The 72,089-nt window shown below is 41.7% G+C and overlaps 1 protein-coding gene and 1 pseudogene across 1 annotated transcript; both read left to right on the forward strand.

Annotated features, from left to right (window-relative positions):
- Positions 1–3,321: 3,321 nt before the first annotated feature.
- On the forward strand, positions 3,322–44,083 carry LOC132871697 (uncharacterized). Its single transcript, XM_060906115.1, has 8 exons — positions 3,322–3,442; positions 27,785–28,078; positions 28,327–28,602; positions 28,742–28,855; positions 34,691–34,722; positions 34,828–34,959; positions 39,301–39,366; positions 43,587–44,083. Exons 1-8 carry the CDS (start codon positions 3,388–3,390, stop codon positions 43,635–43,637), a joined length of 1,020 nt encoding a protein of 339 aa, XP_060762098.1. The 5' UTR covers positions 3,322–3,387; the 3' UTR covers positions 43,638–44,083.
- A 6,048-nt stretch (positions 44,084–50,131) lies between these two features.
- LOC132871289 (SLAM family member 9-like) lies at positions 50,132–51,043 on the forward strand (annotated as a pseudogene).
- Positions 51,044–72,089: the final 21,046 nt, after the last annotated feature.

Here is a 72,089-nt window from a genome sequence, read left to right on the forward strand (position 1 = left end):
GTTTGCATGTTCTCCTCGTGTCCGCGTGGGTTTCCTCCGGGTGCTCCGGTTTCCCCCACAGTCCAAAGACATGCAGGTTTGGTTAACTGGTGACTCTAATGCCGCTTTTCCACTACAAACGCGGCTGAGCCGTGCCGTGCCGAGTCGAGCTGAGTCGAGCTGAGCGGGGCTGTTGGAGTTGCATTTCGACTACAACCGCGCTGAACCGTGCTGGCTGGAAGTGGGTGGACACATTGGGTGGAGTTAGCGAAAGTGGGTGGACGTCACGTGATGTCGTTAAGCAGCGCAAACAGTGACATCAGTGACAGTGGCGGAACAAGTCAGAGCCGGGCCGGGGGCGGGGCAAATGACCGGGCCCTTTATTAAAGCTTATCATAACATCATTTTAGGCTACAAAATGTCCGCAACTGCGGTGTTTACCAATTTCAACACTACCGGGTGCAACTATGTTATTTAGTACATCAAGTCCTTCAAACGAACATGTAACTCAGAAACAAAAAACATTAGGATACTGTACATGGCTCATAATAAAACATCAATAGCCTATACTGCGCACATTATTTGAAGGGCATACGAATGAGCGCTCAGAGGTTGCAACGGTGACAGGAAGAGTCAGAAATAAAAGGAGGGCGGTGCAAACCTCACTGAATGCACTGTGTTTACCAATTTCAACACTACGGGGTGCAACTATGTTATTTTGTACATTAAGTCCTTCAAACGAACATGTAACTCAGAAACAAAAAAACATTAGGCGACATACTGTACATGGCTCATAATAAAACATCAATAGCCTACTGCGCGCATTATTTGAAGGGCATACGACAAGCCTTGCGCTCCGCGAACTCGTCCACGATGCTCTGTATGTCACTGATTCAGTGAGCTTTTAAGCAGTAGTCTCACGACCCGAATAGTAAACAATAAACATGGAGGACATGGAGTCGTTAGTGTTGCTGGTCTTGGTGCTGTGGCTTGTTGTCACCGACAACGCCAACAGATACTGGCAAGAGCGTATAGATGAGGCGAGGCGCATAAGGCTTCAGAAATTCTCGTAATTCGTAATTATTCTTCTTCCGGGTTTACGGTGTTTACAGATCCCAGCGCGCTCGCGGGGAGTGTGTGGGCATGTGAGGACACTCCTCCTCACCAATCAGTGCACAGGGGAGTGTCTGCTCACGCCCCCAGCCTCACTCGGCACGGTTTGGCTCGCTTCAGCCCCACTCCAAAACGGTGCGAGTTTTAGGGGCTAAGCAGGGCTGAAACGAGCTGAGTCGTGCTGGTTTTTGGTAGTCGAAACGCGAGCCGTGTCGGGCTGAAGTGAGCTGAAGCGAGCTGAAAAAGGGTAGTGGAAAAGGGCCATAAATTGACCGTGAGTGTGAATGGTTGTCTGTGTCTATGTGTCAGCCCTGTGATGACCTGGCGACTTGTCCAGGGTGTACCTCGCCTTTCGCCTGTAGTCAGCTGGGATAGGCTCCAGCTTGCCTGCGACCCTGTAGAACAGGGGTGGGCAATTATTTTTCACAAGGGGCCACATGAGAAACCAAAATTATGTCAGAGGGCCACGATAAATTTAGGTTGTAATTTTATTGACCAGATGTAAGGCGCACCTTTTTAATATAGGGTGAATTCAGGTAAATTGGGCCACTTTTTTTTGCAAACTTGGAAAGACCCCCCCTGCCTTTTAGGGGTACACCAGCCCATCCCCTTACCCTCAGGGAGGCGTTTTAGAGTACCAAATGCCATTAAAAACCTATACAAGAAATCGTTTGTTCCCAATGCAGTTAATATGATAAACAAAGTGGGAATTGTATCCAACACACAGGCGACTTTTGCAAACCAAGATGAGTCTTGTTTTATTTATTTAATCATTTATTTATTGGAGTAGTATTCCTTACTATTTTTACATTTTAAAATTTTTACACTTAATTTAATCATCTATTTATTAGAGTAGTATTCCTTACTATTTTTACATGAAATGGAGTCATATGTGTTTTTTATGTGGTGAAACTGAAGACAAGTTTCCACACTTGTGGACAATAAAGATTCATTCCTTCATTCATCACAGAAATATTATGGCATCCAAATGACTTAAAGCAAATAAAGTAATGTTGCAACAATTTAAATACATTTGTGGTGATTGGTCAGTAAAATTGGAAGAGATGAAAAGCTCAGTGCGTAAGTGGCCCAGTTTACCTGATGGCCCAATTTACCTGAATCCACCCTACTTAATATATATTCATGTCAATACATAATTAATATTAATATTATATTTATTCATAGGCTATGTGGAATTGTGGTGTAGGCTACATATAAAGAAGAAAACAAAACCAGTCATTGAATCAGTGCAATTTATTATTTACATTTATTTATTATATATACAATTTAGCTGACATGCCTGACTGACGACGTGCTGGCTATCCTCACTTGTTGCAGTTGACGTTTACGCACAGCTCACAGCTCGCACGTTCGAACGTAAACATGAACGTAGCGCTTTCAAAATAAAAGTCGCACCATTATATTGCACTCGGAATATGGGGGTTTCCCCATTTATTTTGTAATTTATAATTGGCATCGCGGGCCGGACAGGGACACACAGTGGGCCGGATGTGGCCCGCGGGCCGTAGAATGCCCAGGTCTACTGTAGAAGGATAAAGCGGCTAGAGATAATGAGATGAGATGAGAAATCAAATTAAAAATAAGCGCTGGATAAAAACCCATCTATCTTATGTAAACAATCATACAAATTTCATTGTCCGGTAGTCAAGTGTTTATGAGATACAGTGCCATGCGTTTACAATCGGGTTCCCTGTGGTGGTACACGTTCATCGTTCATATGGATGTTGTATGGTCAAAAGCCATCAAAAATCAAGTTGATGCATTACCATTTTCTTTTGTGTGGGCTCCACTCCACACACTTTGTGCACGGGGAGCTCTGCTATAAGCTGTTTGATGTTTATTAGCTGAGTGTGTGAGAGAATGAGAGAAAAACAACTGGACAGAATGGTCGAATAATAACTTAAAAAAACTTGCTATATAGCTCAAATAAGATAACAACCAGGTTAAATTGATCCAGCTGCTTGGTAGATTGTGTCACATCTGGTGGAGGAGAGACAGGGCCACTGTCCTCTACCACTAATCCAGCAGCGGGGTTATAGAAAACAACTCAGAATGAGCTATGGTAGAATTACGTAACAGTATGACTCAACAGTCTGAATCCAAAAAACACAAACCAGCAATTTTTAGATGGTAGAATTTCAGTATAAGCAAAATTCTCACTTCCTTAGTCCAAAACGAAAGTGTTTGATTCCCCCTTGGACCAAAAAAATGACTGGACGAAACACTTTCTGACTTAAAACATAAAGTGCTTGATTTACTCTTTGAAGTTACGCGATGGTGGCAACGATGCAGTTAGTCTTCTTTTTCTACATATTCATCCCAATCACAGGTACAGTAAACTAATCTTCTAAAGTCTTTCTAACTGAAGAGTAATGTAAAGTGTTTGATTTACTATAACCTACAGTGAGCTTTAGACAGCAGACAGTGCTCAAAATTAATAATAAGATCCATTATGTTATAAAGTGTTAAAAGTCAGCTAGTGCTTAAAATTGTTGAAAGTCATCTGGGTAACAATGGGATTAAAACAGAAAGTGCTTGATGTTTACATCAAGCACTTTATGTTTTAATCCCATAAAACAATGGGATTATTTCAGGCCAGTGATGATAGTCACTGTCAACAAATTACTAAAAAAGGTTTTGTTGCTGTGATCCAATATTCTACATCAAATTACACAGTTACCACACAAATTTGTACCATTACACACCATTACAAATTTGTACCATACAAGACACAAAAACCTGCTCCTTTCAGACAGATTGGTAACGTTAAAAGAGTTCAAAAAGAAAGATCTTTTGAGACGTTGTTGAGAATCAGTTGATGGGTGATGACAGTATATAAATGGCTTTCTGTGTCTAAATCTGATTTCTGAGAGTCAGCTTGTCATTTCAAATTTGCATTAAGGGTTCTACTGACTTACAATTTGAAAGAGACGTTCGTTTAAGGAGGCCAGATATTCACTAAATATATATTTATACATTCAAGATTTTCTAAGCTTTTATATTTTGAAGGAGTGAAAAATATCATTGTGAAGGGGTGTTATTTACTTTCAAAAGAAACTCTTCAATTTACTCTGGTTCTTTCAGTAGAGGTTTTACACACACACACACACACACACACACACACACACACACACACAAAGCAAAAAAAAAACCTTCTGCCAGCAATTAATTCCACAATTCGTGTTGGTTTGTGGGTGTGGGTTTTGGGGTTTTTTTGTTTGTTTTTTGTTTTTTGTTCAGTGCGGTAGGGCCACCATTCCCAAGATAGATAATACTATGATTATATTTTAGGATAGATCTAGTACTAAAGAGGAATGAGCATATGAAAGAGGTATGACATAAGTGAAAATTACACTATATTAACTCTATATAATATAATTACTCACAATGAAAATATAACATCTTGAAAAGAGTCAAAATATTACATAATAAGATAGGTTTAATTAATACAATAATATATTATAATAGTGAGATAATATAATGATAAAATGACAGACTAGTTTACAATGGTGAGCTATTAAATGAAAGTAAACAGCCATATCTTTAAAAAAAAACATATATCAATTAATTTATTGATTTGTTCAATTTTAGTAACCACATGATTACTCGTAAGTATTACTAGTAAGTAAGTAATCAGTAAGTGTGCCGAAAACACGAGTTCGGAGCAGCCTCCCAACATGGCCGCTCCGGACTACAAGTCCCAAGAGTCACAGGGTCCTCTGTCACCTGACTATGAGTACACCTGTCTCTCATCCGGCAATCACCCTGAACACCTATACATACTCAGCTCTCACTTCCACACTTTGCGAAGTACTGTCTAGTTCCTCCGTGTCTAATTTTACCAAGCCATTTGTTTTCCACCTGACTTCCAGTTTACGACCTGTGTTCACGTTTATCCTTGACTTCGTCTTCTGCCTACTCTCCATTGTGTTGTTTGCCGATCGACTGACCCTCGCTCGTTTCCTGACTATGATTCCCACTCTACGATTTGGCTCAGCGGGCTGTTTGTGAAGTCCCTGGTCTCCCCTGCGCCTGCATTTGTAACTGCCTGCACTCTGACAATGAGCCTGGATCTGGAGCCTCGCCCAGGAACAATGCTTGCAAGAAAAAGAAAAAAAAAAACAGTGAATCTGCTGTACCACAGTGTCATTCTACAAATTGTTTATTGTAGAGTTAAAAGCATACTGTATACACCTTTTACTCGTAATTGGTAAATACTCAAAAGTGCACAATAATAACTAACCATAGCTAATTATAACTAATTTTGAATTTGGAATCTTCAAATGAAACTGCATAATTTAAGACAGTCAATAAATATGAACTAAATATAATTAAACAATTATTAATAATAATTCTTATAGACGTTATCAAAAGGATATTTGCCCACCTTCCACTTTGTCAGGAACATCTGTACACCCAGACATTCATGCAGTTATCTAATCATGTGGCAGCAGCTCAATCGATAAAATCATGCAAATACAGGTCAAGAGTTTTAGTTATAGTTCACCTCAAACATCAGGGTGAGGAAAAGTCTGATCTTTGTGAATGTAACTGTGGGATGGTTGGTGGTTCCAGAAGGGCTGGTTTGAGTATTTCATAAACTGCTGATCTCCTGAGAATTTCAGATACTGAATATAACAGTTATTACACAGAATGGTTTGAAAATCAAATCCATTCAGAAACACATTTAAATTAATAGAAATATATATAAATCGGGCTTCCAGTTTGACGAGCTGGACGATGGCAGTATAGGAAAGTTGCTCCCGACATTTCAAAGTAAAAATTGCCCACAAGAACCCAAATAATAATAATAAAAAAAAAAAACGTGAGTACAGGGACTGTGGGTTTCGGGAATGAACTTTTTCGACTGATATTTAGGCAAGCAGTCGGAGTTAATTGAGAGAGACGAAGTTAGCCAGAAGCTCCAGGCTAGCAACGAAATGGAGGATACAGACTCGGACCGCGGCCAGGAGCAGATGGAAGAAGCAGGTTTGGGCCTTATACTGAAAGAACTAAGGGAGTTTAGGAAGGACAACAGTCAGCAGCTGAAAGAGAGCCGCGAAGAAATAAACAAAACTAAGACTAGAATAGAGGAAGTGGAAAAGAGGATCGACACAGCCGAAACTCAGATACAAGGGATGGAAGAAGCGGTTACAGAGCTGCTGAAACTGCAGATACACCTGGATGCAAAGCTGACGGATTTAGAGGGTTGCTCCAGAAGAGAGAACGTCAGAATCCACGGAGTTAAAGAGGGTGCAGAGGAGGACTCTCCATCGATGGTGGGTTATGTCGAGCGTTTGCTGCGGGAGGGCCTGGGGCTCCAGGGCTCCTTTGAGTTGCGAGTGGAGAGAGCTCACCACGCCCTGACACCGAAGCCGCCACCGGGAGCTCCACCGCGGTCCATTGTGGCTAAATTGTCAAGCTACAGGATGAAAGAGGAGTTACTGAAGCTGGCCTGGCAAAAGCGGGGATTTCAACTTCACGGAAAAAGTGTTAATCTGGATCATGACTACGCACCTGATGTGTTGAAAAAGCGAAAGGAATATGCCGAAGCAAAATCAGTATTGAAGGAGAAGAAAATCTGATTTCAAACTCTGTTTCCGGCCCGGTTAAGAGTGTTCTACCCGGAGGGGACAGGGCTATATGGATCAGTGGAGGAGGCGACCGGGGACATGGCGAAGAGGGGGTTCTCGGTATCGGTTATTAAACACCCGGAATCTCTGCTGGAGCAGATTCAGAAGTTCACATGGCGAACGAGCAGGAGATCGGGGAACCGGGAGAGAGCAGGCAAAGAGAGGAGTTATGTGGAGAAACTACAGGTTTTTAGGCGCCAGGATCCAGCATGACTATAAAACATCTGTGATTCAAGGGTCGTTGAAAGTCCCAGAGAAGAAGGGGTGAGTTTTTATTCTGAAGAGGAGAGTCCGGGGGAACCAGCTATCAGCAAGAACAGACAGTGAACAAGTACTGTCCATTACAGGAGCATTTTACAGGTTATAACTAAGATCATACTGTAACGTCAGGAGTTTTGTTTTCCTCTGTCAGACAGCCGGATGGACACTAGAATAAAACTGCAAATGGCTGAGGGCCCTCTCACACCAGCCAGTGAGGGAGGATTTCCCTCATGGCCCTCTTATCATCAGGGCCTAATAAGGGTCAAGATGAAGACCTCACTATTAGAAGCTTTTTTTTTCATGTGTTACTGTATTTGTGTTGTTCCTCATTAAGAGGCAGGTTTTGCTGCCGTTCCATGCAGCTTTTGGGGTGCTACCTGTGATACATTCAGTTAATGGTGAATATTTGTGTTGGTGCGAGAGGGTTTTCTTTTTTTTATTTCGTTTCAAAACTGGACACTAAATGCAAGCAATTAAAATAGTAACTTATAATGTGAACGGTCTAGTCAACCCTATCAAAAGAAGTAAGATTTTGACAAAACTAAAAAGAGACAAAGTTGAGGTGGCATTTTTGCAAGAAACCCATCTTTCAAACACAGAGCACGCTAAATTAAAAAGAATGGGCTTTAAGTATCAGTTCTCATCATCATATGCAAATGGGCATAGGAGAGGGGTGGCAATATTAATTTCCAGGAAAATTTGTTTTGAGTCCCTATTTGAAAAGAAGGACACAGAAGGAAGATATGTGTTTTTGAGAGGGAACTTAAATGGCTCATTGATAACTTTGTTGAATATATATGCTCCCCCTAATTCTGATTGGAGTTTTTTTAGTCAAATATTTGAATTGATTATAGCAGAATCTCAAGGTGTATTAATTTGTGGGGGGGATCTCAATATTAGATTATGCCCTAAACTTGATTCATCAAAAATACAGGTAGCTCAGCCCAGTCACCTGAACAAAAGGATCAATTCAGCAATAAAGGATATTGGTTTAGTAGATGTGTGGAGAGAATTAAATCCCTTAAAGAGATACTCTACATATTTTTCTAATCCACACTTGTTGTATTCAAGGATTGACTACTTTTTAATCTTTGGTAAAGATTTACACAGGGTTGGTGATTGCGGCATGGGGATTATGGACCTTTCGCACCATAGCCCTCTGTATTTAAAACTAAATCTTGAACAATACCAGAGAAACACCTTATGGAGATTAAACATACATATATTGAATCATCTGAAGGACCAAATTAAGAAGGATATTACCGACTTTTTGGAACAGAACGATAATGGTGAGGTTACACCTCCGATATTGTGGGATGCATGTAAAGCAGTGCTGAGGGGTAAGATAATTGGATACAGTTCCCACTTAAAAAGAGCTAGACTAAAAGAGCTAGACCAGCTCCAAACAGAATTGAAACAGTTAGAACAAAAACATAAAGACACAAATGACAGGAAAATGTTCAGAAGCACTTAGGAAGAAAAAGAATGAAATAGATGAGATCTACAGTGGTGCTTGAAAGTTTGTGAACCCTTTAGAATTTTCTATATTTCTGTATAAATATGACCCAAAACATCATCAGATTTTCACACAAGTCCTAAAAGTAGATAAAGAGAACCCATTTAAACAAATGAGACAAAAATATTATACTTGGTCATTTATTTATTGAGGAAAATGATCCAATATTACATATCTGTGAGTGGCAAAAGTATGTGAACCTCTAGGATTAGCAGTTAATTTGAAGGTGAAATTAGAGTCTGGTGTTTTCAATCAATGGGATGACAATCAGGTGTGAGTGGGCACCCTGTTTTATTTAAAGAACAGGGATCTATCAAAGTCTGATCTTCACAACACATGTTTGTGGAAGTGTATCATGGCATGAACAAAGGAGATTTCTGAGGACCTCAGAAAAAGCGTTGTTGATGCTCATCAGGCTGGAAAAGGTTACAAAACCATCTCTAAAGAGTTTGGACTCCACCAATCCACAGTCAGACAGATTGTGTACAAATGGAGGAGATTAAAGACCACTGTTACCCTCCCCAGGAGTGGTCAACCAACAAAGATCACTCCAAGAGCAAGGTGTGTAATAGTAGGCGAGGTCACAAAGGACCCCAGGGTAACTTCTAAGCAACTGAAGGCCTCTCTCACATTGGCTAATGTTAATGTTCATGAGTCCATCATCAGGAGAACACTGAACAACAATGGTGTGCATGGCAGGGTTGCAAGGAGAAAGCCACTGCTCTCCAAAAGAACATTGCTGCTCATCTGCAGTTTGCTAAAGATCATGTGGACAAGCCAGAAGGCTATTAGAAAAATGTTTTGTGGATGGATGAGATCAAAATAAAAATTTTTGGTTTAAATGAGAAGCATTATATTTGGAGAAAGGAAAACACTGCATTCCAGCATAAGAACCTTATCCCATCTGTGAAACATAGTGGTGGTAGTATCATGGTTTGGGCCTGTTTTGCTGCATCTGGTCCAGGACAGCTTGCCATCATTGATGGAACAATGAATTCTGAATTATACCAGCGAATTCTAAAGGAAAATGTCAGGACATCTGTCCATGAACTGAATCTCAAGAGAAGGTGAGTCATGCAGCAAGACAACGACCCTAAGCACACAAGTCGTTCTACCAAAGAATGGTTAAAGAAGAATAAAGTTAATGTTTTGGAATGGCCAAGTCAAAGTCCTGACCTTAATCCAATTGAAATGTTGTGGAAGGACCTGAAGCGAGCAGTTCATGTGAGGAAACCCACCAACATCCCAGAGTTGAAGCTGTTCTGTACGGAGGAATGGGCTAAAATTCCTCCAAGCCGGTGTGCAGGACTGATCGACAGTTACCGGGAACGCCGAGTTGCAGTTATTGCTGCACAAGAGGGTCACACCAGACACTGAAAGCAAAGGTTCACATACTTTTGCCACTCACAGATATGTAATATTGGATCATTTTCCTCAATAAATAAATGACCAAGTATAATATTTTTGTCTCATTTGTTTAACTGGGTTCTCTTTATCTACTTTTAGGACTTGTGTGAACATCTGATGATGTTTTAGATCATATTTATGCAGAAATATAGACAATTCTAAAGGGTTCACAAACTTTCAAGCACCACTGTATATAAGAGATATACAAAAAAAGTTAATATTTACAAAACAGAAGTATTATGAAGGAGGTGGGAAAGCCAGTAAATTGCTGGTTTATAGGCTGAAAAAGCAGCAGGCAGAGAATTCAATCCATAAAATTAAAAACCCAATGACTACTTTAATACACTATACATTGGAAGAGATACAGAATAGCTTTGAAACATTTTCAAAGACTATACTCTCAACCCCATGTTGATAGAGGGAAAATGGAAGAATTTTTTGAGAAAATTACTCTTCCTAAATTGACGGGTGAGCAGAGTAACCAACTTGCAGTAGAAATTACAGAGAAAGAAATAAGAGCAGCCATAGCCCATCTCAAATCAGGGAAAGCCCCTGGCCCTGATGGGTTTCCTTCAGAGTGGTATAGGGTGATGGAGGATTCATTGATCCCTATGTTGCAGTCCACCTTTAATTGGGTCCTTAAAAGGAATATAATACCCCCCTCCTGGAGGGAAGCAGTAATTTCACTTATTCCAAAAGAGGGGAAGGATAGATCTGAATGCGGTAACTATAGACCGGTTAGCGTGTTAAATCAAGACTATAAGATCTTTACACATATACTGGCCAAACGAATAGAAGGACTGTTACCACAAATCATTAGCCTTAACCAGACGGGTTTTATTCATCAGAGACAGACCCAAGATAATATCAGACGGACTCTACATGTAATAAGTCATATAATAGAACAGGATTTAGAAGCAGTATTAGTAGGACTAGATGCAGAAAAGGCGTTTGATTGTGTAAATTGGTCTTTTTTGTTTAGAGTCCTAGATGAGTTTGGTTTTCACAATTCCTTTATCAAGACAATACAAGCTCTTTATGATAACCCGAGGGCCAGACTTAAAATTAATGTTATAGTTTCTCTTTTCACTCCTTTTCACTGGAACGTGGAACAAGGCAGGGTTGTCCAATTAGCCCCCTTTTATTTGCGATTTTTATTGAACCCCTGAGTCAATGGATTATACAAAATAAGAACATTAAAGGAATACATATGAAGGGAGGAGAACAAAAGATTTCCTTGTTTGCGGATGACATACTGATACAGTTATCCAGTCCAGAACAATCTCTAGTACATTTGTTTTCACTTTTGGATCAATATGGATCTTTCTCTGGATATAAGTTAAATGTTTCAGAAACACAAATTCTCAGTTTCAATTACAGTCCCTCAGAAAATGTGAAGAAAAGATATGATTTGAGTTGGGAAGCTAAATCCATGAGGTATCTGGGGGTGAATATACCAGCAGATTTGTCAAAACTGCTCTCACTGAATGTTCTCCCCCTGAACAACAAAATTAGAGAGGACATTAGGAGATGGGATTTAATACCATTTCTTAATTTTGGTTCTCGTATTGAATCTGTTAAAATGGTTATTCTGCCGAGGTTATTGTATCTCTTACAATCCCTTCCACTAGATATACCTGATCAACAGTTCCAGGAGTGGGATAAACTCATCTCCAGGTACATTTGGCAGGGGCGTTGACCAAGAATCAAATATCAGAATTTACAGTTAGCAAAAAATAAGGGGGGGGGGGGGGGGGGTGTTGCGCTCCCATGTTTAAAAGATTATTACATTGCAGCTCAGTTGAGACCATTAGTGTGTTGGTGCAATCGAGAATATAGTGCTAGATGGAAGGAGTTGGAGGGGGCCATAACAGCAGAGTTCCCAATTCAAGCGGCATTAGGGGATAAGGGTTTGATGAATAAGTTAACTGATCTGGGAAACCCCTGGATTGGTTTAACACTTAAGCTGTGGAATAGGGTAATAACTAAAAATAATTTGAAAGAGTCGATAAAAGTACTGAGATGGTGTGCATTTGATCCAGATTTCATGCCTAAAAATTTGGATGCAAGATTCAAGGCCTGGAAAACTTATGGACTAACAGCATATTGTACTTTTTTGTGTAAGGGGTCAGTGAACAGTTTTCAAAACCTAAAGAGACAATTTGGTCTAAATAATGATGACTTCTTTAGATTCTTACAGGTTCGTCACCATGTTGAACAAATAGGGAAAGAGATTAAACAAGAGCAATGGGGTAACATTCTACTGAAAGTATTTATGGATGCATATGTTTCAGGCCGGGCGGCACGGTGGTGTAGTGGTTAGCGCTGTCGCCTCACAGCAAGAAGGTCCTGGGTTCGAGCCCCGTGGCCGGCAAGGGCCTTTCTGTGCGGAGTTTGCATGTTCTCCCTGTGTCCGCGTGGGTTTCCTCCGGGTGCTCCGGTTTCCTCCACAGTCCAAAGACATGCAGGTTAGGTTAACTGGTGACTCTAAATTGACCATAGGTGTGAATGTGAGTGTGAATGGTTGTCTGTGTCTATGTGTTGGCCCTGTGATGACCTGGCGACTTGTCCAGGGTGTACCCCGCCTTTCGCCCGTAGTCAGCTGGGATAGGCTCCAGCTTGCCTGCGACCCTGTAGAACAGGATAAAGCGGTTAGAGATAATGAGATGAATGAATGTTTCAGGCCCAGGCCAAAAAACCATCTCAAGACTCTATAGGGGTTTACAACAAATGAAGGGTAGCTCATTGCATGTAAAACAGAAATGGGAGAGGGAAGGAAATCTAGTTTTAAGCGAAGAAGATTGGGAATGTTTATGTGAGATACAATGGAAAACTTCAAATTCAACACTATGGAGAGAGTTTTGTTGGAAAACCCTTATTAGATTCTTTATCACTCCAGCTCAAAAAAGACACTATTCCAATTCATCTATATGTTGGAGACAGTGTGGATGCCTCGAGGCAAATCATTTTCACATATTTTGGTCTTGTTCAATATTGTTGCCTTTCTGCCAGGAGGTCTACAACATTTTGCAAAAAGTATTTCAGACAGACATTACTTTTGAGTTTGTATCATTATATTTAGGAGTTTTATCATCAGAAAATGTCTCCTCTAATGACAAATACTTATTTCAGATTCTAAGTGCCACTTCTAGAAAAGCTATAACAAGGAAGTGGCTAAAACTAGAAAAACCTACAGTAGAGGAGTGGTTTGACATAATTTATAACACTTTTAAGATGGAAAGAATTACTTTTGCTATAAGACTAAAACAGGGTCTGTTTTTGAAAAGATGGAAAAGATGGATTCGATATGTCACTCCGGTTCGTCCATCGTTTGTCTAGTACCAGTAGGCTAGTGACAATGGCCCCACAATTTTGAGACACCCCTACCGAAGGTAGAACTAAACCCAACAATGTTTTTCCTCATCTTTAAGGTCTCCCATATATGAAATGGATTCTTGGATAAAAATATTTTGCTGCAAAGACTGTTAAATTGATAGATGTTGTTATACACCCCAAAACTAAAAAAGACCTAAAATATGGCCTGCCTGTATGGGACTTAACACACATAAACTGCTGTAGAGAAATAACACAAGCTCAGAGAGCTTTAAAATTTGGCATGATTATAGTCAGGATGTTGCTTGACTTACTAGAAAAACTTGGATGTGAATATCTTAAAGTATGTGGCATTTAGAGACCTAGGAACACATACCTAAAATAGGCGGGCATGAAAAAAATTAATATCAATGCAGAATGCTCTCATTTACTTTGTAGTTGCTTTGTCAGTGATGGTCATAGAAACATGTATGATGGCTTGTTGGAAAGATGGGGTTGTGCTGAATCCAGCAATACCAAACATGCCAATATAGCATGCATAATCTGGGCGCTGTATCCCTAAATGTATGAGGTGTCCCTAAATGTATGAGGCGAAACACAAACACTGACATAATCAAGTGTCCAGTCCAAAGCCCATTATCAGTGGTAAGAATAATGTTGACCAATTCAATGATACTGCAAAGTAAGTTACAAAAGGTAAGTACTGCTCTATATTGTATTGTATATGTATGTAGTACATTTGATATGGTGACATTTTACATTACAGTTTACTATACAGCTTTTTATGATATTTTACTATACAGTTAATGTGAAAACAAGATGACAAGACATGTGACCACAGCATATGTGGATGCCATGAAAGAACTTTGTAACACTGATTCAAAGAGCCCGAAAGCACACCAGGAGCATGGAGCATCCAGAATGGACAGAGATGAGAGAGACATACAGAAGATAATGGAGGCTGTGGAGCAGAGGCAGAATCCCTTTGACCTTGATAGCATTCCAGAGGAACTGATTAACATTGCTAGTGGTCAGGTTGCATCTGAGAAAGTTGCAAAAGAGCTCTCAAGCTTCCTCCAAGATGGTGCAAAGCAGAATACCATCTTTACTGAACAATGTCTGGCAAAATCAAAAAGAACAAAGAGCTTCTGGGAGCCTGAGAAAAGAAACCAGTGTGCAACCTTCAAAGACATGAAAACATCTGTTGGAGTCAGTGCATCTAGACAGGTTCACATGGACTCAGATGTCCTCTTTCAAAGGTTACTTGCTGTGTCCAACCAAAGAGAGGTGTCCATGGAAAGTGTGATGTCTCATGAACTTGCTGTTGTCCCACCTTCTTTGTTTCATGATGATGGCACAATGAGAGAAACAGCAAAGGCTGACCTTGCCAAGCAGCTGGAGTCTGTCAGTGATACAGCAGAGATACAGCAGCTGCCCAATAAAGAACCATCACCATATATCATTGATGGCATGGCTCTTTTACAGAGTCTCCATGAATCAGCCTTTCAGACCTTCAATGACCTAGGCGAGTGTGTCTGGCAAAGGATTGCAACGTTAATGGGAAAGGAAGGCATCAGCTGTGTAGTTATAGTGTTTGACAGATATGACCATCAACACTCAATCAAAGATTTTGAAAGGCAAAGAAGAGGGACCATTCAAACCAGCAGACTAACACATATCATAACCGGACAAGCAAGGGTACCAAACTACAAGAAATACCTGAGGATAAGTGGGAACAAGGCTGCTCTATGTAGCTTTGTCAGCAACTATATCGTCAGTACTGGGCCAAAGAGAATCTCTTCAGAGAATACAGTCATCTTAGCAGGTGGCTTTGAAAATGGTGAGGAGGTCAAGAGGGTCAGCAAGTCAGGCATTGACTGCTTGACAGATCTTTACAGTGACCAAGAGGAGGCAGACACTAGACTGGTGTTACATGCAATACACCTTGCACAGTCATACTCTCAGCTCATTGTGAAATTTAATGATACAGATGTACTGGTTTTGCTTGTGTACTATTCAACCAAAGGGATGTTTGGATCCTCTGCAGTATTCATGCACTCTGGACATGGCCTAAAAGAAAGATTCATCCCAGTCTGTTTGATTGCTCATAATCTTGGAGTAGACATTTGTGAGTGTTTACCTGCATGTCATGCTCTCACAGGTTGCGACACGACAAACAGCCTGTACAGAATTGGAAAGACCACTGCCTTCACAAGACTGAAGACTCATCTAAGTGAGTTAAAGGAAATGGCTAAGTTTGGACTATCTGAAAGCCTGGAAGAATCATTGCCTGTGGCAAGAAAGTATGAACTCCTCCTGTATGGCAAAAAGAAAAAGGAGGACGGACATCCTTGTTCTAACCTAGATGAACTGAGGTGCACACTAGCATCTACCACAGATTTATCAGCAACAAGTCCCCCGACAGAAGATGCTTTCCAGCAACACATGTTGAGAGCCTTGTATCAAACAGCAGTGTGGCGTCATAGCCACCTGGCTAAGCCTCAGCTCTGGAACCCAGTTGGTAGAGGATGGAGGCTTAGAGAAAATGGGTCCATTGAACCTATGATGTTCCTAAAGGCACCAGCACCTAAAGAAGTTCGAGACATCACCCACCTGTACTGTAAAGACAGTAACTGCATTGATGCCAGCAAATGCCAGTGTCTCTCAGCTGGCTTGACCTGCACTGAATTTTGTTCTTGCCCATTCCCAGAGTGCCCAAATATGACCCACTTTGTTGTTGATGACAATGACAATGAGTGACATTAATGTTTTGCAGTGGCCACTGGACATAATAGTTTTATTAAAAGGCTCAAGGCCAAACAACAATCCTGTCTCCTCGTCTATTGTGTGTGTTATTGCCAATGTGTTATCTTTCAATTTCAATCTGTGTTTCTATGTGAATTTTAATAAAATGCATCATATGAAATGTACTATTATTAAATATAGCATGAATATAGAGGAGTACTTACCTTTTGTAACTTACTTTGCAGTATCATTGAATTGGTCAACATTATTCTTACCACTGATAATGGGCTTTGGACTGGAGACTTGATTATGTCAGTGTTTGTGTTTCTTTCATTAGGGACACCTCATACATTTAGGGATACAGCACCCAGATTATGCATGCTATATTGGCATGTTTGGTATGGCTGGATTCAGCACAACCCCACCTTTCCAACAAGCTATCATACATGTTTCTATGACCATCACTGACAAAGCAACTACAAAGTAAATGAGAGCATTCTGCATTGATATTACTTTTTTTCATGTACGCCTATTTTAGGTATGTGTTCCTAGGTCTCTAAATGCCGCATACTTCAAGATATTCACATCCAAGTTTTTCTAGTAAGTAAAGCAACATCCTGACTATAATCATGCCAATTTTTAAAGCTCTCCGAGCTTGTGATACTTCTCTACAGCAGTTTATGTGTCTTAAATCCCATACGGGCAGTCCATATTTTAGGTCTTTTTTTAGTTTTGGGGTGTATAACAACATCTATCAATTTAACAGTCTTTGCAGCAAAATAGTTTTATCCAAGAATCCATTTCATATATGGGAGACCTTAAAGATGAGGAAAAACATTGTTGGGTTTAGTTCTACCTCCGGTAGGGGTATCTTGAAAACTAAAGCACTTTTTGGCAGTTTGTCACTAGTGTTACGTTTTCCCTCTGTGGAACCGCGATTGCTGGATGGCTCGTTATCTCCACGAAGATCTCTAAACCTGTCAGCAACTCGCGGGGTAACTGTGGTATTAACTCCTACTTGGTGGTGACGAGACAGGGAAGGCTTCGTTTAACAGTATGCTGATTTAATATTGTTCTCCGTCTTTTACAAGCAAAAAAAAGGAAACATAACGTGGCATTTCACTTTCACTTCTGCTAAAAAAAAACATATCACACGCACTTCCGTTTACATCAGTGCAACCCCAAAACCGTTCCCCCTAGCCCACTACCTAGATTGCATACCTGTCCCCCTTACTCTAATAACACTACCCCCACTCTGGATGGCAATTTGGCTACAGACAATTTCCACTCCAGCACAGTAAACAATACACATTATACAACACAGTCAACAGAATTTTCCTTTTTTTTTTTCAACAAAACTCATCAGACCAGTGCCAATAAGTCCATTCAGGATGTTCCCATGCAGTGTCAGGGGTGGTGAAAGCGGTAGTGCAACATGCTGCAGGCAGTGGGGAAATCAGGATAACTCTAACCCTCTGGTGCCTAGGAAGAGAATTATTACTCAGCCAGCATACTAGAACATAATAACAACTGCAACTAGAACACCACAACCGAGTTGCCTTATTTTTGCTATCTGAAATCGAACCTGTAACATTCACTCAAGGCTTCCCCAGAATAACAATAATGGTAAAAGAGTAGCCATTCTGCCTATACTTAAGAACTGGCAGGATATATTTCGCATCACATAAGCAACAGTATACACTACAACCATATTTAACAGCTAACTGCAGTTCCATATAGCCAACTAGTTGCAAATAGTGAGTTTTTTTTTTAATCATTTAACAGTATATAGGCTATACTCATCTTAATGCTCTGTCCATTCCCCATAATGGTCAGGACGCCTTCTGTTCCTCCTGGGCCGATCAATCATGGCTGCAGGGTGAGACACTTCTTGGCGTTGATGCCCCTTCTTATCCCCGTCGTCTTGAGGAGCGTTGGCCTCTTGGAACGGCAGTTCTGGCTGGGGATAACCTGTTGTGACTGGACAGGAGGAGTCGTTGATGGATAATCCTGGGTGCTTGAATCCACTCGGTTCCTCTGGGTGAGTGCTGGGGAAAAGGTTGGATAGTCCCAGGTCTCCATCTCCTGTCGGTAAGTCCACATCAGGAGTGTCCACTTCCGCAGGTTTCCAGTCAGCAGCCTGTTCGAAGACCCAGCTGTTATCGAGCGCTGTACGTGAGTAGTATGGTTTCAACTTGTCGTGATGCACTACCTTTACTTTGGTCCTAGACCCTTTCTGGATACGATCGTCCAGCTGGCTTAAAACAAAGTACGGCCCTTCATATGCTGGCAAGAATTTCCTCACTTTGTTTTTGACACGCTTTGTCCCTTTTATCAGGTACCAGACAGCATCCCCGGTGTTGTACTTAGTATGACATATTCTCTTGTCATAGTACCTCTTGGCTCTTTCAGTAGATTGCTTGAGGTTGTCCCTGGCTATTTGGTGAACCAACTCTAGTCTTTGGCGGAGGTCTTTTACATGTCGTGATGGACTTTTAGCATTTTCAGGATCTGGTGGTAGCCCAGCAACCAGGTCAATTGGCTCGTTCAACTCTCTTCCGAACATCATCATGTTGGGGCTAAACCCGGTTGAGCTATGTTTTGTGGCCCTGTACACTAGGACAGCATAGGGAATCATTAAGTCCCAATCCCAATGGCAGCTTTCTGCAGTAGTCGCCGAGATATTTTGTAGAGTTGCATTAAAATGCTCTACTTGACCATCAGATTGAGGTCTGAATGGTGTTGTGCGGGTTTTATGTATCCCTAGGGTCTCACACATCTGACGGAAAATGTCAGACTCAAAATTTGAGCCCTGGTCACTGTGGAGATCATATGGTACCCTGTATCGACACACCCACTCTGAAGTAAAAGCTGCTGAAACAGTCTCGCCTCGTTCATCGGGCAAAGGATATGCTTCCACCCATTTACTGAAATAGTCCTGGACTACCAGTATGTATTGATTATGCTGATCAGTCTCATTCAAGGGTCCCATAATGTCTAAGACAACCCGCTCCATGGGGGCCCCTACCTTAACTGTGCCCATGGGACCCTGAGGTGTTTTTGGCTGTCTGGCCTTTGCAGCACAGCTCGTGCAGGTTCGGCACCAGAGAACAACGTCTTCTCTCATTTGATACCAATAATAACGGGTCTGTAGTCTAGCCAGAGTGCGTTCCACACCAAAATGTCCTCCCACAGGCGCATCATGCATTTGTTTTAGTACATCTGATTGCAAGCTGTGAGGCAGGACAATCTGGGGGTAGAATGAAACATCATTGGTATTGTAGAATTTCCTCACTAGGACACCATCTTTAAGGTATAATCGGTTCCACTGACTCCAATAGGCTTTGGTAGTCGGACTACAAGGTGCAACATCTGACCATGGTGGTAGCCCTTCTCCAAACTCTAACCATCCCAAAAGAGGGGCAATATGTAAGTCTGATGCCTGAGCCTCTCGTAACTGGTCAGTGGTCCACCCAGAGAGCAACTGGCAAGGGTTGGTATCAACAAGACATACTCTGTCCACTTGGCACTCCCTCATTTCTTCCTTGGGCGGCTCCACTACCCCCACTAGACTTGGCCTCACTGGCAGAGATTCCCTCCCTAGGTTGCACTGCACTTCCTGGTGCCGGACCAGCACATGCTCCTTGGAATCTTCCGGCAGCCTGCAAGGGCAAGCAGCATGGCATGGCCATCGAGAAAGGCTATCAGCATTTGAGTGTAGACGACCAGCACAGTGGACAATACTGAAATTGTACTCACCGAGTTTCTCTAACCACCTTGCCAGCTGCCCTTCGGGTTCTTTCATCCTGGTTATCCAGCGGAGACTGTTATGGTCTGTGCGGACAGTGAATGTGCGGCCCAACAGGTACTGTCGGAAGTGGGTGACGAATTCCACCACAGCCAGTAGCTCCCACCTAGTAATACAATAGTTTTGCTCAGCCATTGACAGTCTCCGGCTTCCATAGGCCAACACACGCTCCTCTCCATTTTGGATCTGGGCAAGGACTGCCCCAATTCCGACATCACTTGCATCAGTATCCAAGATGAGCTCACCGTGGTCAAAGGGGTAGCCTAGTACTGGTGCGGAGGTAAGGAGCTGTTTCAGTTCCTTGAATGCTTGGTCACACTCCTCTGTCCAAAGGAAACAAGCGTACTTCTTTGTGAGAGCGTGTCGTGGTTGGGCTATGGTTGCAAACCCCTTTACAAAACATCTGTAATAAGATGCTAAGCCTACAAACTGACAAACCTCAGACACGGTGGTTGGGGTTGGCCACTGCTGTACTTTGGCAATCTTTTGTGGATCTGTTGCCACACCAGCTTCAGAAACGAGATGCCCCAAGTAGGCGACTTCACGTTTAAACAGGTGGCATTTGGATGGTTTGAGCTTGAGGTTTGCTTCACGAAGTCGTTCAAAGACTTGTTGGAGATTATGGAGCATCTCGGAAACATCTCTACCCAGGACAATGATGTCGTTCAGGTATACTAGGCAAGTTTCCCACTGCAGGCCCACCAGCACACGATCCATCAAGTGCTGGAACGTGGCTGGCGCGTTGCATAGCCCAAAAGGCATGACATTCCACTCGAACAGCCCCTTCCTGGTACAGAAAGCAGCCGCTTTTCGTGCCCTAGGGGTGAGTTCCACCTGCCAGTATCCTGAAGCCAAATCAAGGGTGCTGAACCACCTCACACCGGAAAGAGTGTCCAGGGTGTCCTGTATACGGGGCAGAGGATATGCGTCTTTGATTGTGTTGTCATTTAAAGCCTGATAATCCACACAAAGTCTGTAAGACCCATCCTTTTTGCGAACCATCACAATAGGGGAGGCCCAACTGCTGTGGCTAGGGCGGGCGAGACCAGCATCAAGGCCTTGTTTGATCTGTCGATCCGCTTCTGTCTGTTTCTCAGCTGCCATGCGCCTGGGGTGCTGCTTAATCGGGGCACCAGGTCGGGTCTCAATATCGTGTTTAAATAGACTGGTGCAGCCTAAGTCAGTAGGGCCTGTGGAGAAAATATCTGCATAGTGTTGCAACATGCTCTCCAATTTGTGCCTCTCCTCGGCATTCAATTACACTGAGCTCTGAGCATACAACTCCTGCACGTGATCAGGCATTGTCGGAGTTCCGACCGCCGGAGGACAAGTGGTGCCAGTGGCAGCAGAGGAGACCACATCAGCTGGGTGAAGGAGCCCCACTACCGCCCCCACTCTGACAGTGACCGATACGTTGCCAGGGTTGAACATGTGGACGGGAATACGCTGGTTGGGCCCAGCTTCTGTGAGGGCACGGGCAACCAGCACCTGATGCTTTTCCATAAACCCTTTAGTGGGGCTTAGAAGAATCCCACCCTTTACAGGTCCACGGAGGTGGGCACGGCCTGGAACAATAAATTCTTGACCTGGTTTCAAGATGGTAGTGCGAGCAATACGGGCAACATGCATCCTTGGCTGTCTATTTGGGTTGAAGTATGGTATCTGTTCACCGAACAGCACAATTTTCTTTTGTCCAAAATCTAGGCGTGCACCAGCCTGTTCTAAGAATGGGTGACCAAGGATAGCGTCAGAATTGGCTATGTCAGCAATAATAAAATTGACACTGACCGTGTGGTTGCCCACCTGTACAGGTAAATGGGATTCTCCTTGCACTGGTATTTTCTCTAGCCCAATGCCCTGTAGGAACTGCACACCTGATGGCTGTAATTGTGGCCTGATATCGGGGTTCAGTGCAGAGTAGTGCGCTGCAGGCAGGACATTCCTTCATGCCCCTGTGTCCAAAATTGCACAGATTTCATTATTGTGTATCCACACATGGATGCTCATTTCTTCTCCTTGAGCTTTAACATGCAACACATCTGGGGAGTTCTCTTTCTGTGTTTCAGCAGGTTCCAACCTGGTGGATGCCAACATGGTGGGTACTGTGTTAAACAGGCCTTTTGGGGTGGGGCAGTTCCGCTTCATGTGTCCCAGACCAGAGCAATTATGACAGCGCACTTCAGCCCAATTGATGTTCGCCCGCTTATTTGATTTAACCAGCCTGCTACGAATATTCTGCAGCCGGGGGCCTGGTTCTGGTGCAGCCTCCACCAGCGCATTATTCGCAGATTCCCCTTCATCGCAAGCTCGTATGGCAGCAGTTGCAGGCCTTTGTATTGCATTATTGCGCCTCCCAGAGGTCATCAGTCGAGTAACGTTTTCAGCTGCCTTCTTAGTTGTCTCATAATGATGAGCAATGTTGTACGCCTGGGCTAAGGTGCTAGGTTGCTTTTCAAGGAGCTTTTGGACCATACCCACATCACCTACAGCATTAGTGAACACCTCTACTGCAAGAACATCTTGTTCAGCCTCTGTCCTATTTGCATAAACAATTGAGATTTTGTCATAGATGTCATCCCTTAGGCTATGCAAAGCCTCACCTTGTCTATGCACCCGCTGTCTCAATTCGATTCCAACAGCAGCTGCATGTTGTGAGGTGGGGCCATATGCCTTTTCAAGCTCCTCCACGATACGATGGTAACCCCATTCTGTTGACCTTGGGTTTCGGTTTACAATGCTACCTGCAGCTTCCACTAAGGCGAACTTTAATTGGATAGCCATTGTTTGTTCAGACCAGTGGTTGGCTAATGCACAGCTTTTAAATCGGTGGATGAATTCTTTCCATGGTGTAGTGCCATCATACTGACCCGGCCTTAAAGTTGGAATGCACTCATGGTGATTAGATTCATCCTCACTCTCGGAGGACAGAGCATACCACACGGACTGAGGACGCCGTCTACGTGCACCTGATCTATTGCGCCTTGATGCCACATGTTCGGATTGCTGTTCTCTTATGGCCTCGTGCTGCTGACATGAGGGCCTTTCCAACAGAGTACATGCTTGGAGTGCACAAACACAATGTTTAGTAGACAGTTCTGGGGTGGTGAGCTGTGGAGATCCGACACATGATGCAATAAATGGGTTGGTTCTGGCTGGCGTACTTTTAATACATGTGCTATGATGGTCAGGCTTGAAGGGGTTAACATGAGCTGTTCTGGGGATATCACTGGCTGGGCAAATACACACTGGAACATCATTGACCTTTCCTCTATGCAACACACGTGAAACTTCAATCTCTCTTTTCTCCACCATTTCATTCACAATATCCACTAAAAAAGGGTTTGTGCTGGATAATTTCGTTGGTAATGCATTGAATGTTATGCTGTCATTGTCACTTGAACTAGCCTGACAGTTTGCTGAAGACGCACACTGGTTGGTCCAGTTAGCACAACTGCGGTAGCTCGCGCCAATTTGCCTAGACACTTGTGGCGCCAATGGTGAAGACAGGCTCATTTCAAGGGGGGTTAAACACATTGAATCATTCTGATATATCGTTCGATTTTCTGGTTCTTTTTCACAGTCACTTATAACGTCGGCGTTTCCCTCGCGGGTGGTTGCCGTTAATGCAGTACTTGAAACGCCGTCTTGCATGTTTTATGTGCCGGCATTACTGTAAACTCCACTTCGGCTCACGTCTCACTCACCGCACATTAGTAGGATCCCGGACGAGCCCCTAGTGTTACGTTTTCCCTCTGTGGAACCGCGATTGCTGAATGGCTCGTTATCTCCACGAAGATCTCTAAACCTGTCAGCAACTCGCGGGGTAACTGTGGTATTAACTCCTACTTGGTGGTGACGAGACAGGGAAGGCTTCGTTTAACAGTATGCTGATTTAATATTGTTCTCTGTCTTTTACAAGCAAAAAAAAAAAGGAAACATAACGTGCCATTTCGCTTTCACTTCCGCTAAAAAAAACATATCACGCGCGCTTCCGTTTACATCAGTGCAACCCCAAAACCGTTCCCCCTAGCCCACTACCTAGATTGCATACCTGTCCCCCTTACTCTAATAACACTAGCCTACAGGTCTTACATCCATTTCCTTTTTTCACCTATGTTTTTTCCTTTTCAACCCTTATGCATCAGTATTTTTTTTTCTCTAGTATAGCAGATGTGCACCCCAACATTCTTGTTCTAAGCCTAAGGAGTTAAGTTCTCAATTTTTGTATTTTATTAATTTCATCTTTTGCGTGATTGAGGGAGGACCACTCATCCCTATCTGTATTGTTAATGGAATTGTTGATGTATTACTGTGCAATTCAGTTGTAATTTACAGATGAATGGATGAGATTGGTGAATTGATATGTGAATGAACATGTGTACCACGAAAATCACAATAAAAAATAATTGGAAAAAAGAGAAATATATATAAATCAATGCCGTACAATAGAAATTATGATATACTAGTGCATGTCAAAAAATTACAATATCATGAAAATGTTCATTTTTTGTAATTTAATTAAAAAAGATAATAATAATAATAATAATAATAATAATAATAATAATAATAGGGCGGCATGGTGGTGTAGTGGTTAGCGCTGTCGCCAAACAGCAAGAAGGTCCGGGTTCGAGCCCCGTGGCCAGCGAGGGCCTTTCTGTGTGGAGTTTGCATGTTCTCCCCGTGTCCGCGTGGGTTTCCTCCGGGTGCTCCGGTTTCCTCCACAGTCCAAAGACATGCAGGTTAGGTTAACTGGTGACTCTAAATTGACCGTAGGTGTGAATGTGAGTGTGAATGTTTATCTGTGTCTATGTGTCAGCCCTGTGATGACCTGGCAACTTGTCCAGGGTGTACCCTGCCTTTCGCCCGTAGTCAGCTGGGATAGGCTCCAGCTTGCCTGTGACCCTGTAGAACAGGATAAAGCAGCTAGAGATAATGAGATGAGATAATAATTTCTATAGCACCTGTTTCACACCCAAGGTTGCTTTATAAAAAAAAAAAGAGCAGCGAGCTCACTGCAGTCCACAGTGAGGAGTACAGGCATCACCCATGGCAGACCAAGGCCTGAAAGGAACAGACCCCCCAAAACTGGGTTCAGAGCCATGCCACAACCCGGCAGACAAAACACTCAAACAAAGAACAAACACCAAATCACACATTCACAAAAAGAAAAACAAAAGTGGGGGGGAATATAAAAAAACTCCGGTGAGAAGCAGCAGCCAAATGTGTACAGCGTACTGTCAACCGGAAAGCAAATGATCAAGGTAAACTTTCATATATTTATATTCATTACACGTGAAGTGAAATATTTCGAGCCTTTTTTGTTTTAATTTTGATGATTATGGCTTATAGTTCATGAAAATCAGAAATCCAGTATCTCAGATGATTAGAATATTTCTTAAGATCAACCAAAAATGGATTTGCAATGCAGAAATGTCCAACTTCTGAAAAGTATGTTCATTTATACACTCAATACTTGGTTGCGGCTCCTTTACCATGAATTACTGCATCAGTGCGGCATGGCATGGAGGTGATCAGCCTGTGGCACTGCTGAGGGGTTACTGAAGCCCAGGTTGCTTTGATAGCAGCCTGCAGCTCATCTGTATTTTTGAGTCAGGTGTTTCTCATCTTCCACTTGACAATACCCCATAGATTCTCCATGGGATTCAGGTGAGGCGAGTTGTGCTGGCCAATCAAGCACAGTAGTATCATGGTTACCAAACCATTTGGTAGTAGTTTTGGCACTGTGTACAGGTGCTTATTCCTGCTGGAAAAGGAAATTGGCATCTCCATAAAGCTTGTTGGCAGATGGAAGCATGAAGTACTCTAAAATCTCCTGGTAGATGGCTGCGTTGATCTTGGGCTTGATAAAACATAGTGGACCAACATTTTTTCAATATTTTTCAAGAATTATTACTGTAGCATTTTTCACAAATTGCTACTGTCATTTCACCGGTTTTATATTCAAAACAGAAATGATTTTGTTCGACAGTTTGTATAAAGTTTTTATTTATCGAATTTGCAAAAGATAAAAATAAAAATGCTCTGTTTCTCAAAATCCAGTGAATGTGGATAGAATAAAACAGTTATTCCACTCAGTCTTATTGTACATGGCTTATAGCCCACTTGGTGCTATGCACCTCGTCAGCTATCAGCTCATGTACAACTTGATTTCATGGAATAACTGTTAAATAACTGCTTTAATCAAGCAGTTAATCCCTTTCCTGGACATCTTCACTGTCCTGTACCTGTCACCCAGTGTATTTTAGATGTGCATACAGACACCATGTTGCAAAATATATTTCCTCCTGAGAACCAACCCATAGACTTGTGTTCTTTGTAGTTGACATTGGTTTTACGTGCACACCCTCTTACTCTTTCATGCTATTCACTTGAATCCTGGTGTCTTGTAAAGAGTACATCCTGGGCTTTCCAATGATATATCATGTGACTAGAAGGGTTGCTGGGAAATTCCTAGTAAGGAAATCACAACAAAAGAGAAATTGAGAGACACATTTTTTCTTGGTTCCCAGGAGGATATAATATATAATTCCAAACCAAGTAAAAAGAAGTTTCATACAAGAAAACATCCATCCATCCATTTTCTGTAAATGCTTATCCTGTACAGGGTCGCAAGCAAGCTGGAGCCTATCCCAGCTGACTATGGGTGTACACTCTGGACAAGTCGCCAGGTCATCACAGGGCTGACACAGAGACAAAGAACCATTCACACTCACATTCACACCTACAGTCAATTTAGAGCCACCAATTAGCCTAACTTGCATGTCTTTGGACTGTGGGGGAAACCGGAGCACCCGGAAGAAACCCACATAGACACGGTGAGAACATGCAAACTCCACACAGAAAGGCCCCCCTTGGCCACTGGGCTCAAACCCAGAGCCTTCTTGCTGTGAAGCAACAGTGTTAACCACTACACAACCGTGCCGCCCTACAAGGAAACACTTGTGAAATGTATAACTTCAGTGCTCCTTGTGAGATGATGCGAGATAACCACTCGAGGGAGTAGCACTCTTTCAATGGTGATTCTCTAAAATTGTGTTTAGGGAATTTACAAGTGCGTTCAGACTGCTTTCCAGTTACTTCCTTTTGAGTCTGAGCTTTGTCAAGCTGTGCTGTTTACTTTCAGGTTGAGTGTGATATCTTGCCATTTATTCATGGATAATAATGCAGCACAACAGTATCATTGGGTAATCATTATTTAATGTGTTTGTGTGGTTTAATAAACATCTGAAAGGCAAGAAAGTTTGTTGTATAGCAGCTGCTGTAGTCTGCAAATGTGGTAGCATTTTGACAGAAAAGACATGCACCCATTAATTTCCACACTTAAGATGTACAAAAGATACACTGTAACCTCCCTGATTAATGGTGAAAGCATTTTTTTTTATCATAACATACTAGCCATGATGACCATGGTTGCTAAGGTCCTAAGGTTTAACCATAAATCTAGGACTGAAAGAAAAAAAATAAGATAATCCATTTCCTGCACCCCTGCTTTCTCACAATCTTACAAAGAGTTGGTGTCTTTACATTTTGGTCAAACTACTTAGTGTACAGTATACAGTTAGGGATACGACCCTGTAGTTCTACTGAATGCAGCCAAAGAAAATTAAGTTTGTCGATAATTTCATAAGAAGTATCTTTATGTTGTCAATGCTGAGACATGTCATGTTAAAATAATGTACAACTAAATGGAGTTGCCAATGCTCAGTTTGTTCTACCTTGGATTCTGTATTTATTTTGTTTGTTTATAAACAAATTGTGACATAAAATACACAACATAATGCAAGTAATTAAAACATAACTAAATTGTTTATTTTTGCTTTTTCCTGGCTATTTTTGCTGTTTCCTTGTAAACAAATAATGACATGAAATTAATAATGTAATGCAAGTCACTAAAACATAACTAAATTGCTGATTTTTTTTTTTTTTTTTTTTGCTTTTTCCCTACAGTGTCTGATGAGATTTTTAAGCTGGTTAACAGTTCTGTTCAACTGGATGTACAGACAAAAGATTATGAGTTCACCGACTTCACATGGTCATTTAACGGAAGTAAGAACATTGTGAAATACATTAAAAATTCTCCGAGTAAAGCATTCACTGATTATAAAAACAGAGTAGAGGTGAATGAGAAAACCCAAAGTCTGACACTGAAGAACTTGCAGAAGACTGATAGTGGACTCTATGGAGCAAAGGCATCTGATGAACAAGACCGAATTGTGGCCGAGTACCAATTAACTGTGTTGGGTAAGTCATTAAAATTGCAGTACTGATACAATAATCTTGTCAGTCTGAGATAAGAAGCCAATTTTTTTTGTTCAATCCTGCATTTTGTTCTGTAAAGTTTTATTATTTAATGAAGTGATGTCTCAATTGTAGTGATGTTTGAGGTCAGTTGGTTTTGCCTTTACCAAGATAAATGCACTGATGCATATAGAAACCTGCAACTGTGTGCATTGCCTAGCAGTACAGTAGTGTGTGTGTGTGTGTCCCAGATCCAGTGGAGAAACCAGTCCTTAATGGCCCTAAGCAGCAAAGCAATGAAACTTGTAATGTGACTCTCAGCTGTGAAGCTCAGAAACTCTCAGTCACCTCTCACTACTACAGTGATAACTGTGATATGAAGAAAGAGACAACAACTGAAGACGGGGTTCTTTCCCTCTCATTGTATGTCAGTAACAGCTTCATTATTTGCAATCATAGCAACCCAGTCAGCTGGAAAAATATAACCATAGAGATGGAAGAAGTGAAAAAACTCTGCCCTTTTGAAGGTGTGAGCATGCACACATACAGTACACACACCATGTTACATTTATCCGCACATGCACACATGGTCCTTTCTGATAGCATGCTATTCTTATTGGATGATATTATATGTAAATTATAATCTCATTAACAAATTTTCCCTAGGAGATAAAAATCATAATGGTATAATCATTGGCTCAGTAGTGTTTGTCATCATCATCATCATCATCATCATCATCATCTCCACCTTTAACTGGCATAAGAAACATAGGACAACAGGTAATTGTCTTTTTTTATAATTATTAGAATAAATATGGATGAATATTGAGTAACACTTTATTCAATCACTTAATTATCTGCTAATTGTCAGTTATATTCTCACATTCATATCACACTGAAAGTACCATTAGTGGTATCAAATAGTATTATATTGATTTTTTTCATTGATTTTTATATTTTAATGATGGAAACTGTTGATAAATTTTCTAGAAAAACACAGCGCACTGGTGCTGGCAGCTGGGCACATCACAATTAAATGTAATTACAAAAACAACGTAACTTTTGTAATGGTCAGAGATGAAGAGAAGACTTGCAAGGTTTTTTAATAAGAAACTTTTAATAATAAGAAAAGTTGCATTTTTGTGTTAGAGAGAGAGAGGCTGATGCCAAAGTGACTGTTTATATAAGAAATAAAAACAGGTTTAGGTACATGTGAAGCCCTTACCACTCTCATCTCATCTCCTCTAGCCGCTTTATCCTGTTCTACAGGGTCACAGGCAAGCTGGAGCCTATCCCAGCTGACTACGGACGAAAGGCGGGGTACACCCTGGACAAATCGCCAGGTCATCACAGGGCTGACACATAGACACAGATAACCATTCACACTTACAGTCAATTTAGAGTCACCAGTTAACCTCACCTGCATGTCTTTGGACTGTGGGGGAAACCGGAGGAAACCCACGCGGACATGGGGAGAACATGCAAACCCTGCACAGAAAGGCCCTCGCCGGCCACGGGGCTCGAACCCGGACCTTCTTACTGTGAGGCGACAGCGCTAACCACTACACCACCGTGCCACCACTGCACATCCTGAAATGTATTATTCCACTTATGACCATGTAATTTGCCAATAAGTATGATATTTTACATCTTAAATTCCGAATAATGCATTCACCAAATCTATTGTGTGAAGATAAACAAAACCTTTTCATGTGGAGCATGTTATGTATCCAAATTGTGTATACGTAGTAGTTCCCTTCTAATAGTATCATCAAAAGATAAGTTGAGACTTTGTATATGAATCTAGTTCTGTTCCCACCATTGCTTCATGCCTTTTCCAGTAATTAATTAACTTCTCCTGCAAGCATTTAATTAATAACACTTTAATAAATTGTTGCATAAAAATCATTAAACTGAAAAGAACGCTGTCCACACAGGAACAGTGCCAGATATTTCCTTTTGCTGCTGCCCTGGGGTTGCTTGACTTTTCAGTGAGGCTGCTCTGAAATTTAGGGTTTCTCATTAATGTGCCAGTCAACACAGTTTAATCACCTCTACAAAGGAGGTTATGCTTTTGGTTTGTTTGTGTGACGTTAAGCAGGACTATGCAAAAACTACTGGCCTGATATTCATGAAACTTGGTGGAAATGTGTAGTATGGACCAAGGAAGAACCCATTAAATTTTGGAGCAGATCCAACACACAGGGCAGCTCTTAAAATTTCCTTCCACTTTTGCTAAAGTTGCAGTATTTGGCCTTGGTGGAGGTCTGTGTTCTCAGAGTGCCCTTCTAATTCCTATTGAATCACTATAGACATACGTACACAGACACACAATACCTGCACTGCAACAGTTACAGTGCCATTCTGTGTTAGACAAGGTGATATATTCAGCTCACAGCATATACAGTGGTGCTTGAAAGTTTGTGAACCCTTTAGAATTTTCTATATTTCTGCATAAATATGACCTAAAGCATCAGATTTTCGCACAAGTCCTAAAAGTAGATAAAGAGAACCCAGTTAAACAAATGAGACAAAAATATTATACTTGGTCATTTATTTATTGAGGAAAATGATCCAGTATTACATATCTGTGAGTGGCAAAAGTATGTGAACCTTTGCTTTCAGAATCTGGTGTGACGCCCTTGTGCAGCAATAACTGCAACTAAATGTTTCCGGTAACTGTTGATCAGTCCTGCACACCGGCTTGGAGGAATTTTAGCCCATTCCTCTATAGACCCTTTTCAGTCACGTGACCTTCGTAAACGCGACCGCCATTTTGGACATGTAGTGGACTTTGGCTCGAATCGGTTTGAATGCGAGGAAGGCGACAAATGAAAAACATAAAAGAAAAAGGAGCGAGATGCAGAAAACACCTTCACTATCCAGCGACGTAGGGCATTTACAGGGTGAGCAGAGGGAGAGGTATTTGCAAAAATTGAGGTTAGCAGGCTTAGAGAACGATGTTTACCTGCTTCCACCAGGATTGTTCACTGACGTACGGAAGTACACGAAGCCCTCGTCTTTACCTGACTTCGGCCCACATGATCTGTATACCTATGTCGTTAAAAACCCATCGCCATGCCATACACATACACGCCAACGTCCGAGGTTCCGGAGCATGCTCCGGCTTGCTCCAGGAGTGCTCCGTCCGAGGTTCCGGAGCACGCTCCGGCTTGCTCCAGGAGTGCTCCGGCCGAGGTTCCGGCGCGCGCTCTGGCTTGCTCGCCCTCAAATTAAGCAACGCGCTCCGGCTTGCTCCGGAGCAAGCCGGCGCGCGCTGCTTAATTTGATGGGGAGCAAGCCGGAGCGCGCTCCGGAACCTCGGCCGGAACACTCCGGGACCAAGCCAACGCACGCTGCTTAATTTGATGGGGAGCAAGCCGGAGCACGCTCCAGAACCTTGGCCGGAACACTCCGGGAGCAAGCCGGCGCGCGCTGCTTAATTTGAGGGCGAGCAAGCCAGAGCGCGCTGCTTAATTCTCGGACGTTGGCTCCGGCAGCTATTTACACTGGATCCGGTGTAAATAGCTGCTGGATCATAATTACAGTAAACTAGTAAATACAGTAAAGGAAAAACTTGAGACTGAAAGGTTTTAACAGTCATCCAAATGACTGAACGTAAACATTGCTACAGTAACATACCAGCTATGATGTTGTTGACATTAGCTAGTCAACAATAGCTACTACAGAAGAACAAAGAGGTTACAATGGGTTATTTTAACCTATTTGGTTACACACTCGCCGCCACAGAATGTTAACAGCAATGTAATGCCTTTTCTGGCTAATTTTATTCGTCTTACCTCCAACAAAGTGGTCACTACACAAGCGCTGGTATGCCGAGGGCTGCCAATCTGTTAATGGCCGCTATACATCTTCTCCGTCGGGATCTGATAAAATGATAACCCTTGCCTTGTTTGTTGATGGTTACTACATCCAGGTGCACAACAATATAGTGGCATGATGGAAGTCTTGCTGAAAATAAACACTTTCTTTGCTGCTGTTCCTCAATGCTGGCTGTGGTAAACTACTGGTAGTACACGTCCAAAATGGCGGCCGCGTTTGTCGTGACATCACGTGAAAAGGGTCCATACAGAACAGCTTCAACTCTGGGATGTTAGTGGGTTTCCTCACATGAACTGCTCGCTTCAGGTCGTTCCACAACATTTCGATTGGATTAAGGTCAGGACTTTGACTTGGCCATTCCAAAACATTAACTTTATTCTTCTTTAACCATTCTTTGGTAGAACGACTTGTGTGCTTAGGGTCATTGTCTTGCTGCATGACCCACCTTCTCTTGAGATTCAGTTCATGGACAGATGTCCTGACATTTTTCTTTAGAATTCACAGGTATAATTCAGAATTCTTTGTTCCTTCAATGATGGCAAGCCGTCCTGGCCCAGATGCAGCAAAACAGGCCAAAACCATGGTACTACCACCTCCATGTTTCACAGATGGGATAAGGTTCTTATGCTGGAATGCAGTGTTTTCCTTTCTCCAAACATAATGCTTCTCATTTAAACCAAAAAGTTCTATTTTGGTCTCATCTGTCCACAAAACACTTTTCCAATAGCCTTCTGGCTTGTCCATGTGATCTTTAGCAAACTGCAGACGAGCAGCAATGTTCTTTTTGGAGAGCAGTGGCTTTCTCCTTGCAACCCTGCCATGCACACCACTTTTATTCAGTGTTCTCCTGATGGTGGACTCATGAACATTAACATTAGCCAATGTGAGAGAGGCCTTCAGTTGCTTAGAAGTTGCCCAGGGGTCCTTTATGACCTCGCCGACTATTACACGCCTTGCTCTTGGAGTGATCCTTGTTGGCCGACCACTCCTGGGGAGGGTAACAATGGTCTTGAATTTCCTCCATTTGTACACAATCTGTCTGACTGCGGATTGGTGGAGTCCAAACTCTTTAGAGATGGTTTTGTAACCTTTTCCAGCCTGATGAGCATCAACAATGCTTTTTCTGAGGTCCTCAGAAATCTCCTTTGTTCATGTCATGATACACTTCCACAAACATGTGTTGTGAAGATCAGACTTTGATAGATCCCTGATCTTTAAATAAAACAGGGTGCTCACTCACACCTGATTGCCATCCCATTGATTGAAAACACCTGACTCTAATTTCTCCTTCACATTAACTGCTAATCCTAGAGGTTCACATACTTTTGCCACTCACAGATATGTAATATTGGATCATTTTCCTCAAAAAATAAATGATCAAGTATAATATTTTTGTCTCATTTGTTTAAGTGGGTTCTCTTTATCTACTTTTAGGACTTGTGTGAAAATCTGATGATGTTTTCGGTCATATTTATGTAGAAATATAGACAATTCTAAAGGGTTCACAAACTTTCAAGGACCACTGTAGATGTAAGGTTCACAAGCCATTCTACATACACACACCTCTGAATATAAAATTTCACCCAGTTAGGCCATAGCCAAAGCTTTCACACAAGCAGCAAGCAACAGACAGGTTTGTGCCCATTTCAGCATCAGATTCTGAGACCACAAACCCATGCTGCCAGTTACCAACACCTCACCTAATAAGTCAACAGAATTCCACTCCATAGACCGAATGTTATATGAATGAGCATCGCATAGAGAACTATAAGGAGTTGGAATTTCTGCCTCAAACAATAAATCCATCACACTTAAATCTGGCAACAGGAAAAAGAAATCATGCACGTATCATGTGCTCCAGCTTGCCTGTGACCCTGTAGAACAGGATAAAGCGGCTAGAGAGAATGAGATGAGATGAAAATAAAAAAGAAAATGCAAAGAAATGTATTGGGGTGCTATGAGGATGCTATAGCTATCCTAGGGGTAACTACAGCACCCACAAGGCCCTCCCTGGCCCTGCCCATGCATACACTTTTTTTTTTTAATTACAAGGTTTTATTCTTTTTTTAATTCTTTTTTCCTTTTTTGGAAGTAGGGGACAGTGTGATGTTTTTCACAATGCTAGAATTTCATGAATCTTCATTAAATTGAGACAAAGATGATATTTACTGAATCATATATATCATTTGATATCACAAACTATGATGAACATTTTATGATCAAGCATTTTAGAAAAATGTTATTTAAGATTTTTAATGAAACTTACATTTTGACATTTTTGTTCATTTCTTTTGTCACATGCATTATTTCCGATCAAAAGGAAAGTTTTACCTCATATTGTTGCTTTAAATAAAATATGAATGAACAAAAATAGTATGCAGCAACATGAAATAAACATGGTCAGTTCATGTTGTCTCCATAAACCACACTGGAGTAAAAATAATATTTAAATAGGCTTAATGTTATAAGTGTTAACTCTCTGAGATCTGTAGCTTCAGGAAGCTGGCATGTCACCTGACAATCTTTATGTCGTTTATTAAAAGTACACACGTGCTTTTTTACAAAATGTGAGTGAAATATCACATTTATTCATGTTATAAATCTAATGTGCATTGAAATAGGTTATTAAACACTGACGTGTGTTCATGAGGGATCAGTCAGTGACTGTGGTATCATCAGGTGTTGGTGGTAAAGTGATATTAAAATTGTGTCTGATGTTTCATCTTGAATTTTGTTTGAAATTATAAACCATTTCATTTCTATACTTGCTAGGTTCTGGTAACACAGTTTATGAAGAAGTTAAGGTGACCTTTTTATAATATAATCTTTTTTTCCATTATTTACATATTACTGGGGAAAAGAACACAGTATGTGGTGTATTTAACAGTTTTGTTAAACCATGTCTGCAGTGGGTAAAAAAGTCACTCGAGATGTCAGAGAACCCTGAACATCCTGGTACTATTTACTGTACAGTCATGAGGCCAGCCCAGACTTGTAGTAATGATGAGAGCACTGTAAGCACCGCAAGTCCTAGCAACAAGGTAAATGCCAGCAAACAATCATTTTAGGTGAAAGAAATTGTCATGTTCTATTAATACTGTCAAATAATATATATACGTATATAATCCAGCCACTGGGGGTGCATAAGCATACTCTTGGTGCCAGTCCCAAGCCCGGATAAATTGGAGAGGGTTGCGTCAGGAAGGGCATCCGGCGTAAAACTGTGCCAAATCTAACATGTGGAATGAAAAGAGAAATACCATACCAGGGGGGAGGCATGTTAGGAGAGAGCGTGAAAGATGGAAGGGAAGGAGCTTAGAATTGAGGGTAGGAACACTAAATGTGGGAACATTGACTGGCAGAGCAAGAGAGTCAGTAGGTATGAGGGAAAGAAGGAAGTTGGACATTTTGTGTGTGCAGGAGATGAGGTGGAAAGGAAGCAAGGCCAAGAACATTGTAGATGGATGCAAGTTGTTTTATTATGAAGTTGATGGAAAGAGAAATGGTGTTGTATTGTTTTGAGGGGAGAGTTGGTCAACAGTGTGATTGATGTGAAGAGGGTGTCAGAGTGATAGGCATGAAGTTGGAGATTCAAGGAGTGGTAATCAATGTTGTGTGTGCGTACACCCCACAGGCTGGATGTGAGAATGAAGAGAAAGAGTCTTTCTGGGAAAAGATGGATGAAGTGGTAGAAAGTATACCAAGGGAGGAGCGCGTGCTGATAGGAGCAGATTTCAACGGACATGTTGGCAAGGGAAACAGAGGAGATGAGGACGTGATGGACAGATATGGTGTAAGAGAGAGAGAAATGTGGAAGGGCAAATGGTGGTTGATTTTTCAAAGAGGGTGAATTTGGCAATAGTCAATACATACTTTGAGAAGAAAGAGCAGCACAGGGTGACATTTAAGAGTGGAGGAAGATCTACACAGGTGGACTACATACTCTGCAGAAGGGGTAACCCGAAGGAGATTGGAGACTGTAAAGTGATGGCAGGGGAGAGTGTAGCTAGACAACATCAAGTGGTCATGTGCAGGATGAGCTTGAAAGTGAAAAAGAGGAAGCGTGAAATAGTGGAGCTGAAGATTAAGTGGTGGAAACTAAAAGAGGTTGAACATCAGAAGGAGTTCAGGGAAGAAATGAGACGAGCATTGAGTGGTCATGGAAGTCTGCCGGAAGATTGGAATACTACTGCTGTACTAGTAAGAGAGGCAGCAAGGAAGGTGCTAGGGTGGTCATTGGAAAGGAGGAAGGAAGACAAGGAGACATGGTGGTGGAACAAAGAAGTGCAGGAAATTATAAAAGAGAAGAGGCTAGCAAAGAAGAATTGGGACGATCAGAGAGACGAGGAAAGCAGGCGGTTATACAGAGAGATGAGACAGAAGGCAAAAAGAGTTGTAGTGAAAGCGAAAGCAGATGCATACCAGGAGTTGTACGAAAGACTGGAGACCAAAGAAGGAGAGAAAGACCTGTACAGACTAGCTAGGCAGAGAAACATGGAAGCGAGGGATGTACAGCAGGTAAGAGTGATGAAAGATGTAAATGGAAATGTGCTGACAAACAAAGAGAGTGTATTAAGAAGGTGGAAAGAGTACTTTGAGGATTTATTAAATGAGGAGAATCCAAGAGAGAAAAGGTCAGATTCACTGGAGACAGCAACTCAGGAAGCAGAGTTTGTTAGTAAGGATGAGGTGAGGACAGCCATGAAAAGAATGAAGACTGGGAAAGCAGTTGGACCAGATGGTATCCCGATTGAGGCTTGGAGATGTTTGGGTGAGATGGCTGTGGAGTTCCTAACGAGATTGTTTAATAAGATCCTAGAAAATGAGAAAATGCCAAATGAATGGAGAAAGAGTGTGCTAGTCCCAATATACAAGAATAAGGGAGATGTACAGAGCTGCAGTAATTACAGAGGAATAAAATTGATGAGCCACACCATGAAGCTATGGGAAAGGGTATTGGAGGCGAGATTGAGAAGAGAGGTAGCAATCTGTGAACAGCAGTACGGGTTTATGCCAAGGAAGAGCACGTCGTATGCAATTTTTGCTCAAAGAATATTAATGAAGAAGTACGGAGAAGGCCAGAGAAATCTACATTGTGTGTTTGTAGACCTGGAGAAGGTATACGAAAGAGTGCCGAGAGATGAGTTATGGTATTGTATGAGAAAGAGTGGAGTGAATGAGAAGTATATTAGAGTGGTGCAAGACATGTATGAGAACAGTGAAACAGCAGTGAGGTGTGCAGTTGGAACAACTGAATGGTTCAAGGTGGAGGTGGGACTCAATCAAGGATCTGCTTTGAGTCCTTTTTTGTTTGCCATAGTGATGGATAGCCTGATGGACATAGTGAGGCAAGAGTGACCATGGAACATGATGTTTGCGGATGATATTGTGATATGTGGTGAAAGTAGAAAGGAGGTTGAGTTGGGTTTGGAGAGATGGAGGTATGCATTGGAATGAAGAGGAATGAAGGTGAGTAGAAGCAAAACAGAATACATGTGCATCAATGAGAATGGGGATGAGAGTGCAGTGAAGATGCAAGGAGTAGACATAAAGAAAGTTGGTGAATTCAAGTACCTGGGATCAACTGTGCAGGAAAATGGGGGCTGCGATAGTGAGGTGAGAAAGAGAGTGCAAGCAGGGTGGAGCAGTTGGAGAAGGATTTCGGGAGTCATTTGTGAAAGGAAAGTCCCAGCAAAAGTGAAAAGTAAGATGTATAAGAGAGTAGTGAGACCAGCTGTGATGTATGGATTGGAGACCGCACCCTTAACGAAGAGACAGGAGGCAAAGTTGGAGGTGGCAGAGTTGAGGATGTTAAGGTTTGCGATGGGAGTGACAAGGTTGGACAGGATAAGGAACGAGCACATCAGAGGGACAGCACATGTGGAGAGCTTGGGAATTAAGCTAAGAGAGATGAGACTGAGATGGTATGGGCACATCCTGAGAAGAAATGCAGAGCACTTGGGAAGGAGAATGTTGAGGATGGAGCTGCCAGGCAAACGAAAACGAGAAAGGCCAAAGAGGAGATACATGGATGTGGTGAGAGAGGACATGAAAGTGGCAGGTGTGGTAGAGAAGGATGCGGAAGACAGGGAGCAATGGAGATGAAAGATCCGCTGTGGCGACCCCTAATCGGGAGCAGCCAGAAGAAGAAGAAGAAGGGGTCTATGATATATACATATATTCTTGCTGTCGCCTCACAGCAAGAAGGTCCGGGTTCGAGCCCCGTGGCCGGTGAGGGCCTTTCTGTGTGGAGTTTGCATGTTTTCCCCGTGTCCATGTGGGTTTCCTCTGGGTGCTCCGGTTTCCCCCACAGTCCAAAGACATGCAGGTTGGGTTAACTGTGGTGACTCTAAATTGACCGTAGGCATGGGCGTAGCGGACGCGGAGTACGCGGGGGACATGTCCCCCGCACTTCCTGTATTTGTGCCCTCTGTCCCCTGCACTTTTTACAGCCATTACAACCACTCAGTTCATTTTTAACATGTGGAAACGTGTTTTTCCGAGCCGCCTCTAAAAGCATCATGAGCAGGCAGAGCTCAGGCGGCAAACAAACACCGCTGTCGTGTGTGATCAGAGACGCTTTAGAAAATATTGTATGAGTATCTTTGGTGTGATTCAGATCTGGGCAGTGCTTCTGTATGTTCAGCAAACCAGCTAAGAGGCTAAAGACTTTAGACAGTTTTTTCCAAACAAACCATGTAAGTTGAGTAATGCTGTTGAATGTAGATAATGTTTCGCTAAAATATGACAAATAGATGTCAATTTAGTTAGTTAAGCTACTGTAGCTAGCTAACTTAGAGGCGGTAGTAACTAGTTACATTTACTCCGTTACATTTACTTGAGGTTAACTGGTGACTCTAAATTGACCATAGGTGTGAATGTGTGTGTGAATGGTTGTCTGTGTCTATGTGTCAGCCCTGTGATGACCTGGCGACTTGTCCAGGGTGTACCCCGCCTTTCACCCGTAGTCAGCTGGGATAGGCTCCAGCTTGCCTGCGACCCTGTAGAAGGATAAAGCGGCTAGAGATAATGAGATGAGATGAGACATTTACTTGAGTAACTTTTTGGATAAATTGTACTCTTAAGAGTTGTTTTGTTGCAAAATACGTTTTACTTTTACTTGAGTAATATTATTCTAAAGTAACAATACTCTTACTTGAGTAACATTATTATTTTGGCTACTCTAAGATTACTCACTTCTGGGTAGAAAATAAGAATATAAATGTATTTGTGTTCCTTTGTTATTTTTGTAAAGATTTAATTTATTTTTGTGGTAGTTAAAGTTTAAAGTACATGAATTTGCTGATTATTATTACTGTATTCCTAATTCTATTTCAAAATGTTGCTTTCCACATATTTTTTAATCTTTATTGCCACAATAGAAAGAGCAGGGTGAGAGAGGAGACAGTGGACCAGAGGCCAACAGGGATGATTATGCAGGGTCACAGGTGAGAAGAGAATATAACTAGCTACATCACTACTACTATTCTTAATTCTATTTATAAATTTTACTTCATAGATTTATAGATTTTGACTTTAGATTTTTATATCATTTTAAAGAACTAAAGTCGGTTCCCTGGTGCTGTGCTGTTTGTGGTTATGTGGTTCTTTAGCTGCTAAGGAGAGGTGCAATTGAATGCGAGAGGATGATAAATCACTCAATAGACCTCTGAACAATTTGTCCCCCTCACTTCTAAAATGATGGCTATGCCCCTGACCGTAGGTGTGAGTGTGAATGGTTGTCTGTGTCTATGTGTCAGCCCTGTGATGACCTGGCGACTTGTCCAGGGTATACCCCGCCTTTTGCCCGTAGTCTGCTGGGATAGGCTCCAGCTAGCCTGCGACCCTGTAGAACAGGACAAAGCGGCTAGAGATAATGACCTTCTCACCCCCGGCGGGGGGGGGGGGGCTATACATGTCATCCTCAAGCTCGGGTCCTCTACCAGCTGCTCTTTCAACCCTTGATACTTCTCAAGTTTCTCATGTTCCTTCTTCCTGATGTTGGCGTCAGCTGGGATCGCCACATCTATCACCACCACCCTCTTCTGCTCTTTGTCCACCACCACTATGTCCGGTTGGTTAGCCAGGATCTGTTTGTCAGTCTGGAAGCTGAAGTCCCACAGAACCTTGGCCCTGTTGTTCTCAGCCACCTTCTGTGGTATGGCCCATTGGGACTTGGGTACTTCTATTCCATACTGGTTGCAGATGTTCCTGTATACTATCCCAGCCACTTGGTTGTGCCTCTCCATGTACGCTGATCCAGCTAGCATCTTACACCCTGCTACTATGTGCTGGACTGTTTCAGGGGCTTCTTTGCACAGTCTGCATCTTGGATCTACTCTGGTAGATCCTGGCCTCTATGGCTCTTGTGCTTATGGCCTGTTCTTGTGCTGCCATGATTAGTGCCTCTGTGCTGTCTGTCAGTCCTGCATTATCCAGCCACTGGTAGGATTTCTTGATATCAGCCACTTCCTCTATCTGACGGTGGTACATGCCATGTAGGGGTTTGTCCCTCCAGGTTGTCTGTTCCTCCTCCTCCTCTGCACTCTCATCAGGGTTCTGCTGCCTGAGACATTCACTTAGCAGTTCATCCTTTGGGGCCATCTTTCTGATGTATTCTCGGATTTTCGATGTTTCATCCTGGACCGTGGTCTTGATGCTCACTAGCCCTCGGCCTCCCTCTTTCCGCTTAGTGTATAGTCTCAGGGTGCTGGACTTGGGGTGGAACCCTCCATGCATGGTGAGGAGCTTTCTAGTCTTGATATCTGTGGCTTCTATCTCCTCCTTTGGCCAGTTTATGATACCAGCGGGGTATCTGATGACTGGTAGTGTGTACATGTTGATGGCTCGGACCATTCAGCTGACTTTTCAGGACCTGCCTTACTCTCTGGAGGTATTTGGCTGTGGTTGACTTCCTTGTGGCCTCTTCATGGTTTCCATTAGCCTGTGGGATGCCAAGGTACTTGTAGCTGTCTTGGATATCACCTATGTTGCCCTCTGGTAGGTCAATCCCCTCAGTCCGGATCATCTTGCCTCTCTTTGAGACCATCCGGCCACACTTGTCCAATCCGAATGACGTCCCTATGTCATCGCTGTAGATCCGGGTGGTGTGGATCAGCAAGTCTATTTCTCGCTCATTCCTGACATACAGCTTGATGTCATCCATGTAGAGCAGGTGGCTGATTGTTGCCCCACTGCGGAATCGGTACCCGTAGCCGCTCTTCGTGATGATCTGACTGAGGGGGTTCAGGCCTATGCAGAACAGCAGTGGTGATAGCGCATCTCCTTGGTATATGCCGCACTTGATGTTGACTTGGGCAGTGGGTTTTGAGTTGGCCTCTAGGGTTGTCTTCCACATTTCCATTGAGTTCTGGATGAAGGTCCTTAGGTTCCTGTTGATCTTATACAGTTCCAGACATTCCAGTATCCATGTGTGTGGCATTGAGTCGTAGGCTTTCTTGTAGTCAATCCAGGCAGTGCACAGGTTGGTCTGTCTCTTCTTACAGTCTCGGGCGACTGTTCTATCGACCGGTAGCTGGTGCTTGGCTCCTCTGGTGTTACTGCCAATTCCTTTCTGTGCCTCGCTCATGTATTGAGCCACATGTTTACTCATTTTTGCCGCAATGATGCCTGACAGGGCCTTCCATGTTGTGCAGAGACAGGTAATTGGCCGGTAGTTGGATGGGATGGGTCCCTTCTGGGGGTCCTTCATGATTAGGACTGTCCTGCCTTGGGTTAGCCATTCTGGGTGGGTCCCATCCCTCAGCAGCTGGTTCATCTGTGCTGCTAGGCGTTCATGGAGTGCAGTTAGCTTCTTCAGCCAGTACGTATGGATCATATCGGGGCCTGGTGCTGTCCAGCTCTTCATCTTTGACACTCTTTCTTGGACATCTGCCATTGAGATGGTTACTGGTTCTTGTTCTGGGAGGTTGCTGTGGTCAGCTCTTAGGTCCACTAACCATTGGGCATCGGTGTTGTGTGAACTCAGCTTTCTTTCCCATATGTCTTTCCAGTATTTTTCCACCTCAGCTCTTGGTGGGTCTGACCAGTTGTTGTTCCCCTGCCACTGAGAGTACACCTTGGCTGGTTCAGTGGAGAACAGCTTGTTTATTCTCCTGGCCTCTCCCTCCTTGGTGTATCTCTTCAACCGGGTGGCCAGAGCTGTTAGTCGCTGTTTGGCAGTTTCGAGTGCCTCTGGTATGGAGAGTGAGTTGTACTTCCTGGGTGCCCCTTTATTCACCATGTTCCCTTTCTGTAGTTCCTTTTCTGTAGAAAAAACATTTCTCAATACAAGATTGAAGGTCTTTCAAAATCTACAATATATAATAGTGTGAAATGATTCATGGACTCTGGAGACATCTCAATGCATAAAGGACAAGGTTGGAAACCAAACATTCAACAGTGATCTTCGAGCCATCAGGTGGCACTGCCTGAGAACCCGTGCTGCTAATGTGACAAATATAGCTGCATGGGCTAGGGAGTTATGGTTCTAGCCAGTCGACAATGAGGTCACATATTACAACAAATCACGCCAGGATTTGTAAAAACCAAACACACTCTGGTGATTGTGAACAATAAACTCTGAAGAAAAAAAAAATTCACTCTGACAAGTTCAAGGCAAATGGGGTATCAGATCATTCATACATTGAGGCAAGGTGAGAAGCATGCATCTTGTGACGTATGTTGGTCAGATTTCTCAGTCAATTTTCTTCACATATGGTGCTCAGAATTCAGGAGAACACACTATTTTGCAACATTTTATTTTTCAAAATTTTCAGGACAAAGGGGCATGCACCCAGCCACCTCTACAAGGGCGTGACGGTGTCGCACAACCTGATCTACCACTTTTTATTCTCAGGGGATTGGCAAGTATGTTCTTGATGCAGTGCCATCTGAGGGATTGGAGAGTGCAGGTGTTCAGCTTAGGCTTGCACCCTTGCCCATTATGCACCAAAATTCCTCCAGGTTCCTTGAATCGTTTAATGATATTATGCACTGGAGAGGGTGAAATATCCAAAACCCTTCCTAACTTTTTTGAGGAACATTGTTTTTAAACTTTGCAATAATTCTCTCATACATCTGTTGACAAACTGGAGAGCCTCTGCCCAGCTTTGCTCCTCAACATTGAGTCCTTTCCTGGATGCTGATTTTGTACCAAATCATGATTACATGATTTGATTTATCACATGTTGACGTCACCTATTTCAAATCACATCTTTATTTAATTGTTTTGCCTCATTACTTGTCCTAAATTTTCCCTGTGCCAGCTGTTTTTGGAATGTGTTGCAGGCCTGAGATGCAGCAATATACGTTTTTATATTGTGTTTATATACGTATATAATACGTATATAAACACATGAAATGAAGATGACCAGACAAAACATGATATATTTGAGTTCACACTATCTGAGATGAAATAAAAGTAAAGTAAAAAAAAAAAAAAGTACATTTAGAAATCAGTGGGGTTTTTTTTTTTATTTAAATTCTAAATACCATCCCAACTTTTTCTGATTTGGGATTGTAATTGCAGTGCTCAGAGCTGTTCTATTTGTTTTTTACAAATCTGCAAACTGCAAACCATTGATGTAATGACAGTTTTATTATGGATCTGTGAAATCAAAGTGTTGAAGTATACAGTAATTAGTGTTTTGGGTTTTTTTGTATCTAGAATCAAGGAGCAGGAAGCATCCATGATGTACCACCTAAAACCATGCTGTAGTGAACAAGGCTGGTCAACATGTGTAAGAAGCCCAGCTCGATGGAAACATGTTTTGTGAGAAATGAAAACAAAAATTTGCTCTTACTTTATTGCCATTTTAATTGCTGTCTTGTTTATTTGTTATCAAATTCAGACCTGTTCCATTAGATTTGTTTGGCTTGAACACATCATGTGGCTTTGTGATTGAGCTGAAAATTATGGAATATTTCATGTGTAATCACATACAAAATCAGTTTTTGTATTGGCCTACTTAAATGCTATTTCTTTTAAATGAAATTGAGGTTGATGTTACTAAGAGGTTGTTTTCTGTTCGGTCATCCTGACCGGTTTCCTTCTGAATTGCGTATTGCTCTAATTCCTGCATCTGCATTTTTTATATGTCATAATGACCTCGCCACAACCATGATAAATCATGTGCACTCTGAATTAAAGAATTATCCACTCTGTATTATGTATTGTTTAATTATGTGTTGTGCTGGTCTTGCAAGTTAATGTATTCCAGCTTATCAAAAATTATCCTAAGTTACATATTGTTCCTTCTCAATCATGCATTCATGCACTGGAGTGTTTGGTCGACACAGTTGAAAAGAAAGTCTGGGAAAGTGAGTTGTTGGGACATGTTGATTTATTCTGTTGATTTTATTAAGAATAAACAAAGTTCCATCCATTATCCATGACCACTTATCCTGTGCAGGGTCACAGGCAGGCTGGAGCCTATCCCAGCTGACTATGGGCAAGGTACACCCTGGACAAGTCACCAGGTCATCGCAGGGCTGATATGTAGAGACAAACAACCATTCACACCTACGGTCAATTTAGAGCCACCAATTAGCCTAACCTGCATGTCTTTGGACTGTGGGGGAAACCGGAGCACCCCGAGGAAACCCACGCAGACACAGGGAGAACATGCAAACTCCACACAGAAAGGCCCTCATCGGCCACTATTTTGAGATTCAGACCATCTGATTTGTGACTGTCCCATCCAGCCATGCTGTGCTAGCCCAGCTGAAGTACCAGCTCAGACGATGAGTCCGGTAAGAAAGTTTAATTCTAAATCTTTCGAAGTTCCAGTGCTACTAAAATTTGCTTCCTCTGCACACGTCTTGTCTGCCTTGATAGACTCAGGGGCAGAGGGCAACTTCATCAGCCTCTGGGCCACTCAGAAGCTCAACCTGCCCACTACACCGTTACAAAGCTCAGCATCTGTGCCATTGATGGAGGACCCATTGGAGACGGCATAGTCTCCACACACACTGCTCCAGTCCAACTTCAGGTGGGAGCCTTATGTTCTGAACTCATCTCACTGTGTGTCACTCATACTGTCATGACATCATTCTTGGGTACCCCTGGCTGCAACTCCATGATCCACTCATCTCGTGGAGGAATGAGGAGATCCTTCAATGGTCAGACACCTGTTTTCAGCATTGTCTCTCTCTCTCTCTGCCACAGTTACAGATCTCATCCACTTCGGTGGAAAGCCCCCAGCCCGACTCCATAGAACATGTTACTGAGCACTACTTGGATCTCAAAGAGGTCTTCAGCAAGGGAAAGGCCTGTGGTTTACCACCTCACAGACCCTACAACTGTGCCATAGACCTACTGCCAGGGATGTCGCCTCCTAGAGGCAGAATCTACCCATTGTCTCAGAAGGAGCATGTTGCCATGGAGGAATACATTCAAGAGGCCCTCAAACAAGGATACATCCATCCTTCAAGATCTCCCGCTTCTGCTGGGTTATTTTTCATGAAGAAACGAGGAGGAGGGCTTCATCCGTGCATTGACTATAGAGGACTCAATCAGGTATCGGTTAAGTATCTGTATCCCCTGCCCCTGGTCTCTGCTGTTCTTGAACAACTTTGCTGTGCCAAGCTCTTTAGCAAGCTCGACCTACGAAGTGTCTGCAACCTGATCCAGATCAGGGAGGAAGATGAGTGGAAGACTGCATTCAGCACCAGTACTGGTCACTTCGAGTACAGGGTCATGCCATGTGGCCTGGCTTCAGCACCCAGTGTGTTCCAGTGCCTCATAAACGACATTCTTAGGGACATGCTGGGCAGATTCGTTATTGCTTACATCAACAATATCCTCATTTACTCTCCAGATGAGGAGAGCTACATTCACTTCCGCAGAAAGGAATTTTGATGTGGGAAACCGAAAACTGTTCGCCAGCAAGTTGCCACTGGAGGAGTGGAGACACTGGCTGGAGGGTGCAACATGTCCATTCACGATTCTCACTGATCACAAGACTCTTGAGTACCTAAAGAAAGCTAAGAGGTTGAACCCCCACCAAGCAAGATGGGTATTATTTTTTACCAGATTTGATTTCACAAGAGCATTTTGTCCAGGTTCCAAGAACACCAAAGTTGATGCCCTGTCTTGCAACTTTAGCACTGTACAGCCTGATTCTTCAGATCACCGCATTATACATGCCAAGTGTTTCGTCCAGTCTATCACCTAGGTTCTAGCTCAAGAGATCAGAGGAGCACAGCCCAGATCCACACCTGAGGAGCTTCCACCTGGCGTTCTTTATGTACCGAGGTCACTCCGAGGACGCCTTATTACCTGGGCTCACATGTCCCCAGCGACTGGACATCCATGTAGTCAAACAACCTACCGGATGCTGAAAAACAAGTACTGGTGGGAGAACATGCTGATGGAAATCACCCAGTTCATCACATCATGCTCAGAGTGTGCACAGGCCAAGGTTCCCAGGACACCGCCAGCAGAAAAGCTGTGCCCTCTTTCCACGCCACAACGACCCTGGTCACATCTTGCTGTGGACTTCATCACAGATCTTCCACCATCTCAAGGTAACACCACCATCCTGGTAATCATCCACAGGTTCTCCAAGTCACTTAAGCTTATTCCTCTACCAGGCCTTCCCACAGCATCTCAAATGGCAGAACTCATGTTTCACAATATCTTCAGGTACTTTGGCATCCCAGAAGACATCGTCAGCGACCAGGGTCCACAGTTTACATCATGCTTCTGATCGTGCTTCATGGAACGCCTGGGAGTATCAGTCAGCCACACATCCGGTTATCAGCTGCAGTCTACTGGTCAAGTTGAAAGAGCCAATCAGGAAGTAGGCTGCTTCCTGAGAATCTTCTGTATGTGTAACCATGGGAATTGAGCGCAGTTCCTCCCCTGGGTCGAGTATGCACAAAACTCCCTAAACATTCAGCAACACAGTCAACACCTTTTCAATGCATACTCGGCTACGAACAGTCCCTGTTCCCCTGGGATGACACCCCAGCCCAGGTACAATCAGTAGAGGACTGGTTCAAGTGCAGCCAAGAAGTATGGGAGGAGGTACACCAAAGCTTAGAATCTGTTAATGCCAAGTACAAGGAGTACACGGACAAGCGCAGGGGCCCGAACCTGGCTTTTTTTCCCAGGCGACAGGGTCTGGGTCTCCACGAAACATCTGCGTGAACCCAACACATGTAAGAAGCTTCAACCATGCTACATCGGACCGTTCAAAGTCATCAAACGCATCAGCAAAGTCTCATATAGACTGGAACTCCCCACACACAGCCGAATGTCCCCCACGTTTCATGTCTCATGCCTGAAACCTGCCATCCCAGGTCCTTTGTCATCCAACCCACCGACACAGGAACACCCAGCTCTGGAACTGGAAGGAGAACCCATCTCCCAGGTAAACAAGATACTGGAGTCGAGATGCAGAAGAGGGTGTATTGAGTACCTAGTAGACTGGGAGGGTTATGGTCCGGAGAAACAGAGCTGGGTCGAAGCCAAGGACATCCTGGACTCTCTGCTCAAACAAGAATTGAACGCTCAGCATCCAGACAAGACTGCACCTTGAGGGAGAGGTCAGCCCAGAAAGAATATAGCTCCCGGAGGGAGCTCCGTGGGGTGGGGTGGGGTGGGGTATACTCTAGCATAAAGATTTAGTGTAGCCTAATTGATTGATGATGCAGAGGTTATGAACATGTTATCCTGATCTTTATCTTTTTCTTATCATTGTAACCATGGTAAAACTATTACTAAATCATAGTAGCCATAATAACCATGGACACTGTAGTTTTGAAAAAAAAAAGCATAATATATTTTATATCTCCAGTAATCGCATTTAATCTTTCATTCTTTCTGTCTCAGTGCTACCAGCTTCATTACTCTTAATAGTCTGATACACTTCTGAAACAGGATGTTACACCATTATAACAGATGCTATATTTGCACTGCAGGTCGCACCCATGCTTTTTCACAGTAATGTATGCACTGAACGAACATTCTTGGTATCATTACTCTTTTGACATCCAATTTAGTGTCCAACCCTGGATTTAGCAAAATAAATATTCACTCATCTATAATTTCATCATCATGTTCATTGATGTTAATGCTGAGACACGCCATGTTAACAATAACACAGTGCTACATTGACTTGCCAATGCATGACTCGTTCTGCCTGTTGGATGGATATTTATTTTGGTCACTTTCAATTCCTGTGGTATAAAACAAAATCATAAAATAAGTCATCACAACATAACGAAGTAACTGATCTTTGCTCTTTCCCTACAGTATCTGATGAGATATTTAACCCTTTGGTGACTGACCCCTTGAAAATCGTTCCTCCAGGAACGATGACGTTTCAGTTGTCAAGACAACGGAAAAACTAAAACTAAAGTTACAACGTTTATCAACAAAACAAGTTACAACAAAATCTTTCTGTTTTGTATTTTAGTTTTTCCGTTGTCTTGACAACTGAAACGTCATCGTTCCTGGAGGAACGATTTTCAAGGGGTCAGTCACCAAAGGGTTAAACTGGTTAACAGTTCTGTTCAACTGGATGTACAGACAAAAGATTATGAGTTCATCGACTTCACATGGTCATTTAACAAAAGTAAAAACATTGTGAAATACATTAAAAATTCTCCAAGTATAGCATTCACTGTTTAAAAAAACAGAGTGGAGGTGAATGGTAATTCCACGATTGGAGGTAATTCCATAAATAAATGACAATGTGTGCATGGTTGTGCATTTCAAATTATTTCTGAGCTATTTTTTTTATTAATTGCAAAAATATCCATGCATCTCCTTTTATTTATTTGTGGATCAGACTTTGTGTATTTGTGGATCTTTAAATTCATGTTATTTAAGTGCAAATTACACAAGAAAAATACCACAATAGTCCATTTGCCTTGAAACCGAAGCAGTCTAGTGTTGTTATTATTATCTTCTTCTTCATCCCATAGCCGGTAAGGGCTTATTGTTTTGCTTTTTATTTTTATTTTTTACTGTTCAGTGTCCTTGGGTACCTTGAAAGGCGCTTATAAATAAAATGTATTATTATTATTATTATTGTAGGGGCACCACTGATGACATTTTAACGGTCCATTAATGGTTTATCTTGGGCATTTATACTTGGCGGAGCCCATCCCTTTCCAAGCTTGATCGATGGATAATTTAGAGTAGCCAGTTAACCTAACTGCATGTCTTTGGACTTTGGGGGAAACCAGAGCACCCGGAGGAAACCCACACAGGCACAGGGAGAACATGCAAACTCCACACAGAAAGGCCCCCGTCAGTCACTGGGCTGGAACCCAGAACCTTCTTGCTGTGAGGTGACAGTGCTAACCACTGCACCACTGTGCCACCCCTGTTATTACTATACTATAGCAGTAAATTCGTTGAATTGTCACATAGTGTGTGTCAGTTGTAGCGCCACTCAAAAACTTGTACACCAGGAAAAAAGTCACACATTAATTAGTCTGTGATATAAATTATGACATGAGAAGTGACAATAAATCTTTGGATGTCTATTACACATGTGGAGAAGTGCACATAAAACAATCACGAAATTAAAGGCTAGATCATAAAAAAATTGGAAGGCAAGAAAGTCTGTTGTATAGCAGCTGCTGTAGTCTGTAAATGTGGTCGCATTTTGATAGAAAAGACATGCAGCCATTCATTTCCACGCTTAAGATGTACTAAAGATGCACTGTAACCTCCCTGATTAATGGTGAAGACATTATAGATTTTATTTGTTTTAATCTTTTCCTTTTTTTCCCCCGATCATACTAGCCATGATGACCATGGTTGCTAAAGCATTAAGGTTTAACGTTAAATCTTGGATTGAAACGACAAAAAAAAAAAAAAAATAAGAATAATAATAATCCATTTCCTGCACCCCTGCTTTCACACACTCTTACAAAGAGTTGGTGTCTTTACATTTTGGTTAAACTACTTAGTGTACAGTATACAGTTAGGGATACGACCCTGTAGTTCTACTAAATGCAGCCAAAGAAAATTAAGTTTGTCTATAATTTCACCAAAAGTATCTTTATGTTGTCAATGCTGAGACATGTCATGTTAAAATAATGTACAACTAAATGGAGTTGCCAATGCTCAGTTTGTTCTACCTTGGATCCTGTATTTATTTTGTTTGTTTATAAACAAATTGTGACATAAAATACACAACATAATGCAAGTAATTAAAACATAACTAAATTGTTTATTTTTGCTTTTTCCTGACAGTGTCTGATTGGATTTTTAAACTGGTTAACAGTTCTGTTCAACTGGATGTACAGACAAAAGATTAGGAGTTTGATGACTTCACATGGGTATTTAACAAAAGTAAAAACATTGTGAAATACTTTAAAAATTCTCCAAGTAAAGTATACCAAGATTATAAAAACAGAGTGGAGGTGAATGAGGGAACCCAAAGTCTGACACTGAAGAACTTGCAGAAGACTGATAGTGGACTCTATGGAGCAAAGGCATCTGATGAACAAGACCGAATTGTGGCCGAGTACCAATTAACTGTGTTGGGTAAGTCATTAAAATTGCAGTACTGATACAATAATCTTGTCAGTCTGAGATAAGAAGCCCTTCTTTTGTTCAATTCTGCATTTTGTTCTGTAAAATCTGATGATTTAATGAAGCAATATCTCTGTTGTTGTCATGTTTGAGGTCAGTTAGTTTTGTCTTTACTAAGATAAATGCACTGCTGCATGGAGAAACCAGCAATTGTGTGCATTACCTAGTAGTACAGTACTGTGTGTGTGTGTGTGTGTGTGTGTGTGTGTGTGTGTGTGTGCGCGTGTGCGTGTGTTCCAGATCCAGTGGAGAAACCAGTCCTGAATGTCTCTCCCCAGCAAAGCAATGGCATCTGTAATGTGACTCTCAGCTGTGAAGCTCAGAAACTCTCAGTCACCGCTCACTGCTACAGTGACAGATGTGATATGAAGGAAAACGAAAAGGCTGTAGATGGGTTCCATTCCCTCTCACTGTATGTCAGTAACAGCATCATTATTTGTAATCATAGCAACCCAGTCAGCTGGAAAAATACAACCATAAAGATGGAAGAATTGAAAAAACGTTGCCCTTCTAATGGTGTAAGTATGCACACATACTGCATGGGGTAAATTTAAATGTAAGAAAAATGTCCATTCTTTATTAATTTGCTTTCAATAATCAATATTTGTGGTCTTACTAAATAATTAGAATTGAACATATTTTTCAACTTGTGTTTTTCTTAATAATATTTTCTTCTTTTAAAAAATGTAGTTTTGTGATCTGCACATAAACAAATAAATTCGAGTCAGTGTTGTGCTGCCTGTGAGTTTTTCCAGCAGTTATGTTTATAATTTGCTGCCCACAGTCTAATGTTCACCTGCAGTTCAGATACAGAGGAACAGATTAATATCCCCTTAGAGTCTGGGGCACCAGTGCAATATTGTGGACCATCAGCGGCACCTCATGTGAATTACTAAATCCTGTCTAAATATCAAACCTACTCAACTTTTACATCCCTACTCTCTCTGTTATAGTAGAATATCATTTTCTCATTTTTTATCTTGAAAAAAGTGGCACCAGAAAGAGAAAGAAGAACAAACATTCTGCATTTTGTATTTATACAGTTCTCCATTTTATTTCCATGAGAAAGCAGAACATACAGGTTTCTTGGTACACAGCTATTTCACAGCACATCCTTCCAGTGACATGGTCAGCTGCTTCTGTCATGTCTGTGTCTGGTTACACTCAAGACTCCACTTCCCAGAATTCACAGCAGCCTTTAAATATGGCCACCACAGTCTCCAACACCCATCATGCACCACACTGTTCACAGTCCCCTGAGTTCTAATCACACACACACACACACACCTGTCCCTGATCACAGCCACAATCAGAATTTGACTATTTAAGGACTCTCATGTCCCACATTCATTGTGAAGTAAATGTTCAGTTACCAAGGACAGAACCAGGAAAATGGGAAGGGGGGCATCAACCCAGTAAGGCTGGGGTTCTGGGGGCCACCAGAGGCTCCTGGAAGCTCTGCAGTTTTTACATGCCCGGAGATGTTGTAAATGCAATCTCTTAAATAAAATTACCATATCAAAAATATGTTTTAAATGTAGGAACTTTCAAAACCATTTTATCCATCGCTGAAAATGATATTGTCAGAGTTGCAGGTATATGCGTAGAACATAATTACAACTGATATATGGTAATATTTATGAAAGTTGTATTGTCATATAATGCATTACCACATGACACACTACAGTGTAGTACACTGACCACAAAACACCTTATATATCAATAAATTATTACTATTTTAGCAACTGCAATCTGAGCTCCTGTTCAGGACATTCAGTGTACATATAAGACTGAATATCTCATCTCATTATCTCTAGCCACTTTATCCTGTTCTACAGGGTCGCAGGCAAGCTGGAGCCTATCCCAGCTGACTACGGGCGAAAGGCGGGGTACACCCTGGACAAGTCGCCAGGTCATCGCAGGGCTGACACAGACACAGACAACCATTCACACTCACATTCACACCTCCGGTCAATTTAGTGTTACCAGTTAACCTAACCTGCATATCTTTGGACTGTGGGGGAAACCGGAGCACCCGGAGGAAACCCATGCGGACACGGGGAGAACATGCAAACTCCACACAGAAAGGCCCTCGCTGGCCACGGGGCTCGAACCCGGACCTTCTTGCTGTGAGGCAACAGCGCTAACCACTACACCACCGTGCCGCCCCAAGACAGTGAATATACCCAGGTAAACTGGGGGAATGTCAGTGGCCACTTAAGACAGAGCTTAATACCGAGATAACTATAAACAAAGACTGCAAGAGTTGCATGTCTATAATATAAAGTCAGTAACTGCAAGTCCGATAAGTAGTCTTAGTTCCCAACACTCGGGATTTCAAACAGATTTTCTTTAGAGCCATTGCAAAAATCAACGAAAACATCTTTCACAGACCAATCTAGCCGCTGTCGTAAAAATCGAAGTGAGGCTCACCCCAAACAGCACGTGTACCATGTACATACACAGGGTATAGTGAGTACAGGGATACCCTACTAATGAATACGAGCAGTAGCCGGACAGCCTACTGCAGAATCTTATCATTTTGGCTTGTGAACATGTGTGTTAACAATACCATAAGCATAAAAGAATGGCACACACCCTGTAACATGTAGTCTATAGTGCAGTCTGGGAATACAGTATGTTATTATGTAGATGCATAAAGTTCTGGCATCTTGGTAAAATCCAAAAGGACTCGCCCAGCTTGCTTTTCACTGCATTCATGTCACGAGTGAAAAAAAAAAAAACTAAGCTAGGACCGACTACACTCAAAAAAAAAATGTGTTGGATTTACTTAAGAAAGTCATGGAAAGTATTTCCACATGATTGCCGTTCTTATTTTTAAGTTAGGCAACTTTGTTGGTTTAAAAGGATTACCTTCAGTTCATGTAACCTTACTTATTTGGGTTGATCCAACATTACTGAGTCAGGTTATCTAAACCTGATTCAATCAAGTTGATCCAACAGGATCTCATAATGTTCAGCCAACAGGTTTGATTCTGGGTTGATTATCCCAATGGTCTCAAGTTGATCCAACAAGAGCTCATAATGTTGGAAATGTGCTATTGATTAATGTGGAAATACTTTCCATGTTTTAATCAATTACTTTCAAAGCATTACAGTTAAGCTTGCATTGAAAAGGCTATAAATCTAGGTTAAAAAAAAAAAACCGCCACAAAACCAAGATGTTCAAGATGAACTTTTATTCTGAACATTCCCCAGGCCATTCAGAAAAGCACAGCATTTAAAATTGTGTCTTGAGGGCAATAAATAAAATAATAAAAACTTAAACATTTGGTGTACACAAGAGTTCATGTATGTGATTGGGGAGACATGCAAGCGACACACAGATATGGCAACTGTCTCTTCCGGGAAAAAAAAAAAAACAGCTAAACAAACAAACATGAAAATTATAAATATTTGAAGACAAAATATGCATGTTTGTAAAAGACGCATGCATGGATATGACTCGTCTGTGTGTACATTTCTCTTCTCTCACAAACACACACTTACAGACACAGCATGCCTGCAGACAGTGTTTAGCACTGGAAAACTAATAGTGGTGGAGTGGTTGGAGCCTCTCAATGATCTGCTCAGTGCTTGCAGTGATGGGGAGAAAGTAACAATGAACTACAATGAACATCATGTAAAACACATTTCTGCATTATTACCCAAACAGATTTTGGTAAAACATTACTGGAATGCCCAAACACCACCTCCTGTATGAGGGAGCAAGCACATTTCTACATCACCTAGATAGGTTTTAGTAACATTCATCAGGCCTTTCTAAAATACAACATTTAAAAGTGTGTTTTAAGGCAGAAAAAAAAAAAAAAAAAAACACTGTTAGTGTGTACAAGAGCTGTGTATGGTCTGAATGAGAGTGCACATTGTTACATCATTACTCAGATCTTCTAGTAACAAGTTTACAGGGCAAGTGTCTCCAAAGGCCAAAACAAACAATCCAAGCCTTTGACTCTAATAGTAGAAATATTTAAAGGCATGTGTATGGCTCAGTTATTAACTGTGTGTACTATTTTTCACTGGAAAAAATAGTGTTCTCTCTCTCTCTCACACACACACCACAACGCGCGCGCGCACACACCCGCACACCCACAACATGCATGCAGACAGCGGCCGTTTCTCAAAGTGAAGTGTCTGGCACTTGCTAGTATCCTTGGTTGTACGGCGGATGAGTGACTTCATTGGGCACTTTTGAGTAATAGCATGAAAATTGGTACACATATCAATCTTGAAAAGCTGATTAATATTAGATGTGGAGGAGTCACAAAAAATGCTAAATTTTGGCTGCCATGTGTACTTTTCATGCTTTTACTCAAAAGCGCACAATGAAGTCACTGATCCGCCGTACTACTGGAATGCTAGCAAGTGCACTACACTTCACTTTGAGAAATGGCCAGTGTTTAGCACCGGAAATCTAAGAGTGGTGGAGTGGATTTTGGAGGCTCTCAATGATCTGCTCCATACACTGACTTGCAGTGATGGGTAGAAAATAAAACAATTGACTACTGATACATCTGCATTATTACTCACACAACTTTTGGTAAAACCTTACCGGAATGGCCAAACACATGTATGCGTTTCTTTAAGGCAAAAAACTTTGAACCATGACTCATTTCGTACCTTTAAACTTAGTCAAGGAAAGAGCACCACCGTAAACAATGAACCAATTTGAGGTACTACAGACGCCTCAACGGGAAAGAATCGTTTTCAGAGCCTGCACTTTTCTTCCTATCTTGTTCCCATCCAATTCTAGGATAATTTTCTGCAAGGCTTCAAATGTGTTCTTGTGTTCAGGAGGATAACACAAGTTAAGTGCGTAAACAAAGGCGAGAAATACAGCCACTGCAAGTGGGATGTTCGGCAAGCAGTCAATTATAGTCACCCCTTCAAAAATGATTCCGATGTCTTCAGGACTGTCACCAGCTTCTGCACCTTCATGGCGGATCACGTAGATGGCATGGATGGCTTCTGCCAAAGCAGATTCGGTGTCAGCATCTTGTACCTGAAAAGTAATTTGACAGATATACATGTATATACACAAATATCTAACATGACATACATTTTACCTTCTCCACCATCCATTTCAAATATGCTACCACAATACCAAATACACCAGGTGAAAAGTTTTAGACAAGCTCACATCAATTATTTAAACTTTACACATCTCGATCATGAACTATTCTATCTTTTGAATACTTTGATATGTACAATGCACTTTTTGCCTGATGTATGAAAAAAAAAAAGTATTAACTTGTCGTCAGTGAAAGCAATGTGACTGCTGGCATGACACTGACTAATATGACCCAGATGAATAAGATTCTTCAGACATGTTTGACTATTTGAATCGAAGACTTCAGTTAAAAGACAGTAAACTTGTCTTATGGAGCTGGGTTGTTTCACCCTTAAGCTAAAAATTTCTCTCAGTTCTGGCATGATGTTAAGGAATCTGGAGTTATATCTTTGCATTGTTGGAGGAAGATATGACAACTACATCTGTCGTCACATGACGAAGTGTCACATTTCAAGGTATAAATTGACCTTTTGGCTAAGGCCCGCCATAGAATGTTGATTGATCAATGACAACGCAGCAAGGGGCCAACAGTGATCCCCTTGCTGCATTCTGATTGGTCAATCAACATTCTAGGGCCGGCCTTAGCCAAAGGTCAATTGCAATGGTGGTAGTTGTGGTCAAATGTCTCCACAGACTAAAGGCATATTCAAGGCATATGTTTAGCTATGGTTTCCTGAGTGATCGATTTGTTTGGCTGCAACATAGCAAAATGTTCTGCAGCAGACCTTTGGGTATGCTTGCTACAGTTTGGTAGGCATGATAACCATTTATCTACTCGCGACTATCTACACCCCCACCCCCTGCCCCCAACACATACCATGTATTCCTTCAGCAGCTTTCCAGGGTCTTCATTGAAGTAGGTGCAAAGTCCCTTCAGGATGCATTCGCGTCTGACATTAATGTTATTGTCCTATAGACATAAGGAAACATCCATGAAACAATACACACTTTCTTGGCAGAAAAAAACAAGATCAAATAAACATTTGTTGTGCATTATACCTGGGTCATGGGTTTCATTATGCTCTTGAGGCTTCGACCAACAGTTCCCCCTTTCCTGCTGAACGCCTTCATCAGATTTTGAGAATATGCATCCAGGTTGGAGAAGAACTTCGACTGCAAATTGACTGTTGTTATTCTTCTGAACTCTGCACACACCTATAAAACATACAACACAAAACACAAAATATATGTAGCTTACTTGTCTTTTTTCAGGACACAGACACCAATATCCATAAGAAACTCCAAATAAAAAGAATAATAATCTCTTAAACCCCCTTAAGTAATAGCAACCATCTACAATGAAATGGGAGGCAGGTGGCAAAATCCTCGCAAACATTTGTGCTCTTCCCCTGTTCAGAGCCATTCTTTTATGCCTTTTCCTTCCTTTTATTGCAGTTTTTTATTTTAAAACATAACGTATAAAAATTATTATAATTTATTTCATTATTAACACTTACCTCACGAACACAGAAGAGTGCCGGCCATCTGGTCTTGAACTCAGCAATGAGTGGTTCCTGGATGACTTCTTGTCGCCTCAGGGAGAAGGTCTGATCCATCAACTGAGTCACGTGAATTTCATTGTTTGCCTTATCAAATTCAGACAGAAGTGCCACTCTTTTGGCTTCCTGTGAGTCCATCGTCTCCCCGGGAGGAAGAGCCGGGCAGAAGTTTACCTCCGCTTTACGAGGCTTTTTAACTCCAGAGGCAGGACTGCACTGAACACGTTTGTTGGTCTGGGCATTCACAGCAACTTCTGGGTGTCCCAGCTGACGTAGCGTGGTTCTGTAATTTCCCAGCTTATACTTTAAGCTCGTCTTCCATCCTGCATACCCAGTCTTTGACCCTGGCTCTTTGAGACAAGGATGTGTGGTGACCAGCGCTTCCGCAACTTGACTGAACTCTGCATCAGTAAGATAAACTTTGTACTTCACAATTTCCTCAATTAAACCATTAAGAATGGAAGATTTCAGTTTGGTGCCAGGGTCTAACAAAGTGCCACTATCTTTGAACGCCGCATTCGCTCTATCAAGCTGTATTTCTGCATCATAAGAGAAGTGCGGCACCTTAAAGATGAAAGGCCATGCAGAGGACCTTGAGGAGCTGGACTCGGAAGAAGATAGTATGTCAGTGTCACATGAGGCAATGGACAGCGACGTGGAAAGACTTGAGTTTGATGGGGTAGGAGATGACAACGGTGGTGGTGGACAGCTAGCATGTGGTGAAGGCGGGGAGGCATCAAGCTGGGCTTCCAAAAGTATGGTCAATGGTTGGTAGAGGACTTTGATAGTGCTTTTATCCTCAATTAAAGAAGTTGAAGTCAAATTATTGAACTCATTGCCAAACTCCTGATCCATAAATTGCAGTCTAATGTCGCCCTCTAGTTCGAATTGGTTCTTGATGTACTGTATTAGGTCACCCACAGACTCTGGTATGCCATTTGGGAGCGTCAATCTTGCAGAGTCATTTTCTCCAAGAATAACTCTGAGCTTCACAGGAGCAGCCATAGTTTAACTATAAATGAAGAACAACACATGTCAGAAGTAGAAAAAAACAAAAACAAAATGTAAAATCATCCCCTGACCTTGATGTAAACTGACTGCACTTAGTGTTTTTGGCTTTCTTAAACATTAACAAATTTCGCTGCTTACAAAATTATATATCGTTTAAGGGTCACCATTCTAACTGGTCCAACAAAATAATCTGCCAAAGGGTAAACATCTGCCAATTCCTCCATTCCCACCAAAATGGTTTCTTTGGATGGACATGGACTCAATTCAAATGCTCGGAAGTGTTCCCTGTACCAGCCAGAGAGTCTTTTCACCATGAAACACAGTGTCTTTTGTACAACACAAATATGAATAATCTCTCCAAAGTCAGGGAGACCACTCATTGACCCATGCACCAAAATCATGCCATTCCTGTATGTTACACCTTTGTATGACACACATTTGGTGAGATCAATATCAGAAGCACTGGGGAATTTCTGTTCAACAACCTGAGCCATTTCCCATTTTAAAACGTTCACTGGAACTTTTGATGCCTTTGTAATTTCAAGACCATCCTTTTCATAATTGGAGGAATTCAAGTGATAGGACATCATTAGCTGATGCTTAGTGGCTAAGGACAGAGGGACATTTTTGAAGCAGTTAGTGTGTCGAATAACCTGCTTGAAAAAGCCATGTTTAGCTTCAAATCGGAGGGTCCAGTGACCCACAAGAGGACCAAATGCCCTGATCAGCTGTGGGTAGTGCTCCAAAAAGTGATGCTTTGGTAGCAGTGGTACATCAGGGAAAAGGTATTGATATTTATGTCTGTGATCTGAAATTTTGAACTCAAGGTAGGCAATCGACTCATCTGTGTGTTGGGGCAACCACCAGCTCCACAATATCTTTTAGATCCATCAATAATTGCCACTCAATTTCCTCATCAGGGACTAAATGTCCAATTATGAAAGGGAGATGTCTCAGCAGCGCCCAATTTTCATGGCAGTTCCCACCTATTGTTTTTCTTGTTGAGAATGTGTGTGGGATCTCATGAGGCCTGTTAGTCTTGTCTCCCCACTTGAAGGGGAACTGTAGAACGAGTTTATTAAGAGTGTCAAGATCAAAATATTTCTTGGATATCAGCAATGCTAAACAACGTGCAAGTTCTACTGGCACTATGCCCTCAAAAATGTCATGCATTACATCTGGAGGATATCCTGTAAGAACATCGAAGTGGTCAAGTGATTTACTGATACTGCAATGGCTTTTCACCCCAAAACAGCTTGTACCAGTCGATTCAGCTGTCTGCACATGAGATTCATGGAGTTCCTTTGTCCTGAGAGTGAGCGAGGCTGACTTAACAGAATTGGTTTGAATGTCTGTTTTTGTAGCTGTGCAAAACCGACATATGTACCCACCAGAAAAACTCTCATTAAAACCAGCAAAGGTGTGAGCACCTAGGTTATCTGCCACAACAACCTGAATAGTTCCTTTCAAACATCTGCCAAGCAATGGAATGAAAATGCCATCCTGCTCCAACGTTTTCACATCTTGTAGGAGAGGATGCAGGATCCTATCAAGACCATGTACCTTCAAATCATCACTTTTGCACAGGATTGCCAAGTATATCGAAGACAGAGATGAATGTGAGCCCGGAGGCATATTACTCAGTGTCCAATAAATACCACAAAGCTTATGTTTCCTGCGTGACGTGCCCAGAGGATTACAGACCTCAAAATCATCAGCATACAAATTCACCAAAATTCTCAATTCATTCCCAGATAGGAAAGCATTTTCTTTGAAGTATGAACCATCTTGAGAAGACCTATAGGTATGTTGTTCACCAGACACCCTGTTTCTATTCTGTCCTTCATGATTCTCAACTGCTTTATCCACAATGTTTTTCTTCTCAAAGAGCTGACGTAAAGACTTAAGTAAAGGCACATACTGAAAACTGCTTTTCTTTGAGGAATCAAGAATGTACTCAATGGGTTCGACGAGTTTGAAAGTGTCTTTGTAATACTGGTTGCGGAGATAACAAGTGCTTAGGGGGGAGCCTTTGTCTAAAGCTTTGAATATAGGGTTTGATGCATTCAGAGCACCAGCTATATCAAGTACGACAGATTTATCAGTTGCAACGCCATGTTTCTGAAACAGCTCTTCAAGAACCTCAGCTGAAAGTGGTAATGTACATGAATGCAAGTAATGTAGCTCCTCTAAGAACTCATCAAGTTTTGTGCCTGCCACATGTGCAAAATGCTCCAACTTCAGCAATGATCCAGCAAACTTCTGTTGAATTACTTCAGTCAAGTTCTTAGGTCCACTCAGACAGCTACCAGAAAATTCAGAGTTTCCATCAAAATCATCATCATTCTGCAAATCGTTTTCAGTTACGTCACATGTCTCTCGTGAAGATTGAGTGGTTCTAGGCTTGAAATCTTTTAATGTGTGTGGGTTGTGTTTGCGGTTCTTGTGAGAGTGAAATGTTGCATATATATTGGTTTGAAAACTGCAATCTGAAAACATGCAAGTAACAGTCTCATTACTCCTCAGATGAGTCCCAATGTGTACAAAATAATCCCTCTCTGTATGTAAATCACAACAAGCACACAAATGACAACTGAATGTTGACAGTTCACTAGACTCTTGAAAGTTGTCTTTGTGATGAAATCTACTTAAATGTATGTGTAAAGCGTTCCATGTTTTAAAAGAACATGGGCAGTCTGTTTGTATACAAGCGTAACGTTGCCTGTGATTGTGATCTAATCTTATATGCTTCAGCAACTCAAATCTAGTGGCTACAGATATATTGCATTCCTTACATTTCCACATACTAATGACCACATCATTGCTGCGTTTTGCAGCCCACTAAAAATACTTCATACCCACTGAAATAGTCCACAACACTTCCACACATTCCATCCGAGGTCACTGATTTTGTTAGGCAACACACAGGCACTGACAGTCAGGAAGATCCCCCTGTTTGAATAACACAACAAAGACACAAAACGCATTACAGAAGAAAAGATCTTACAATGTCACAGTCTTTACACTTCAGAGTGACGTCAAACAAAGCAGAGTTTAAAAAAAAAGAGGCAGGAGAGAGATTTCACCTGAGCTCACTGATACTGAAGGTTTCCACACAAGCCACTGCAAGGAACGTAGATTAGTCTCTGCTTGAATATAACAAGGACACAAATGACAAGTGAATATTAAGCGTAACTTCTAGAAGTCGTCTTAGTCATGAAGTCTACTCAAATGGAAATGTAAAGCATTCCATATCTTGAAAGGATATGGGCAGTCTGTGTGTGCAAAAGGAGTGTCGCTTGTGACTATACCCAAATGTTTTAACAGTTAAAACCTAGTGGCCACACATATAACATTCATCACAGGAGAGAGATTTCACCTGAGCTCACTGATGCTGAAGGGTACCACACAAGCCACTGCCAGCCAGGTAGATCAGTCTCTGTCTGAAGATCACAAGGACACAAATGGCAAGTGAATATGACATGTAACTTCCAGAAGTTGTCTTGGTCTACTCAAATGGATATGCAACAGGGTTGTTGCCAGTGACTGTCTCTGAATATTTCAGCAGCTCAAATCTTGTGGTTATTCATATTTTACATTCATTACATGCAAAGGTTTAATATATTGGAAGATGGAAGATGCAGCCCAGTAAAACAGTTCATACCTTGAAATCTTCCAGGAGAGATTTCATCTGAGCTCACTGATGCTGTCAGGTAACCCAAAAGCCACTGCCTGTGAGGAAATCGTCGTCTCTGTTTGAATATCACAACAAGGATACAATTCTCAACTGAATACACCTTTTGGAAATAGTCTTGGTGATTAACACACAAATGGATATGCAAAGCATTCTATATCTTGAAAGATCTGTGTGAATGCAAGATGCTTATGACTGTGCTGTAATCGCACACAATCTAGGTATGTTGCATTCATCACACCTAAAATGGAAGCATAGTAAAACATACCCTGAAATACTCCAGAACTCAGATTGCACTTTTTGCCAGCATTAACAGTAGGCTACTGCAAGACGTTGTACACTTCTGCAATAAACACAATATCTGTAATTGGTGAGATTATCACATGTTGCATAGTTCTACAGTTACATTTAGGTTCAATATGATATTTCAAAATGCCCCCTTTTTAAAACATTGTTTAAAAGGCCACTCAATGGTTTACTTGGTTAGGTGACCCTACGTGTAAAAGGTGTGCAACTTTCAAGAAAGTACACCCATTTATAAGCCAGGTGAATAGACTGCACGCTACTTCGTCGTTGAGAAACCGCTTAGATTTCATGGTCTGGCTGTAGAGTTAACACCGCTCTCGCTGAAGCTGACGGCTCAATTCACATTTCGTTTCAAAGCGCAGAAGTCCTTTTTCCATCCAAAATGAAGTCGCTTTAAAATGATGCGCATTAAAAAGTTAATGCGACACACGTGATGGAAAACGGTTTTGGTGCGTCTTGTGTCGCTTTAAATTAAGTCTGTTGTGTCATGTGTATGTATTGATTTGTTTCATTCTGTCCTTTTTACTTTGTATTTGTTTGTATTTGTTAGCAAATAAATAAAAAAAAAATACACACACAAAAAAAAAAAAATTAAGTCGACATGGGGCTTAAGTCGCTTCAGAATTGGATGGAAAAAGGACTGCTCCCGTCCACTGACTTCCCTGAAGGCCCCCATAGCATTCCCTGTCCACAAAACAGCGCGTACAGGCCAGCGAAACTCCCGCACATCAGAGCACGTGCTAACCCCTGTAACAAGGGAGCAATGAGCTTTTTTCAAATGACGATTCATTACACTTGGCCAAGGACACGAATATAAATACTGGAAGACATGCCACCAATTCACTTTGAATTCATAGGAAAATGGTCACTGAGGTGAAAACCGTGGTTTGCCAATTCCTCTGTGGATTTATTATTAATTAGCCTACATTGTAGGGTAATTAATAACATCAAACATCGAACATATCGTGTGCTGCTGCTAAATAAGAGTATGATATTAACATGTTACAAATTTACTCAGAGTTTTGATTTGTTTCATAAGAGGAAGATTAAGGATTTATTGGAAGAGATTTCCTTACCCGCCGTTACCTTGCTGACAAGCGAACTGTTCTTCCTCTGGTCAAGTCGAAAGGCTGGAGCGTGGCATTCTGGGTAGTGGGAGTAATTGCTTGACTGCTTTGAGTTCGTTCAACATTACATAGTATTTGGAATAACTGCCTAGTAAATCTTACACGATGTTTTCACTTTCATTTTGCTAACGTGACAACATTGGGTAGAAAGTGCTTGCGAGATTTATGTACATTTTATAGACAGCTAGAATCCTTTTTTTGAGTGAGCCTATTCCAGCTGACTACGGGCGAAAGGCGGGGTACACCCTGGACAAGTCGCCAGGTCATCACAGGGCTGACACATAGACACAGACAACCATTCACACTCACATTCACACCTACGTTCAATTTAGAGTCACCAGTTAACCTAACCTGCATGTCTTTGGACTGTGGGGGAAACCGGAGCACCCGGAGGAAACCCACGCGGACACGGGGAGAACATGCAAACTCCACACAGAAAGGCCCTCGCCGGCCCCGGGGCTCGAACCCAGGACCTTCATGCTGTGAGGCGACAGCGTTAACCACTACACCACCGTGCCGCCAATTAATAAATATAAAATACAAATAATAGATATAATAATAAATGAATAATGATAAATAAATGTTGTTCTCAGTCGCACTCTCATATTTACTGTATTCACCTTTCTCCAGATATCAGCAAGTGCTTGGACAACACTCCAGTGCAGCCACGTCTGAAGAAAAGGTTCATTGTATGCAAAAATAGAAATCTTATTTTACAAAAAAGAGAAACATGGTTTTAAGATTTACTGAGCACAATTTATTTTATGTTTAGGCTATTGAGACAGAATGTTTATCTCATTGTATTTATGCTCAATGTATTTTGTTTTGGTTTTAAATAAACTAAACAAAACATTTTGAACGCTTAAATATTGCCATGTTTTGCCCATATGTGCCCCCCTGAAAAAACACTGGCCCCACCTCGGCCCCCCTAGTAATTTTGGTCTAGAACCGCCACTGGTAACAATTATAATAAAAAAATATATATTTCTCTCCCCAAGGTACGCCTAGTGCGTACGGCCATACGCCTGGCGGCGCCACTGATCACAATTGTCTTTCAGATCGGAACGATTGTGTAAGGCCACTATGATCTCAGAAACATCGTTGGTTATAGCCCCGGCCTGTATTAGAGTCCGGCCATTATTTACCTCCTCCGACAGCGAGACCGGCCAATATTAGAGTCCCGGCCAGTAATGGAATACAGGCCAGTATTAGAGGATTTACTGTAGGCCAATTTCATCAGTTTTATTTGGTAGCTTTCAAGATCTCATAGTAACGAGTGCAACTGTGATCCTCAGTCACTGCTGCTCCCTTGGTTTCAGGTTCCATATAAAGGGGCAGTTGAGTGGGTCGTCTTATTATTATGAGACTATGTTTTAAAAGGCTGATGTGGAATGTAGCTCATGAATAAGAGTTCTTCAAATTATGACATGAAACCACCTTCCTGACATTTCCTTTTCTTGGCATAACATGGAACCAACCAAACAAACAAACAAACAAGCAAACAAAGAAACAAACAAACTCAGAGCTCCAGGAAACTTGTCCTTCAAAGCTGAGAATAGATTGCTATCATGTCTTATTTGCTGTGCATCATTACACCCCATCACTATTCAATTCAGTTGAACCTACAACTTTCACAATTTCATTTGATTTGAGTCTCAGAAAATTTGAACAAAATTTCAATGAAGAAAAATTTCTGTTTAATAAACAATGTCAAACTATGTGCCTTTTTGTTTGTATGAAACTAAAGATTTTCAAATTTGCTACAAAGAGGTTTAATATTGTACACAAAATGTCCAACAGGTTAACCATATCTTAAAAATAAATAAATAAATTGATAATTTCTCCCTAAATTTTTGACTGAATAAAGAAAGTATCTGACCTGGGGACTTTAAAAATAATCACCTGAAACATAACGAGCTTGGGAGCAGAAATAGAGCTCCAAAGGCAGCTAAAATGCGTCTTTCTGAGGAACCGTAGCTCACAGATATGGATGGTGGTGATTGAAAGCTACTGAAGTCATAGGCGGTTTTAAACGGGGGCCAGGGGGGCCAGTGCCCCTGTAAAATTGTTCCTGGCCCCTGTGCTGAACAGATAATAAGATTTATTAATTTTGACGTGCGCTGGCTCGAAGATCGGCACTGACATGCAGGGCCGTAACCAGGATTTTTCAAATACCGAGGTCAAACATTGCGATACATCTTATTTGCCAAAAAAAAAAAGTCCTAATATGGTGACTTTTCATACATTTTGGAAATGAGTCAAAATCATAAGCCCAACAAGGAGATGAACATGTAGGTGAACATGTTTATTTTAACAATTTCAAAACTGCACGATCACAACAATATGCAGCATCCTCAGATGGAGAGTACCGTAGCCAGGGGTGTTTTTTTTTTTTCCCCCCACTCAGCACTATATCTCAGAAGCCTTTTCCCAAATTGACGCTGGGGGTATTTATACTGGTCCCTACTCCATCTACCCTGAAGAATGTTCTTTTTCTCCTCATCTGTGTAGGAACTTTTGTTTTTATAGCTTGCCGGATCATGGATGGACAAACTTGTACTTGGAGTTTCTTGATCTTCACGTGTTATTTCCCTATCTTTATCTCCTGATTCTGTTATCTCGTCCTCTCATGACTCAGTTCTTCCCTTTTCTTCCTCTACTGGCTCTGCTCTTCCCTTCTCTTCTTCTCCTGGCTCTCTCTCTTCAACTCGCTGATCCTCACCCTCAGTGTCCTCTATTTGATTTTAAAACATTATTATTATTATTATTATTATTATTATTATTATCATCATCTATTATTATCATTATTACTACTATTATTATTATTGGTGATCGGAGGAGGAGCTGTGAACGCGGCTGGGCTGTTCATGATTGACAGAAAGCAGTCACAGGTGGTACATCATGTTGTAAATAAAATGTGAACATAATAAGTTTGCTACCCGTTTTCATTTCCGTTCGAAAATACAACCAATGATCAAAACAATAGTGTATTGGGTTCACGTTAGGCTATAGTCTGGTAAGTTAGCAAAATAGCTCAAGTCTCGTCAGGACCCAATAACTTCATAAACAACAGGTCACGACTGTCCAGCCTTTTCTGATCTGAAACGCACCAAATCAAATCGAGAGAGACAGAATAAAAAAAGAGTTTGTGCCGCCTGGAAAACGAAAATCCTATCTATAAGTGGCTTCGACTGTTGTTGCTTGAAATGCTAATTAAAATTGCACTGTTAATGATCATAAGCATTCCGGACTGGCAAAATTAACTCACCTTCTTGCCTCTTTCTTTTTCTCTCACTTGTTGACTCTCCAGAGCTGAGTTTGGTTTGTTTTAGTGTAGTAGACTTCTTCTTCATAGGGCGGCACGGTGGTGTAGTGGTTAGCGCTGTCGCCTCACAGCAAGAAGGTCCGGGTTCGAGCCCCGGGGCCGGCGAGGGCCTTTCTGTGTGGAGTTTGCATGTTCTCCCCGTGTCCGCATGGGTTTCCTCCAGGTGCTCCGGTTTCCCCCACAGTCCAAAGACATGCAGGTTAGGTTAACTGGCGACTCTAAATTGAGCGTAGGTGTGAGTGTGAATGGTTGTATGTGTCTATGTGTCAGCCCTGTGATAACCTGGCGACTTGTCCAGGGTGTACCCCGCCTTTCGCCCGTAGTCAGCTGGGATAGGCTCCAGCTTGCCTGCGACCCTGTAGAACAGGATAAAGCGGCTAGAGATAATGAGATGAGACTTCTTCATCTTATTTCAATTTTCAGATTCCACGACTAATTGACAAACTGCCTGGCTGCGGAGTCGGACCTTGATGAGAACACTGAGAACACTTCTCAGCTCTTGTGTATCCCGTGGTGCTTAGCTGACTATCGCGAGGCTGCCTAATATGAAATGTTTCCAATGTCGGATATTTCAGCTTCGTTTAAAAATGATTATGTGGACTTTATTTTTAGACAAACAAACAAATGAGAACAGGGGGATGCAAGCTGAATTTAGAATTTTCCACCGATCAAAGTCAGAACGATTTTCATCATATATTAATTTCACATTTCTGAGTGAAAAAAAAATACCGTGGGAAAAAAATGCCGAGGACATGACCTCGGTGTCCTCAGTGGTAGTTACGGCCCTGCTGACATAACGGAGTGTTCTACACGGACTCCTTAAAGCGCTGCACGCACACTGTTACCTGCAGCAGAGAGACCAGCAGCAGCGCAAATTGTAAACTTCGGATGTGAGAGATAACAGCTGTCACGTCTGAAGTTTTTTGATTGAAAAGCCATCAGATACAGTAGCGTTGACACGTTTCACTGAGCCATATAAAGAAGTGTTTTTTGAGCTCTTTAGACTATGCAAAATAGCTGTGGCACTCCCAGTGAGCTCTGCCTCTTGTGAGCGGAGTTTCTCCACTTTGAAACTGGTGAAGACCTACCTCCGATCCACCATTAGTGAGGAGTGTCTAAGCAATCTTGGTGTGCTCAGCACTGAATCCAGAAGGTCCAAGGCTTTGAACCTTGATGCATTTGTAGACACAGTTCGAATTACGGGGGGTACTATACCCCCCAATGAAGACCCAGTACCCCCAAAGCAGTGCCGTATTAAGCCAATGCGGTGCCCCCCCCACACACACCCTGCGCGCACGCGTTCAGTAACCTCCTGCACACACTCACAAACCTTGTCTTTTGCTGTCAAAAATAGTAGCATATACATAAACAATAGTACACATAAACAAGGTCATTCTTCCTCATTGAAAATTTATTAAGTAGGCTACATCAGCCCATCAAATTCACTGAAAACAACCAACGATATGCATGTAGGCATATTGAAATGTCTTATTCAAAAATGAGCAGCATATATTTGTATGTCTCAAGGGGATCCTCGTCGTCGCCGACCCCTCGGCTAACACTGGCTGTGGTTGTAGCATCTCCCCGGCTAGTGAGCAGGGCCATCTCCCTCACTAGCATCGCTGATTTCACTAGCTTCGGCTTCAGCGCTGGTAGTGACAGCAGTTGTCGACAACGATCTAACACTAGAACATTTTTAATTGCAGCTACACGCCTGGAGTCTCTTTTTTTAATTTTCTCTTCGCACAGCCACTCAATTGATGTTTGTCCATTTTTCATTTCTACCGCGGTTTTTAAAAAATTGATACATTTCACCGTAGGTGGACTGGCTCAACTGACAGGTTGAGGAAAGGGGGGTTAATGGTCACATAGGCCACTCTTGCTCAGAATTATGATTATTGTTCTTATGAAAGTGCTCATAATGAATTATATATGACTATTTAACAATGTCAAGTGTATAACCATTTTAAGTGTACAAACATTCACGAAAAATATTTTTAAAGTTTGTCATGTGGTGCCCCCCCACTGGCTGTGAGTGGTTGGTGCCCCTGGGCACTGTGCCGCAGGCCCATATAGTTAATCCGGCCTTGCCCCAAAGAGACAAAAATACAAGTTTTGGGGGAGTCCGATATTTTTTCTGATATTGTGAAAAGGAATATATAATTCAAACCAACTCCCATTCGGCATTCTTATTGTAGGAACATTTTAATGTAAATCGATTTCAGACGGACACCCCTATTGTGGACCGTACCATTTTTAGTCACCGCAGCGCTAGAACGCTCTAGCTTCTAGTCCACACCGTATTCAGTGGATTCATCAGATACAGTCCATGGGTTTGCAGCAATTTATACAGTCTATGGTTTGCAGCAGAAGACGTGCATTGGTAATGTTAGTTGCTAACCAACTTTTAGCCTGTTGAAAATATGTTATTTTACAACTTTCATTTATTAAAGTGATTTGTTCTTTCAGCTCATGTCACATCTTTATATGTTGAATTACTTACCCACTGAGGCCAGTAGGCTACAGTGGACGGACGTTAACGTTAGTTAGCAAGATAAGCTAAGTCTATTTAAATCAAGCTTATTACAGTGTGGTATAGAAACGATTCTCATTTCAAAGGAGAAGAACTCCACATGTTTCCATTCTCATTTTATCATGAATAAATTGTGCCCTTCTGAAATTCATTTGGCACATAGGCCCATCCTGTTTGTGTGATTAGGCACAAGAAGTTCTGATGTAGGCCGAGCTAAGCCTATGTAAAATTACAATCAGAACCTCTGGGGCAACATAAAAAGAGCCAGGTGGTAGGCTAGCCTAGGCAAAATAGCCTAGTACATCTCATCTCATTATCTCTAGCCGCTTTATCCTGTTCTACAGGGTCGCAGGCAAGCTGGAGCCTATCCCAGCTGACTACGGGCGAAAGGCGGGGTACACCCTGGACAAGTCGCCAGGTCATCACAGGGCTGACACATAGACACAGACAACCATTCACACTCACATTCACACCTACAGTCAATTTAGAGTCACCAGTTAACCTAACCTGCATGTCTTTGGACTGTGGGGGAAACCGGAGCACCCGGAGGAAACCCACGCGGACACGGGGAGAACATGCAAACTCCACACAGAAAGGGCCTCGCCGGCCCCGGGGCTCGAACCCAGGCCTTCTTGCTGTGAGGCGATAGCGCTAACCACTACACCACCGTGCCGCCTAGCCTAGTACATATGCTAGTATTTGAATTTGTTTTCTATTGTTTTTACTTACATTCCTTTTGTATTATTTTTAAGATATTCATAGTTTCATCTGAGTACCCTGTTTGATTTTATTCACAGAGACAGTAGGCCAAACATGAGGAAAAGAAAAGGGCCAGACATCAGGCATTTTTTTGGTGCTAAAAGAGTAAGTAGTAAATATTAGCACTAAGATCTACAGACAATTACAGTACAAGTGTAGGTGCAGTTAGGTTTTATAAACTGTTCATGTGAATAAAGCAAATGGGTTCCCAGCAGACAGGAGAGGCACAGCAGGACGAAAGAGAGCAAGACATTCAGCAGGACTGTTCTGCATGTGTGTATATACTGTATGTGACTCATTTGTAGTGTTGATACCCAGTTTGTTCTGACAAAGTTATCAGCTTGTACTGCTGTTTTTCTTCTGTGGTAGTACTGTATGGTTTGTCATGCTTCTTAATGACATTAAAAATTATTGTTCAGAGTTATTGTGTTGAGTTACTGACACCGACTTCCATAGACGAGATGGGACGGGACCGGGGGGGAATTTATATGATGGTACCCCCCAATTATGGTGGGGTAATTCGCACTCTGTTTGTAGACCGTTTCTTAAGGAAACGGTCTTATGTTTGTATATATTTTTATTTTGTTCTTTTTTGTGTTGTTTTTGTCTGACTGCCCTGGTTTGCTTTGATGTGTATTTGTTCTGTTTTGTGTGGATTTGGACATGTGTCTGGCGAATAAACAGAACTGAAAATTGAAAATTAAGGAGTCACAATCGCAGAATCTTGTTGTTGTAGTGTTTCAGCCTGCTGTGAATGCTATAGGGTGATTCTGATACCATTGTATGTGAATTTATTTTTTCTTTCTATTTTCCCCCCTACTGTACATAAAGAAAGAGTGAGATGATGACAGTGTGATTTAGATAGTGATTGTACATTCAAGTCTCATGCTGTGAAAAAAGAAAATTCATTCATGCTGTGAATTTAAAGTGTCATTGTACAGATAAAAGGTTCATTGTATGCAAAAACAGAAATCTTATTTTACAAAAAAAAGAGAAACATGGTTTTAAGATTTATTGAGCACAATTTATTTTATGTTTAGACTATTGAGACAGAATTTTTATCTCATTGTATTTATGCTCAATGTATTTTGTTTTGGTTTTAAATAAACTAAACAAAACATTTTGAACGCTTAAATATTGCCATGTTTTGTCCTTATATGTGCCCCCCTGAAAAAAACACTGGCCCCCCTAGTAATTTTGGTCGAGAACCGCCACTGACTGAAGTCCTCTTTTTAACTACTTTAATGGGGTTGTGTAACTGTGTAACATATAATGTGTGTTGGTCATTGCAAACCAGAGTTTTGAGGTTATGGGTCAATTCTCAGGTGCAGAAACTGCAGGCTCTTTGGCCCCCTGGTGTTCAAACAGTGCAACTGCATGAAATGCCTCATGAAGAGAATGCTGATGTCACACATTCCCATGATGCATTGTCACATTTTTGCATCAAAATTAATTGTCACATGATCCATAAACACCCCACAACAATAGTCACATGGTACATTTTTGGATTTTATGTGCATTAAATTGTGTTTTCATGAAGCATTTTAAGGAGTAATGTAACTTAGGCTGACTCCTTAGGATGCAGAGATTTTTTTTTTTTACTTGGTGTATTGTAATTTTACAGATTGAGTCTGTTTATTTTTATTATTATTTTAAAACCATGTCATATCCTACTGTTGCCATAAATAAATGACCATTTAGTGGTGGTTTTCTGTTGTGATTTTTGCTTAATCTGTTCATTCTGAATTTTTACAGTTTTAAACTGTCAAGATTAGAAAGCACTACTTTTGTACTGATTGCTTATTTTTTGTACTTATTACTTTTGTACTCATTCATAAAAAACAGTTTCATTTCTATTGCCTTTCATATCTGAAAGTATGTAGTACATACAGTATGTCTATTTAACCATTTCCTTTGTCAAGTCAACTTTATTGTCAAATATGCTATGCATGCTCGACATACAGCACAGATGAAATTTCAGTTCTCTCTGACCCACGGTGCAAACAGGCAATGCAATAAGTAAAAAATAGAATAATTGAAATAAACAATATAAACAGTATAAACACTGTAGATAAGAAATAGACATAGACTAAACACTCATATATATATATACACACACACACACACATAAAATTGGAATATAAAAAAGGACATAAAATAAACAGTCAAGGGCACTTGAGGTATAGCAGGTAAACATGAAATAGCCAGTATAAACAATAAACTAATAGCTGTTAAGGTGAGGTCGTGCGGATGAATGTTGAGAGTG

The sequence above is a fragment of the Neoarius graeffei genome, chromosome 23 (assembly GCF_027579695.1).
Source record: "Neoarius graeffei isolate fNeoGra1 chromosome 23, fNeoGra1.pri, whole genome shotgun sequence".
Classification (NCBI taxonomy): Eukaryota; Metazoa; Chordata; class Actinopteri; order Siluriformes; family Ariidae; genus Neoarius; species Neoarius graeffei.

Coding starts and splice junctions, on each gene's coding strand:
- LOC132871697 (XM_060906115.1), top strand. CDS start 3,388: ATGGTGGCAACGATGCAGTTAGTCTTCTTTTTCTACATATTCATCCCA. Junction 28,603..28,741: donor AAAACTCTGCCCTTTTGAAG/GTGTGAGCATGC, acceptor AATTTTCCCTAG/GAGATAAAAATCATAATGGT. Junction 34,723..34,827: donor CAGTTTATGAAGAAGTTAAG/GTGACCTTTTTA, acceptor CCATGTCTGCAG/TGGGTAAAAAAGTCACTCGA.